Here is a 72089-nt window from a genome sequence, read left to right as displayed (position 1 = left end):
CGTATAGGAGTTGGCATGTCTTGCTAGAGGCCGCTATCGACTATTGAGCTGAGTAGGAGTACTCGGGCCATGTCTATACGTATCCGAACCCATAGGGTCGCACACTTAAGGGGCTGGAAGCCCAATTCGGATGTGATTCGAGTTGGATTAGGTTTAGAAGTACTAACGGGCCTCAGACCCGGAGGCCCGTTAGGAACCTCTATAAATAGAGGGGTGGGGGCGCCCTAGGGTTTACACCTTTTGGCGAAACACATCTGCCGCGCCTCCCACGCCCTCGTCAGTTGCAACCCACGGATCTAGCAGTTCGGCTTGCGACGCTTCCTCCCTGCACGTGTGGATACCTTGGAGGTGTTGCGCCTGCAGCACTTGGACGAGCCGCCGACGAGCCACGACGAGCCGCCGCCGAGCCACGATGAGCCGACGACGAGCCGTGGCACGAGGGAGATCTTGCTGCACGTGGACGAGCTGCTGAGGAGCTGCTGGATGTCGATGTGATCGACTACGTATGACTACGTTGATCGACTTCGCTACATCGACGCGAATCTACATCTTCCGCACCAGTAGTGCGTCGAGTGGTAAGCCCGTGATCCTTATACGACAATTTTCCTAGTTTACGCGGTAGAAATTTTGTTTTGTGGTAGTGTAGCCTACCTCGTATCCCTACAAATTCTTCAAAAAACAGCAACATGTACCGGCCTACAAGCTAGTCACAATACCTCCAACATGGTCATTTGCCTGCTGGGGGCTCGACATGATAGGTCCGCTACCAACTGCGCCAGGAGGATTCAACAGAGTACTCGTGGCAATCGACAAGTTCACCAAATGGATCGAGGTCAAACCAGTCACTTGCCCCAAGGCAGACCGGGTCCTCGACTTCTTGGACGAAATAGTACACTGCTACGGTTTTCCGAACAGGATTATCACAGACCTAGGGTCAAACTTCAATAATCACGACTTTTGGGAATATTGCGAGAACAGCGGCATCGACGTCCGCTATGTCTCGGTTGCTCACCCGCGAGCCAACGGACAAGTTGAGCGTGCTAATGGCATGATACTCGATGCTCTGAAGAAATAACTACATGACGTTGGCAACACCAAAGGTGGCTGATGGCTCAAAGAGTTACCCAATGCCTTGTGGGGCCTACGCACCCAACCATGCAAGACTACGGGGCTATCACCCTACTTTCTGTTATATGGCTTGGAAGCCATACTACCTGCTGGCATCATGTGGCAATCCCCATCCGTTGAACAATACGATGAAGAACTTGCAACAGAAACACGGCGAACAGATATAGACAGTCTAGAAGAAACAAGATGCGCAGCATAGTGCAATCTGCCAGATACCTTGACGGTTTAAGGCGTTACCATGACCGCAACATCAAGGAAAGATCTTTCAACTCGGGCGATATGGTCCTTAAGCGTATCCAAGACACGTCAGGATTGCATAAACTCAATTCACCATGGGAAGGTCCTTACATCGTATCAAAGGTTACGGGACCCGGATCTTACAGACTCCAAGAGCTCTCAGGAGAACAAGTGCCAAACTCCTGGAATATAGAACATCTTTGTCGCTATTACCCATAGCAGCACCTGAGTAATCCCTTCAAGGCAATAACTCATGACAACTACTTGGGCCAACTGCCCGACTACCGACTTCAAGATATATCAGTTTCGACAAGAGCTTTCAGCTCAACAAGGATCATTGCCCTGGTACAAAATCTCCATATCAATATCTTTACTGAAACAAGAGTACATTAGGTTACATACGAGTACAAGTACTTGGAATACACGAAGACTACAAGCAACTGCCTACTGGCGGGCTGCATTTAAGCCTCAGGCTTTTACTATATCACAAGGCCACTCAGGTCTACTGACCACAAGAGGAAGGGCCCACACGCAAGGAAGCTGCACAAAACGCAGCCATGCCCAGGTACCCTACCCAAGGCAATGCCAAGAACTCCAGCATCGCTACTGCCTTGACAGCAGCAACGACAAATCCGGCACGACGCACCTAGAGGGAACCAAGGGTGCTCTTTTGCTAGCCTCGCGGAGCCCATCTACTCTACGGCCGCACCTCCACTTCTCTCAGAGCGGGATAAAGACCGCGGCACTCATCACCCATCACTCGCGAGTTCCAGCGCGTACCCCACTGGATCACGAGCTGCAAGATGAGGCATGCGACAAAACCTCCTACGAGGATTCTTCTAGCATCGCGGCTATCCCTACGAGTGCAGGAGTCTGTGGAGGGAAGATGGCCTCAATCTACGAGGAATCTTCTAGTACCGGTGCACTCTTTGATGGCTCTCTACACTCAAACAGAAGCAACCGAAGGCAATCCATCGCTACTTAGGAACTTGAGTTGGTTCGCTCACCAGATGGCCCTATTTATAGCCGAAAGCCACAACTACCACCTGCCCAAGAGTTACTATGCACCCGTGATCAATGAGTCTGACGACTCCTGACTTCGCCCACGTGACAACACTTATGCCACAACGGACAAAAGAGTGCAGTACACCCCTGCATCCACAAAGGACAAAGGAGTACAGTACACCCGTGTCCCTCAAACGATGAGTACTCGACAGCTTTACGACTACTCGATACTCGGGACTACTACAAGCCAAGCATGGCCTACATCTCGGGGGCTTGGACTACTCCGACCCCAGGACCTAGGGTCGGGCGAGGTGGAGTTTTCACCCTCGAAGGGGTCAGGCTCAGCCGACCCCAAGACTCAAGGTCGGGCGAGATGAAGCTTCTCCCCTAGAGGGTCAGGCCTAGCCAACTTCAGCACTTTAGGTTGGACAAAATGGAGTAAAACTACTCTACGCAAGACAACAAACTTCAAACAAATCCAAAGGCTTGATATTCAAAAGTATCAAAGTACTCGACACAAATACAAAAGTACATACAAAAGCTCAAAGCTCTTCTAAGGAGACAAATTCCGACATTTTGGATGCATTAGGCTCCGCCTCCTCGAGGTACTGCGCATATGCTTCCTCTGTGCAGTTGCGAGCCACGCCATCACCAGCTGGAGCCAAGTCTGCCCTCGGGTAGTAGGACTTCACAACTGCAAGAACCTGTTTGCAAACAGTCTTGCAAAGTCCCGCCACTTTACTCGGGGTAGCTCTTAGTCGCTCGACTAGCGATTGCGGCCCTGCGCCTTCCTCCACGGGGGCTATGGCGTTCACCAAGTCTTCGGCCGCTCCAAACAGCTCTTGGAGTTCGCCCCGAAGTCTTCCCAGGGTCTGGGCATGGTCTCTGCATGCCACCATGGCCATGGCAAGCATCACGCCATTTTGCATTTTTTGGTCCCGCTGATGCTCGCAAGCAGCCTGTGCTTCCGTTAGCGCGGCCCGAAGATGTTCGGCTTCATCTGCCACTTGGTCATGAGCGTTTCTCTAGTCGATGACTTGGCTCCTTGCAGCCGCTTCTTGCTTCTTGAGCTCTACAAAGCAAAGAACTCAGGCCACAGCCAACTACAGTTGGACACACCCAGAGTTGTCGAAATGCTCACCTTGATACTTCTTGTTCAAGGACTTGTAGCGGCTCTCCAGTTTTTCCTGCAGAACCGCGTGATCCGCGCGTTCCACGGCAAAGGACTTCGCCCCGACTTCATGAACCCGCAGAGCTTCTGTCAGTCGGGCACATTCCTGCTCCAGCTGATGGCTTCTTTCCTGAAAAAATCCAAGTATGGTGTGGTGAGTTTCAAGCCTCACAACTACTCGGGACATGCAACAAAACTCAACAAGGAAATCTACCTGGAAGCCCTGGAAAACATCGATGGCCCTCTGGAACTCCAAGTCAGAAGGCAGGCTAAGTACTAGCCTTTGGGTACTCTCCACAAGATGAGGAATCGTACCCAGAGTAGCACCTACAACATTTATCATATCAGCTATCGGCTACGACTACAATAAAAAGACTACAGAGACATACCTGGAGCAGTCACTTGTTGGGTTTTTTTCAACATCCACTATGGCCAGCGATCCGCCAGTAGATGATAATAATGCAGCGCCTGCTGAGCCCGATGCAGCGGCAGGAACCGCCACCGAGCGAATTACGTCTTGAAGCATCGACATAGTAGCTCCAAGACGACCGGCATCAACCTCGGGTACCTCTTCAACAGTCAAGTCCTCCAAAGGAACAGATATCATAGTCGAGGGATCCGACACTACCCCTATCTCTACAGGGATAGTCTCCTCTGCATCTCTGCACCAAAAAGTGTCACTACGTGATTTCAAGACAACCCAACGTCATTCAAACAAACAAGAAAGCTCACCGGGTTGAACGTGGCGGTAGTTGCACACGCTTCTTTTCGGCGATAGGCGGCCGAATACTAGGAGCCGCGGGAATAGCCACCGGCGTTGTCTTCTCGCCAAGGCCTACAAAACCGAAATCAAGACTATAGTACTACTCAAACGAATACAATCGGAAGGGACAACGCTTACCACTGGTGATCACATTGGATAGCAAAGTACCAGTAGCAAGTACTGGCAACACCTCCTTTACAATGCCCACTACTCCAGCAGGCAGCCCCAAGATCGCTTGGTCACCAATGGGTGGCATGGTAGCCGACGGAGTAGGCGCGGGTAGCTCGGGGGCTACTCCAGTTTCTGTAGATGGCGCCTCCAGCACCATGTCAACAGACACATTACCGACTTCTAGGTCGGTCACGGCCATTTCTTCAGAAACAGCCTCATCTTCACCAAGCACCGTATCTACAGCCTTTACGAACAAAAACAAAATTTGCCACATCAATAATGAGTTCAAATCCATCAGTAACAGACAAGTTCACGACTACATACCTTGGTACCCTGAGACTTCTCAGGGGTTGAAGCAAACTTAGCCGCAGACATCTTGCGGACTACTCTGCGTCTCTTAACAAGAGGAGAAGGCTCATCCTCCGACTCCTCGACAACAGCTTCCGACTCTTCTTCCGACTGCGCCAAGTAGCTAGCAAGAACTCGAGACTACAAACAACAAGTCGGTATCAGCAACAAGTATCACATAACTCAAAAGAGAACAAGTCAGGAGCAAAAGACATACCACTTCTAGCTCGTACCAGGCGTCATAATGACGAAGGGCTGCAGGGATTACTAGTACTCCCTGATAATTTCTAAAAAACTTAGCCAGCAGCGCCTCTACATCATCATCGGATATGTCCTCATCGGACATACGCGATGGATCCTTCAGACCTACGGACTCACTTCTCGAGTGAGCATATTGTTGAAGTGGCTGGACCCTTCTCTTCAGGAAGCTGGCCGCCACGTTGATCCTAGTCAAACCGAGTGCCTTCAACTCGGTGATCTGCTGCATCAGGTGATCGAGCTCAGGGGTGTCCTCGGGCTCGCCCACCTAGTTTTCCGCATGCTTGGGCGCGTGACCAGTCACCACAGGCAAGCGAGGTTCATGGTTCCCAATGTAGAACCACCTTTTCTTCCACTCCCCGTGGGAGTCGGTCAGGTTATACTCAATATACGCGCCCGAGTTCCTGAGTTGAAACCCGGTGCCTCCAAAGAATTCCGTCCGTTGGGCACTTGGCTGAGGCTTACAATGGAACAGCTTCCTAAACAAGTCGAGGCTGGGAGGAACTCCCAGGTATACTTCGCAAAGGTGTACGAAAATAGACATGTGCAGTACACCATTGGGATTCAAATGGACGAGCTGAAGTTTATAATACTCGAGAATACCTCTAAAGAAGTCAGAGGTGGGCAGCGCCAACCCCCTTTCCACAAAATGCGCGAGCATCACTGTCTCGCCTAGATGCTCCTCAAACTGCCATGCATTGGGAAACGCGAGGCGCCACTCAAGAATCTCCTTCGGCTGAAGGAGCTTTGCATCGACTAGCACTTGGACCGCTTCCTCCTTCATCACCGAGTGTTGCCAGGTTGCCCTAGGCGGCGGCGGCGCAGTTTGGTTCGTCGGCCCCACCTTCGGTGCCGGCAGCACCAGCTCCTTCCCTTTCTTGGATTTCACCTTGCCTGTCGCCGGAGCCTTGCCCTAAATCTTCTTGGGTTTCTTGCCCATCTTCTTGGTGCGCATTCGACGGACTCAACCTCAAGTTAGAAGGAGCTCACACTCGGATCTTTCTCAAAAGGAGGCAATAGCGGCGGCGGCGGCACTGACGGCGGCGAAACGCAGAGCGGAGGCGCAGAGGAGGAAGAAAAAGAGATCTGATTGCTGTACGACGTAACAACAACCGAAAGGGGGCCTTCCAGTTTTATCTCCGCCAGCCCTGGTTTCCACGCGTCGGTTGTGCAACGGACAGATTAAATGCGTATTAATCGCCTTAAACATCCAACGGCTACTCTATTCAACGGACTGCTAACCACTTCAACGAAAAAGATCGCCTAAGTGCTCGGGGGCTGCGGGTACCGTACCCGTTGATCAGTTTTTTCTTTTCCCAAGATCTCCAAGGGTAAAATGGACAAAGGCTGGTTTGACCCTAAGCCTGACTCTTCGACTCAACCTAAGGCTCGGGGGCTACTCCATATGAAGTGCGATTGATATCGCACTACCGTATAAAATTACTCGGGACAAAAACAACTCGAAGGAGCAAAAAGAGTACCTTCCAGCCACATGATAGTACTCGAGCACTTCAGTCTGCAACCTCTACGACTAAGCTACTTGGATAGTGCCCGCAGTGCCCAAGACTGTGGCGCACGACTACAAAGTACTCGGGGGCTTGTCGGGCATACACCCCAAGTCCACGAGTAGGCCTTGGACGGCCCGCCAAGGGATGTACTCGGACAAGATCAGAACAAGGATGGGCGTATCCTACTCGGACTAGTCAAGTATGTTTATGGAAAACTACTCGGGTCGTTACCGAGTAGAACTCTATAATAGTACCCGACTAGGACTTAGACTTGTAACCCTGCCCTCCCGTGCATATAAGGGCGGGCAGGGACCCCCCTCAAGACCCAACAGACATCATATCATCATACATCAATACAAACCAACACACAGGATGTAGGGTATTACGCGATCTAGCAGCCTGAACCTGTCTAAATCGTGTTCCTTGCGTCACCGTTGATTCCTTGATTCTCGACGACCCTTACCGCATAAAAGACCACCTAGAGAACTCCCTAGGCAGGTTGCTGGTCTAAAACACCGACAAAGGGTCCAAATTTTGAAATGGTTCCCCCAAGAGCGTATTTGTGAGAATCTTTAAAAAAAAGAGAAAAAAACAAAAAAGTCGGCATAGGCTCATTGGATGGAAGAGCTTGTTGCTCATTCAAACCACCTTATCATTTTGCTTTAGTGGTTCAAGCTCGAGAAAAAAAAGTCAAACCACTTTCTGAGATCCTTTCTTTGGAAAGGAAAAGGAAATGCAAATGGCAGCCATTGTCCGGTGAATGCCCAATGGTCACCTAGCAAAAAAGATTTAGGTACAAATAAGTTTTAGAGGACTCTCAATCTTTAATGACTCTAATATATTAAGACTAGTTATTCAAACCTGTGCCACAGCCGCGATAGCAATGGTCGACTTCTTCGGCAACGCTTTAACCATTGCCACGGTGGGCAAAACTAAAAAAATCCTCATTTTTACACCTTAATTATGTTGGGATCGAAAAAATGTGGGTACCCATGATCGTTGTTTGTGAGAGCATAAAGTAAATGGTTAATGACCAAAGATTATAAGCAACGAGAACGGTTTTACAAACCCAACAACCATCGATCTTTGAGGATGAACTCCACTTTGATACGGCTGCCCGACCTTCTCGAAGTAGAATCTGGATATACCGTGAAATCCGATGAATTGGGTGAACAATACGTTGCCTGTGCAACACACCTTTCACCTCGAAATCGCAAAACAACATGGTTGATAACCAATCTACTCGACCACGCATCAGTGAATTGAATTGCCCCCTTAATTCCCATCGGGAAAGCAAGAACAATCTTATGGCAGGAACTCCCAATCCTATCTAGTTATCGGTTTGCAAGAAGCTAACCCTAGATGAGAATAAGAGCATATGCTGCAAGTTTTGATGTATAATAAATGTGGTCGTGACCTCCAATGATACTAGTCCTTCAAACCTGAGAACAAGTAAAGTACATGCATTAGGTAGTATACTATCCTCATCAAAAATATGTACATTACTAAGGAACAGATTCACCTTATTTTGTATTTCTCGGGCACGTGCTCGTGTTATTAGTCCTTTGTATGCATTGGGAATATTGTCTTGATCATTTGGAGCAGCAGCCATAGTAGAAGAATGTGAGGAGCTTGGAGATCCTCATCATCCTCCCCCTTTTGAAAAGGATTCATCCTCGAATTTGATTATTTCGGTCCAAAAAATGGAGATAAATCAGCAACATTAAATGTGTTACTCACATCGTATTTGTTGGGGAGAAAAATTAACGACCTCCTAATGCCCCTTAAAACAACAATCATGAAGGCCCGGGCCCACCTACGGTAATGATGATTACCGCCGACCCAGCATGGTCAGGGAACATCCTGCTCCATCTCGCCTGACCCAGGGCCCCGGGGTCGGACACTCCCGACCCCTCGATGGCAAAACTCCACCTTGCCCGACCCACGGTCCCAGGGTCAGGTGCGCCTGACCCCTCGCCGCAAGGCTCCGCCTCGCCCGACCCTGGGCGTAGGGGGTCGGACTCATCCGGACCCACAAGACAAGGGTCTGCCTCGGGCGCAGGCTGGCAGACGAGGGCACGGATCTCGTAGGCCCCCCAGTGATATTGCCATAAATTCGCCGCGACTCTGGCGCGCAGAAAGGCGCCCGCGCCCCTCGATGTGACCTGCCACAAGTACTCGGGCGGAGCATTGTAGCCACGAACGCAAAGGCTATAATGGCCGCGGCTCCCCCTGATTCGTCAAAGGGCACTCATAGCATGCACCGCCCGGCACAGGAGGGAGCGCCGCCCGTCCTCGCGCCCAGCGTATCCAGCGACAGGGACATGACGTCCGTGTTCCACGGGACGTAAGCACGACAACAGGGGTCAGCCATCTCCCCCAACATGCATTGTTGCCACGACCAGACACCATCATCATGCTAGGCGGCGACGGTCGCTCGGAGGACCGGCGACAGGATCCGGTGGCAGCTGCCCTCCTCCGGTGGCTGCGCTGACAGGAGCTGAACGCTGGAGCAGGAGGCGGCGATCTAGGGACTTGGTCCTTCTCCTTGTATTTTACTTTACTTAGCTTATCTCTTTTACTTCTTCAAGACACCCGGTCCCACCCGGGTAACCCTGAACTCTCCTTGCGCTATAAAAGGAGAACCAAGGGGTCCGGAGATAGGGGACGGCGAGGCCAACAAAACACACACACACTCACCTCACGAGCATCAGTGCACACCCAAGAGACTTGGGACCGGTTCCCTCTCTCGCCTGTTTGTACCCCCTACTACAGACCCTGCGCGAGTAACACGAGCAGCTCCTCATACTGGATGTAGGGCTTTCCTTGCCCGAACCAGTCTAACCCCGTGTCCTCTCACGCCACCATCCGAAGCCTTACGCGCATAAAAAAAATTTACTAGCCGTAGTCTTGATCCGTTAATCTTGACAATGACAGTATTTATCTTACGGAAGCCCTATCTTGTAAGCATTATCATTAATCTTCCTCAAAACTCTGAATGGTCCATCACCACATGGCATAAGCTTGGACTTGCGCTTCTCGGAAAAACGGTCCTTGCGAAGGTGCACCCAAACTAAATCACCTAGTTCAAACAACATCTTTCTTCTGATTTTGTTTGCTTTTTCAGCATAGTAACGTGCCTTCCTTGCAATTTCTTCCTTTGTCTTCACATATATTTTCTTCATGGGGCCCCCTTCGGGGGATTGGCCCTTCGAGTTGCGCAATGCCGCGGCGACCTACGGTCGCCTCCTGGCGCGGTCCATGACTATGCCGCCCGTGAGCAACGAGCTCGTGGCGTGGCGAGGACGTCCTCCGATGCCGGCTCCAACAACGGGAGCCACCACCCCTCCCCGCGAGTGCTTCATGGCCGATGCGCACTCTGAGGGGTCCAACGATGATGGTGCCGAAGGGAGGCTGCGCACTCCCCCACCCCGCAACTACGACTGGGGCCCTTACTGTTGGGATACGAGGTAGGCTACACTAGCGCAAATCAAAATTTCTACCACGTAAAACCAGGAAGAACTGCCGTATAAGGATCACGGGATTACCACTCGACGCACTACTGGTGCGGAAGATGCAGATATGCGTCGATGCAGTGAAGACGATCACGTAGTCGTACGTAGTCGATCAACGTAGTCGTACGTAGTCAATCACGTCAATGTCTAGCAGCTCCTCAGCAGCTCGTCCTCGTGCAGCAAGATCGCCTCCCGTGCCGCGGCTCGTCGTTGGCTCGTTGTGGCTCGTCGGCGGCTCGTCCAAGTGCTGCAGGCGCAACACCTCCAAGGTATTCACACGTACAGGGAGGAAGCGTCGCAAGCCGGACTGCTAGATTCGCGAGTTGCAACAGGCGAGGGTGTGGAAGGCAATGCAGGTGTGTTTCACCAAAAAGGTGTCAACCCTAGGGCGCCCCCACCCCTCTATTTATAGAGGTTCCTGACGGGCCTCTGGGTCCGAGGCCCATTAGTACTTCTAAACCTAATCCAACTCGGATCAGATCCGAATTAGGCTTCCAGCCCCTTAAGTGTGTGACCCTATGGGTTCGGATACGTATAGACAAGGCTCGAGTACTCCTACTCGGCCCAATAGTCGGTAGCGGCCTCTAGCAAGACGTGCCAACTCCAATACGCACATGAAGATCATATCAGGCGAACCATCACAACATAATATACATGCTATTCCCTTTGCCTCACGATATTTGGTCTAGCTTCAAGCCGACCGCTCTTTCTCGATCCTGTGATTCGGAATCCCTTTGTAGGTTAACTCTTAACCGAACGTAGCATGGCCATGCATTTTCGGATCCGATCACTCGAGGGGTCCAGAGATATCACTCTCAATCAAAGAGGGGCAAATCCCATCTTGACTGACCATGTCTCATAGCATGGTTCTTGACAAACCCGAAAGCTACCTTTATAACTACCCTGTTACGGCGTAGCGTTTGATAGCCCCTAAGTAGGTCAATCCACATCTAGAATACATGCGACAATCTTAGGTCTAAGGACAAAGCGTATATGTTGTTTAAAGAGAGAACTACTTCTCGTGTTGGGTCAGTCCTAGCACATGTCTCCACATGTCTCCACATTATCAGTTCAACATCTCCATGTCCATGACTTGTGAAACATAGTCATCAACTAATACATGTGCTAGTCTAATATTCATGTGTGTCCTCACATGAACTCCGACTAGGGACAACTTTAGAATAACCATACAAGTAAAGAGTTTCACATACAATTCACATAATTGCAAATCAATTCAAGTAGCCTTCAATGGATATTCAATGAACACAACATACAAATCATGGATACAAATGGAATATCATCATCTCTATGATTGCCTCTAGGGCATACCTCCAACAGTCTCCCACTTGCATTAGAGTCAATCTAGAAGGTACCTAATATCCATAGCTCTTACATGCGCATCATGCTTAGCCTGCGGGAGTGGTTTTGTCAACGGATCAGAAATGTTCAGATCCGTGTGTATTTTGCATATCTTGATCTCACCCCGGTTAACGAAGTCTTGAATGAGATGAAATTGCCGCATTACGTGTTTGTTCTTCTGGTGGTTCCTTGGCTCCTTTGCTTGCGCAATTGCCCCATTGTTATCACAGTAGAGATTCAATGGGCTGGACGCATTCGGGAACACACCAAGCTCAATGAGGAAATTCCTTATCCAAACACCTTCCTTCGCGGCTTCCGAAGCCGCGATGTACTCGGCTTCTGTCGTAGAATCGGCCACCGTCTCCTGCTTGGAACTCTTCCAACTAACAGCACCACCATTTAGCGTGAACACAAATCCTGATTGTGACTTTGAATCATCTCTGTCGGTTTGGAAACTAGCATCGGTGTAACCTGTTACAACGAGCTCCTCCTCACCTCCATAGACGAGGAACATATCTTTAGTCCTTCTCAAGTACTTAAGAATGTTTTTCACCGCTGTCCAGTGACTCTCACCTGGATCAGATTGGTGTCTGCTTGTCATACTTAGCGCATATGAAACATCTGGGCGAGTACTTATCATTGCATACATGATAGATCCAATAGCCGAGGCATATGGCACTCTACTCATGCGATCCCGCTCATCAGCAGTCGAAGGACACTGAGTCTTGCTTAGATGTATGCCATGTGACATAGGCAAGAACCCTTTCTTTGCCTCTTCCATGCTGAACCGCTTCAACACTTTGTCAATGTAAGTATCTTGGCTTAAACCTATAAGCCTTCTCGATCTATCTCTATAGATCTTAATGCCCAGAATATATGCCGCTTCCCCTAAGTCCTTCATCGAAAAACTATTTTTCAGTGAAGTCTTTACGGACTCAAGAATAGGAATGTTATTTCCAATCAGTAATATGTCATCCACATATAAGATTAGAAATACTACAGAGCTCCCACTAACCTTCTTGTAAACACAAGACTCTTCTTCGTTCTTGGTGAAGTCAAACCCTTTGACCACTTCATCAAAACGAATGTTCCAACTCCTAGATGCTTGCTTCAATCCATAAATGGATCTCTGAAGCTTGCATACCTTTCCAGCATTTTCGGATCGACAAAACCCTCGGGCTGTATCATATACACGTCCTCAGCTAGGTTTCCATTCAGGAAAGCTGTCTTGACATCCATCTGCCATATCTCATAATCGAAATATGCAGCTATAGCTAGAATAATCCGAATGGACTTAAGCATCACTACGGGCGAGAAGGTCTCATCGTAGTCAACTCCTTGAACTTGTCGAAAACCTTTTGCGACAAGTCGTGCTTTATAGATGCGAACATTTCCATCCATGTCCTTTTTCTTCTTATAGATCCACTTGCACTCTATGGCTTTAACACCATCAGGCGGGTCAACCAAGTTTCAAACTTGATTGTCTCCCATGGACTCTATTTCGGATTGCATGGCACTCTGCCATTTTTCGGAGTCTGGGTCCATCATTGCTTCTGCATATGTCGCAGGATCATCATTGTCCAACAATAATATTTCCCGCATTTCGCGGAGCCTTGCCGACCTTCGTGGTTGTGGCGGTGCTTCTCTTGCCATGGGTATCTCAACTTGTTCTGCTACGTTAGCATCACTCATTGATTTTTGCCCGATCAGCTCATCTTGAACTTCTTCAAGATGCACTGTCTTTCCACTCTTTTCTCCTTTGAGAAACTCTTTCTCTAGGAAAACCCCGTTCCGAGCGACAAACACTTTGCCTTCTGATCGGTTGTAGAAATAATATCCCAAAGTTTCCTTTGGATATCCCACGAAAATGCACTTATCCGACTTGGGTGTGATCTTGTTCGATTGAAGTCGCTTGACAAACACTTCACATCCCCAAATCTTTAGAAAAGACAAACTAGGAACCTTTCCAGTCCATATCTCATATGGTGTCTTAACTACAGATTTAGATGGTACCCTATTAAGTGTGAAAGCTGCTGTTTCTAGATCGTATCCCCAAAATGACAACGGTAGGTCCGACTGGCTCATCATTGATCGAACCATGTCTAACAAAGTTCGATTACGTCGCTCGGATACACCGTTTCTCTGAGGTGTTCCAGGCGGCGTAAGTTGTGGAACAATTCCGCAACTCTTTAGATGATTGCTAAACTCGTGGCTCAAATACTCGCCTCCACGATCAGATCGTAAGGCCTTAATTTTCTTGCCACGCTGATTTTCAACTTCATTCTGAAATTCCTTGAACTTTTCAAAGGTTTCAGACTTGTGCCTCATCAAGTAGACATAGCCATATCTACTAAAATCATCAGTGAAAGTTATGAAGTATTGGAATCCTCCTCTAGCCATCGTGCTCATTGGTCCGCATACATCACTATGTACGAGTTCCAACAAGTCTACTGCTCTCTCAGGAAATCTTGTGAAAGGCGTCTTGGTCATCTTGCCTAGCAAGCAAGCCTCACATGTCTCGTATGATTCAAAATCAAACGAAGTTAGAAGTCCATCAGAATGGAGCTTCTTCATGCGCTTTTCACTTATATGACCCAAACGACAATGCCACAAGTAGGTAGGACTCAAATCATTAGGCCGAGGCCTTTTAGCACTTACGTTACAGACAGGTGAACCATCAAGATTTAAAACAAACAATCCATTCACAATGGGTGCAAAAGCCATAAACATATCATTCTTAGAGATCACACAACCATTGTTTTCACTCGCAAATGAATAACCATCCTTCATCAAGCATGAAGGAGACAAAATGTTTCGACTTAAACTAGGAACGAAATAACAATTATTCAACTCCATAATAAACCCTGACGGGAGGTGGAGTGCATCGTCCCGACAGTCAACGCAGCAACTCTTGCATTATTGCCCACGCGGAAATCAACTTCTCCTCTTTCCACGCTTCTACTTCTTATCATTCCCTGCATCGAATTGCAAATATGAGCAACCGATCCGGGATCAAATACCCAAGAATTAATAATTGTATCAACGAGAAATATGTTGTCTATAACATTAACAACAAGCGTACCTGAGGTAGAAGTACTCTTACTTCCGCCATTCTTCAACGAAGCTAGGTACTGCTTGCAGTTTCTCTTCCAGTGACCAAGTTCATGACAGTAAAAGCACTCTTTGTCTGGAGCAGGTCCAGGTCCAGCTTTAATCTTGGGTGCTGGGTTTGGCTTGGACGTTCCAGCCTTGCCCTTCTTCTTCCAAGAATTGCCCTTCTTCTTAAAACTTGGCTTGTTCTGTATAGCCATCACATGGCTGGTACTAGCGCTTTTCTTGATGTCAGCCTCTGCTATTTTAAGCATGCCACACAGCTCATTCAGACCCTTCTCCATCCCATGCATATGGTAGTTCGAGATGAAGTTCCCATAGCTAGGCGGAAGAGATGAAAGAATGAAATCAGTGGCCAACTCTTGACCTAGTGGGAAGCCCAGCTTCTCTAACCGTTGAGTGTAACCAACCATTTTGATTACGTGTGGTCCTACTGCTGCGCCTTCTGCTAGCTTGCTCTCCACAAAGGCCTTAGACACATTGAACCTTTCAGTCCTAGCATGTATTTGGAACATGTCTCTAAGCGCCACGATCATATCGTGCGCCTCATGGTTTGTTTCGAACTGCATCTTCAGCTCGGGTTCCAAGCAAGCAAGCATAAGGCAGCTTACTTCAAGGTTAGCATCACATGCTTTCTTGTAAGCATTCTTAGCAGCAGCGGGTGCGTCATCAGCAGGTTCTTCTGGTAGTGGGTTGTCTAGAACATCTTCCTTTTTCTCGCCCTGAGAACAATTCTCAGGTTTCGGATCCAATCCGAGTAATTTGTTCCATTCAACTTGTCCTTCTCAAGGACCGAACGCAAAGCAAACGGTGTAGTGCTGCTAGGTGCCATTTAATCTACAACAAAAGTAATACAAAATACACTAAGACAAACGTATCCATGATAGAGTAAATCATATTAAACTATTTTAACAGAATCTACTCCCACTAAAATCAATATCCCTCTATTGATACTTAGTGATTCAGGATCCACAACTAACAAGTCTACTAGTGAGCTTTAGCATCACCGCTAGCAAACAAGGTAGATCGGTAAGCAACTTTTGCTAATCATATCACATATGACTCCTGTTGTTGGGTGACATCTCCATGTCTCAGCGCCCAACCTTTATGCCCCAAGGTCCTTAACCGTTAAGATAACCTTGTTAAGCAAACCAACCCTTATGCGTGTAAGTGTCCGACGCAAACCCGTCTAGTCAAGGAAAACTAGTGGCACCCTAATTTCATAGACCCACCACTAATTGTACAAGACATGGGACGGTGCAAGTTTTAGTTCGCAGGGCATACTAACATAAATTTTGTGAGGGATCATTCTACTTCTAACATCACAGCATGCAGAAAGTAGAACATAAACAGAATAGCATTCACACAGTTGTGACACAGTATGGCCTGTTTTCATATGGTGATCTCCATCTCCATAGAACCTGTTCACCATGGTGATCTCCATCTCCATGTTCCATGTGCGCCATCCTCCTGGTGATGAATCCTCCAAGAACTAGAACATGCTATTACACCTAATAGCTAGTAAAGAAGCTAGTAATGAAGATTACAAAGTTGCTTGGATCATCACAGATTGGTACGCAGACCATTAAATACAATAAAGTGACAACACATATGGCTCCTGCCGTGTTGCCGTACGCGCGACACGCAGGTCACGAATGAGTTACACACATGCATCACATACACAAGGGGGCCATACTGATCACAAGATACATACATCCTGCAAAACAGAGTTAGGCGCCCTAACATTCCAAACTTCGGATGCCCGAAACTCCATCTTCCAAGCTGAATTTGGGAAATCTAATTTCGCCAAAAATGGCAAGGCGATTGAATTTCATGTGTAACTTTTTCTGTAGATCAATTTTCATATAAAATTCACCCCGATCCAAGATCGTACCGAAAAGTTACGGCTGATTTACCGAAGCATACGCATACGGCAAAAATCCCGACCCCGGCAGTAGATTTCATCTACTATTGCACATCTAATGCGCCTGGCGTATGACCCTGGATTTTGATTCGACCAATCATATTGATCTTCGCTCACTGCAACTGGATTTACATGTATCACTTAACTCCGATGGCGGAAACCGACCGCTAGGAGTATGTCGTTACACTACCATTGCAGCAAGGGCACGAAACTAGGACATAGATCAAATGGAAAACTCGCATATCTCCATATGCACACATCCCAAATCCAAAACTAAACAGCTACAGCTCTGATACCACTGTTAGGTTACGAGGTAGGCTACTCTAGCGTAAATCAAAATTTCTACCGCGTAAAACCAGGAAGAACTACTGTATAAAGATCACGGGATTACCACTCGACGCACTACTAGTGCGGAAGATGTAGATATGCGTCGATGCAGTGAAGTCGATCAACGTAGTCGTACGTAGTTGATCACGTCAACGTCCAGCAGCTCCTCAGCAGCTCGTCCACGTGCAGCAAGATCGCCTCCCGTGCCGCGGCTCGTCGTCGGCTCGTCGTGGCTCATCGGCAGCTCGTCCAAGTGCTGCAGGCGCAACACCTCCAAGGTATTCACACATGTAGGGAGGAAGCATCGCAAGACGGACTGCTAGATCCGCGAGTTGCAACAGGCGAGGGCGTGGGAGGCGCGGCAGGTGTGTTTCGCCAAAAAGGTGTCAACCCTAGGGCGCCCCCACCCCTCTATTTATAGAGGTTCCAGACGAGCCTCTGGGTCCGAGGCCTATTAATACTTCTAAACCTAATCCAACTCGGATCAGATCCAAATTGGGCTTCCAGCCCCTTAAGTGTGTGACCCTATGGGTTCGGATACGTATAGACATGGCCCGAGTAATCCTACTCGGCCCAATAGTCGGTAGCGGCCTCTAGCAAGACGTGCCAACTCCTATACGCACATGAAGATCATATCAGACGAACCATCACAACATAATATACATGCTATTCCCTTTGCCTCACGATATTTGGTCTAGCTTCAAGCCGACCGCTCTTTCTTGATCCTGTGATTCGGAATCCCTTTGTAGGTTAACTCTTAACCGTACGTAGCATGGCCATGCATTTTCGGATCCGATCACTCGAGGGGCCCAGAGATATCACTCTCAATCAGAGAGGGGCAAATCCCATCTTGATTGACCATGTCTCATAGCATGCTTCTTGACAAACCCGAAAGCTACCTTTATAACTACCCTGTTACCGCGTAGCATTTGATAGCCCCTAAGTAGGTCGATCCACATCTAGAATACATGCGACAATCTCAGGTCTAAGGACAAAGCGTATATGTTGTTTAAAGAGAAAACTGCTTCTCATGTTGGGTCAGTCCTAGCACATGTCTCCACATGTGTCCACATTATTAGTTCAACATCTCCATGTCCATGACATGTGAAACATAGTCATCAACTAATACATGTGCTAGTCTAATATTCATGTGTGTCCTCACATGAACTCCGACTAGGGACAACTTTAGAATAACCATACAAGTAAAGAGTTTCACATACAATTCACATAATTTCAAATCAATTCAAGTAGCCTTTAGTGGATATTCAATGAACACAATATACAAATCATGTATAAAAATGGAATATCATCATCTCTATGATTGCCTCTAGGGCATACCTCCAACACTTACTAGGGCCCCGGTGCGGCCACGACAGCCGGAGGTGCGCGCGGCGCCCCACCAGGAGGTCGAGCTCCCCTGCAACGAAGGCAAGGCACGATAACGGGCGCGCGACGTCCAACAATGCATTTGTGCAGACGAAGATCGCCCTCAGCTCTTCACCCGCACCAGCCAGAATATCACCGCAGCGGCGGCCCTGCTCCGACGACTCCCCGAGCCGGCGACGCCCGAGGAGCGTCAGGCGCACCAGAAGGTGCGCAACCTGCTCGAGTGCGCCGCCATCTAGTAGGCGGAGAGCTCCGCGTCCCGACGATGCGGGCCCACCGCCAGTAGGGCAGCGCCCACCGCACCTCCCGAGAGGCGGGGGAAGTCAGTCCACCAGCCTCTTCCCAGGGCGAACTAGGCCGCGCCTGCTCGACGGACACCGCCGCCCGCAGGAGGCGGGGCTCTGTTCGTTCACCGGCACGTCGGTTCCGTCCGCGATGCCCGCGACACTCTGGACGCGTGAAGGCGCTCCCGCGCGGACAGGGAGGATGAAGTGGTCCGCGGCTATCACGTCCACCGTGGTGGCCGCTACAACAGCGAAGAAGATCGCAGCCCGAGCCCTGACCCAGCGGAGCCCAGGGCCTTCTCCGCACGCATCCTAAACGTGCCATTCCCGGCACGCTTTAGGCAGCCCACGAACGTGGCCAAGTACTCCGGGGAGACGAACCTCGGGCTGTGGCTCAGCGACTACCGGCTTGCATGTCAGGCTGGTGGGGCGGATGATGACCTGTTCATCATCCGCAATCTCCCACTCTTTCTGGCCGACTTGGCACAAGCCTGGCTAGAACACATCCCTTCGGGTCGGATCCGTAGCTAGAATGACCTGAAGGAGATCTTCGTAGGGAACTTCCAGGGCACGTACATGCGTCCTGGCAATTCCTAGGACCTTAGGAGCTGCCGCTAGGGGTCAAACGAGTCCCTCTGGGACTACATCCGGTGTTTCTCCAGGAAGCGCACCGAGCTCTCCAACGTCGCGGACGCCGACATCATAGGAGCCTTCCTGGCAGGAACTTCCTGCCGGCCCCTTGTCCACGAGCTGGGACGCAGGGGCCCGTGGACCACGGAGGAGCTCCTCAACATCGCCACCAGCTTCGCCTCGGGCGAAGAGGCCATCAGGGCGATCTTTGATTGTTCCAAAGGCAAGGCGAAGCGGGAGGAGGACGCCGACGAAGGCACCTCCAACCGCCAGCAAAAGAAGAAGAACAAGCAGCGGCGTGAGGCCCCCCTCGTAGCCATTGCTGAGCGCAAGCGGGGAAAGCCACCCCCTGAGGGCACCCCCAGCTTCTTCGACAAGCTGCTCGAGGGACCGTTCCTGAACCACGAGTTCCCAGCTAAGCACGCCTACAAAGACTGCAACCTCATGAAGAGGTATTTTGTAGGCAACCCAGTGAAGGGCGGCCGGAGACGGAAGCCCGAGGAGGAGAAGAAGGATGGCGAGGAGAAGGAAGATGGCTTTCCCAAGGTGGACGGCTGCTTCATGATCTTCGGCGGGCCGGCGGCTTACGACTCCAAGTGCCACTGGAAGCTGGAGCGCTGCGAGGTCTACGCGGCTGAGCCCGCTACACCGGCCTTCCTCGACTGGTCGGGACCCGCCATCACCTTCGACCGATCCGACCACCCGAGGCGCGTCCTGCAGGCAGGACGCTACCTGCTCGTTGTTGACCCCATCATCGGCACAACGCGCCTCACCAAGGTGCTCATGGACAGAGGCAGCGGCCTCAACATCCTCTACGCCGAGACTCTCGACGCTATCGGGATCGACCACTCCCGCCTCCGCCCCACAAGGCGCCATTCCACGGCATCGTGCCGGGGAAACAGACGATGCCTCTCGGGTAGATCGACCTGCCCGTCACTTTCGGGACTCCTTCCAACTACAGGAAGGAGATCGTCACCTTCGAGGTGGTGGGTTTCCGTGGAACCTACCATGCCATCTTGGGGCGGCCGTGCTACACCAAGTTCATGGCCATCCCCAACTACACCTACCTCAAGCTCAAGCTGCCGGGGCCCAACGGGGTCATCACCGTCGGCACATCTTTTCAGAAGGTGTACGAGTGCGATGTAGAGTGCTACGAGTACGCCGCAACCATCACCTGCACGAAGGACCCCACGGTCCGGCTCGCGAGAGCACCGAGGACCCGCTGGACTCCAAGCAATCCGACACCTCCTTCAAAGCCACCGAAGGCATCAAGGAGGTCCCCCACGACCTCAATAGTTCCGACGGCAAGACCGTACGAATAGGCGCTGCCCTATCTCCCAAATAGGAAAGCGCGCTCGTCGACTTCCTCCACGCGAACAGTGACGTTTTCGCGTGGAAACCCTCGGACATGCCCGGCATCTCGAGGGAAGTCGCTGAGCACTCCTTGAACATCAAGGCCGGCTCCAAACTGGTGAAGCAAGGCTTGCGACGCTTCAACGAGGAGAGGTGCAAGGCCATCGGCGAGGAGCTCCAGAAGCTTTTGGCGGCTGGATTCATCAAGGAAGTGTACCACCCCGAGTGGCTAGCTAATCCTGTTCTTGTACGAAAAAAGAATGGGAAATGGAGGACGTGTGTTGATTATACTAGTCTCAACAAGGCGTGTCCAAGGGATTCGTTTTCTTTGCCACGTATAGATCAGATAGTCGACTCAACCGCAGGGTGCGAAACCCTTAGCTTCCTTGACGCATATTCCGGCTACCATCAAATCGTGATGAAAGAGTCTGACCAGCTCGCGACCTCTTTCATCACCCCTTTCGGCCCCTATTGCTACGTTAAGATGCCATTTGGCCTAAAAAACGCGGGGGCTACATTCCAGAGATGCATGCTTAAGTGTTTCGGGGACCTCATCTGGCGAACCGTTGAGGCTTACATCGATGACATCGTAGTCTAGTCCAAGAAGGGTGACCAGCTCATCCTCGACCTCGAACTAGCCTTCAAAAGGCTGAGAGACAAGCGCATCAAGCTCAACCCTGAAAAGTGTGTTTTCGGGGTTCCGAGGGGCATGCTGCTAGGTTTCATCGTCTCCATGCGCGGCATCGAAGCTAATCCAGAGAAAATAGCGGCCATCAGCGACATGGGGCCGATTCGAAACATAAAGGGAGTTTAGCACATCACGGGATGCCTGGTGGCCCTGAGCCGCTTCATCTCGAGCCTCGGCGAACGGGGGCTCCCTCTCTACCGACTCTTGAACAAGACTGACTGCTTTGTGTGGACCGCCGAGGCCAAGGAGGCACTTGACCGGCTCAAGAACCTCCTGACGAAGGCCCCGATCCTGGTCCCGCCGACCGACGGGGAGCCCCTCTTGCTCTACATCGAGGCGACCACCCACGTGGTTAGCGCGGCTCTGGTGGTGGAGCGAGAAGAGGAGGGACACGCCCTCAAGGTGCAGCGCCCGGTGTACTTTGTCAGCGAGGTCTTGTCCGAGTCCAAGGCTCACTACCCGCAGATCCAGAAGCTCATCTACGCCGTCCTCATCATGAAGAGGAAGTCACGCCACTACTTCACCTCCCACCCGGTAACGGTTATTTCGTCGTTCCCCCTTGGCGAAGTGATCCGAAATCAGGACGCCACGGGACGGATCGCGAAGTGGGCGCTCGAGCTCATGGACCAGGGCATCACCTACGCCCCCTGTACAACCATCAAGTCCCAAGTGCTCACTGACTTTGTTGCGGAGTGGACGGAGATCCAGATGCCGTCGGCACCGGAGAAGCAGGAGTACTGGATGATGTACTTCGACGGGTTGTTGATGAAGGCTCGCACCGAAGCGGGTCTGGTCTTCATCTCCTCACTTGGCGTGCGCATGAGGTACATGATCCGCCTCCACTTTCCTACATCTAACAATGTCACTGAGTACGAGGCTCTCCTCAATGGGCTTCGCATTGCCATCGAGTTGTGTATCCAGCGGCTGGACATCCGAGGCGACTCCCAGCTAGTCATCGAACAAGTCATGAAGGAGTGGAGCTGTCATGACCCCAAGATGGCGGCGTACTGCAACAAAGTCCACAAGATCGAAGACAAGTTCGACAGACTAGAGCTCAACCACGTCGCAAGGCATTTCAACAAGGTAGCTGACGAACTGGCGAAGACGGCATCCGGCCGAAAGCCCATCCCTGACGGCGTCTTCATCAGCGACCAATACATGCCCTCAATCCGTTACAAGGAGCCAGGAAGGGTCGGCGATGCACCACCTGCCCCAGACTCGGGCGCCGACCCGGGAGAGGTCGGCAACGCACCACCTGTCCCGGACTCGGGCGCCAACCTTGGAAAGGTCGGCGATTCTCCATCTAGCCTGGACCCGGAGGCTGATCCCTCCAACCCCGAAGTCATGGAGATTGACGCAAACCTGGTAGAGGGGCCCGACCCCATGCCTGACTGGAGAGCCCCGTACCTCAACTACCTCATCCGCGAGATGCTCCAGATGAACAAGACGGAGGCACGCAGGATTGCACGTCACGCCAAATCCTTCGTCATCATCGACCAGGAGCTTTACAAGCGGAGCCACACCGGCATCCTCCAGCGCTGCATCCGAATTGGGTAGGGGAAGGCTTTGATACAGGACATCCACGCCGGGGCCTGCGGCCACCACGCTGCGCCAAGAACCCTCGTTGGGAATGCCTTCCGACAGGGCTTCTACTGGCCGACGGCAGTAGCCGATGCCACCCATGTAGTGCGCACCTGCGAGGGGTGCCAATTCTTCGTGCGCCAAACCCATCTGCCCGCACAGGCACTCCAGACCGTCCCCATCACGTGGCCATTCGCAGTCTGGGGATTGGACCTCGTCGAACCCTTCAAGAAGGCACCTGGGGGCCTCACCCTTTTGCTTGTCGCCGTTGACAAGTTCTCAAAGTGGATCGAGGCGCGGCCCGTCGCGCAGATCAAATCCAAGAAGGCGGTACAATTCTTCATTGACATCATCCATCACTTTGGAGTACCCAACTCCATCATCACGGACAACGGCACGCAGTTCACCAGGAACAAGTTCCTCAAGTTCTGCGACAACCACCATATCCAAGCGGACTGGTCGGCTGTGGTGCATCACCGCACAAACGGGTAGGTTGAACAGGCCAATGGCATGATACTCCAGGGTCTCAAGCCAAGGATTTTCGACCGCCTCAAAAAGTTCGGCGGCCGATGGGTCACGGAGCTCCCCACGGTCCTATGGAGTCTGAGGACAACCCCAGTAGGGCAACCGGCTTCACCCCGTTCTTCATGGTCTACGTGTCCAAGGCAATCCTCCCCACTGACCTGGAGTATAGGTCACTGAGGGTCAAGGCGTACGATGAACAAGGGAACCAGACATCGCTCGAGGACGCGCAGGACTAGCTCGATGAAGCGTGTGATATGACCCTACTGCACTCGGCCAAGTACCAGCAGGCCTTACAGCGATAGCACAGCCGCAAGGTATGAGGCCGAGCCTTCAACATTGGCGACCTAGTACTTCATCTTGTCCAGGACAACAGAGGCCGGCACAAGCTGACCCCTCCATGAGAGGGTCCCTTCATCGTCGTGCAAGTATTATGGCCAGGCACATACAAGCTGGCGACCCCCGACGGGAAGATCTTCACCAACGCTTGGAACATAGAGCAGCTAAGACGCTTCTACCCTTAGTTATTGTTTCCAAGATTGTACATAACATACTTCTGTAACTTATTAATTCACGGATAAGGACAGTTTTGAGTCGATTTCGTTCGAGTTTTGTGCCGAGCTTAGGGATATTCGACCCTGGCCCTATCCCAGGGTCGCATATCCCTTGGGGGCTATCAGGGGATCCGGCCCAAGTCACTTGACATCTTCTCAAAACACCATTTCTCCGAGCCGATTCTCTTCCTAAACGTTTGGGCGTGAAAAGGAAAGAGTGCAAGAACAACGCTCAGGCAAGACTGATTGAACTGTGAAATACCTACGCCCCAGCGGCTATGGTGCCTTCGCTCATCAACGCTTATTGACGTGCCCGACTTGCACTCTAAACTTTCCAAACCCAAAAAACAAGAAAAAGGATTGAAAACTTTTTTCAATAAGTTATAGAAAAGGCCTCTGCGGCCATCACAAAAGCAAGTTCAAAGTTGACTAACATATTTACATATTTTGGGGCATCTAAGCCCGATACAACTAACTCATCCTCGGGTCCTCCGGCGGGATGGCCTCATCCTCCAGAAGCTTCGCCAAGGCCTCCGCTGGGTTGAGCACCGATGCATCGATCTCGTCAAGCTCGGCCTCGGAGTAGCCGGAGCCATACCCCCCGCTCATCCCGGCGAAGTTGATTCCGGAGTAGTGCGAGCTGAAGATGCCGAAGGCCCGCCTCACGCCAACGTGAAGCGCCACCCGAGCGATCTCACGAGCCCGCCGGTATGCCCCAAGGACACGAACCACCAACGAACTCGTCCCCTCTCCCTGGACCACACCGAGGCCATCGCAGACAACGCGGACCACGTCCCGCAGGTTGCTATGCTCGGCGCGCTCTGCATCGAGGATCTCCCTCAGCTGGGCGAGTTCGTCTGTGAGGTCCGTCCACAAAAGTCCAAGTCAGAAACCATCGCAACACCGCAAAAGCAAAGAAATGAGAAGAGCGTTACCCTCCAATTGAGCCTTCAGCTCACGCTCCCGGTCGAGCCCCTAGGCCATGGTGGTCTGAAGCCCCTGCACTCACACATGGAGCTGACTGACCTCTGCCCCAAGCTCGGCCGCTATCTTCTCGACCTCAGCCTTCCGGATCGCCTCGGAGTCCCGCTCCTGCCAAGCCTTCTGCTGCTCGCGCCGGATACGCTCGACGGTCTTCTGAAGGGCCTCATAGTCCTCCTTCAGCCGTGCGAGCTCCTCAGGATCGTGGCGGGTCTTCTCGGCAGCCGTCTGGAACTCCTCGAGATCGAGGCGAGCCTTCTCGATGACGGCCTGGAACTTGTCCTTCGCCTGCCGCGCATCCTCCCATGCCGCTTGCTCGCGCCTACGCAGGTCGGTGATGACCTGCTGAGCGGCGGCGACCTGCGCGGTCAGCTCCCCGGTCTGCTGCCTCTCCATGGAGAAGTGATCCCAGAGCCCCCGCTTGAGCTGGAGGAAATCGGATTTCCCCCGGCTGCATTCCTGGAGGGCCTACAAAACAAATTATGCTCAGCAACGGAGAAACGAGAGAAAAACAACCACCGGAGAAAACACCGTACCTGGCCACCGGGGACGACGACGTCGTCCAGCTCCCCCATCACGGAAGACAGGGTAGCGTGGACATTTGTAAGCCCACCCTGCACCGCCTGCCACTTGCCCCACTCCTTGACGTCATCCAGCACGAAGAGGGGTCTCTGCGGGTCATCACGGGACCTCCAGCGCAGGGTGGTCCCACCCTACGCCTTGGGGACGGGGCTAACCGGGGCAAGGTGTGGCGGAACACCTCGGATTAACTTGACTAATGCATATTTAAGTCGCCTAACATGCGATCATATGCTTTAATCAAGTTAACTCGACAATCCGTCGGATTTCATCCGATAAAACCACTTATACAGGATCGAGTTAGCATAGCTCACATGAAGGTGAGTGGTTCCAGAGAATACAACAGATCATCCAAGTTAACCAAGTTCAACAATTTATTCCAACACTGGTTCAAGAATCAGAGTTTTACAAGTTCAAGAGCAGCTGAAAAAGGTAAATATAGTGGAAGCTAGCGTCGGGGTCGGATGTCCCTGGTGAGGCCAAATAGGACATCAGTGATCCTGCTCCTCGCCGTCTAAGGAGGGATCCCACTCGACCATCCATCCAGGAGGAAGCTGGGGTGGCCAAGTGCCAACAACAGCAAACTCAGAAGCTTCAACTTCACCTAAAAGAGATGCCACAAGCAAGGCTGAGCTGCTAAGCTCAACAAGACTTAACCGACTGGTGGGAAAAACTACTCCACCACTTCTAGACATGCAAGGCTCTTTGGCTGAGGGGTTGGTTTTGCCAAAAGCGACTACAGTAGGTCCTTACTTTCAATATTTTAGCTCAGATTCTATGTTCATTAACCAGTCTACATTGGCAACTTATGCTAAACAAACATAGCTTCCAACAACAATGTGTAGAACAAGCATCGAGTTCATATCATCATCATGTTCCATCTTTACTCAGTGTAGCATAGCGATCAAGCAGTCTCAAACTGTGAGAGGCAGACAAATCGATTCGAGTTTTTTAACCATGCATGGTGAACCTAATCTCATGACATCCGCGCACCACAAAGGGTCACTTCCTGTGTCGGCCGTCCCCATCAATTCCCAGGCACGTGTCAGGTCCAAACTTCCCTTAGCATGCAATGCTCCACAGTCCCAACCTCTTGTCATACTGTGGCCGCACTTGCACCCACATGATGCACCATGGGAACCTCGTTCCAGGGACAGCAGGGGTATAAGCCACGCCCTAGTTCAATCAGGTACTAGGCTTCCCCATCCCATACTAGGTATGAGATTAGTACCTTCAAACACTTGATCACGAACACCAACACTTTCCGACCTTAAGCAACTTCTTATAGACAGATGGGGCGATCCACCGACCACCAAAAGAGTTCATTAGGCCCTGCCCCGTCCACCGTCCTTATAGTTGTAACCAGAAGGAGAACAACGAACTCCTATAACTCGCGAGTGACAGGAAATCACTCGACTTTTACCGAGTCCTATTAAGCAATGTAACTACTCGGACTTATCAGACTAGTGTTCAGATCAAGGGAACTAAGTCATGCATCTATGGTTTCAAACAACTCCTGTAACGTAAATGCACATACAAACAATGGAAGGCATGTGTAAGTTTAGAAGGTTGGGGTCATGCTCCGGGGCTTGCCTTCAAGCGGGGTGGAGGCAGACTGATCTTCGGCGCACTCGGTTTCAGCTCCTGCAGTCGGCAGCTCAGCTACCGCTCCGTCTTCTAGCACCGGATGCAGCTCGTAGGTGCCGTCGGCGAGATTTAGTTCTACACGAATGCAAATGCAGGGGTTAACACTTAGACGGTTATTTCAACAACACTTGCAAGCTTTAGCCCAGAAACTTGTAGCAAAGCTACAGGAAAAGTGTGGAATTCCAAGCTTCAGTTGATAGAGAACAAGACAAAAGGGTCGGATTGGGAGAAACTTATGATCTGACTCTCAGACCTAAGGAATAACTGTACCGGGGTCCTTAGACTTAACACAGAGAAGTCCCCAAAATTTTACACAGATACCCTTGGGTCAAAGAAAAAGATACAGCCGAGCCCTCGGGCGAGGCGGATAAGGCTCGGCGAAACAGACAGGGTCGGGCGAGACGGAAAAGGGGTCGGGTGAAACAGACAGGGTCGGGCGAGACGGAAAAAGGGGTCGGGCGAATAGGGAAGGGGGTCAGCAGCTTACCTTTAGGCCTACTGGTGAAGTCTTGGGGTCGGGAAGGAACAGACTTGGGTGGAAGGACTAAGGCGCTAAGGCTTGGGCGGCGGTGAGGTCCGACGGTGCTCCGGCGGCAGCTGTGCTTCTTGTTGACACAAGTAAGCTCTAGCACCGTGCGGAGGAAACAAGTGGCTGGTGGGTTGGGAAAAGGCGGAAGTTGAGCGGAGAGGGGGGTTCCTCAATAGCTTAGGTGGCAGCGCTTGAGCAGGAAATAGAGGAAGATGCGGCAAGGCAACGATGGCGAAGGAAACTCCGGTAGAGGCTCTGGTACTCCCTTTTATAGCTGTGCGGAAGAGAGGGAGGCTGGGCAGCGTGAGGATCAGGTCGATCAGGATGAAGTGCTCTGCCGTGGTGGCAATTGGGCGACGATTGGGCGGCACCTCCATTTGCCGGCGAAGCGGAGCTTCGGGGATAGAGTCTTTGCTCATTGGGCACTGGAGACAGAGCTTGTGCAGGTGTGGTTTTGTCGGAGAGAAGGATTAGTGAGGGTGAGCGCGGGTCTGGTCGCATCAAGCGGCGGATTGGGTGCGGCGGCTCGGCTAGCGTGTGGCAGGAAGAAAGGAAGGGGGCATTGTAGGCGAGGGCGCTGCAGGCGAGGTGACAGGGCAAGCGGCAACGCTAGCAGGCGCTGAACTAGCAGCTTTGCCGGGGCACGCTACTGGTGAGGCAGGAATAGGAGTTGTCACTGCTGGATTCGTGGTTGGCAAAGGTGGCATCGTCGTGGGGCGCGCGCGTGGGCAGCGCAACTGGGGGGGTGACGGAAAAGCCGGAAGGTCTTGGGGCGCGCGGCTGGGGATCCAGGTGAGATGATGAGCGCGGGAGGCGAGGCGGAGAGTCTGCAGGGCGCTTCTGCGCGCGATTAGGAAGGAGGCGCGCTGATCCGTCTGGTCGTGGCCAGCGACTGGGCGAGGCGGGGCTCATTGGGGAGGTTAAGCCACGCGGCGGAGAGGCTCTGAAGCAGGGTGCCAGCTTGCTCTGGCGCGTTTGACCCGAGAGATCCGTGGGATCTGGTTTTGGGTCCACCTTCCAGTCTCTGGCTCTCCCACAGCTCCAAAGTTTGGAGGAACATTGGCTTTTGGGACTTAGAGAGAAACATCGGGTTGTTGGGTGTCAGGGGTCGGGGCTGATTAGAACTGCAGATTTGGGAACTAGTCTTAAGATTAACTCGGCTGATGAACCTGAGTCGTTACAGCCTACCCCCCTTAATAAGAATCTCGTCCCGAGATTCGGGTGTAAGGGCAACCAGTGGGGGTGTGCGGTTCTTACCTTCCTGGCTGAAAAGAAAACCTCTAAAGTGCTTGTTCAGATACTCCTCTGTTTCCCATGTTGCTTCCTCCTCCGTGTGGTTGGTCCAAAGTATCTTATACATTTTCACCACTTGTCGTCGGGTGTGCCTCTCCTTACGGTCGAGAACTTTGGCCGGGTACTCAGCATAGGTCAGGTCGGGCTCGATTTGAAGTTGCTCCTGTTCCAAGATCTCAGTTGGGACTTGGACACATCTCTTCAGTTTGGAGACATGGAAAACATCATGAATGGTCGAGAGCTGCTTGGGTAGTTGGATCCGGTAAGCAACGGGTCCGCAAATTCCCACAATCTCATAAGGGCCAATGTAACGGGGAGCCAATTTTCCTATTACTCCAAACCGTTGCACTCCTTTGGTCAGGGAGACTCGAAGATATACATGATCACCAATGTCAAACTACATGGGTCTCCTCCTCTTGTCGGAGTAACTCTTCTGTCGAGATTGGGCCACCTTGAGATTTGCTTGAATTATCTTAACTTGCTCTTCGGCTTCTACTACTAGCTCAGGACCATAGGTTTGTATTTCTCCAACTTGTGACCAATTCAATGGTGTCCGACATCTCCGACCATATAAGGCTTCAAACGGTGCCATCTTCAAGCTAGTCTGGTAGCTATTGTTATAGGAGAACTCTACCAATGGTAAGCACTTATCCCAATTCTTGTCATAGTGGATGACACAAGCTCGTAGCATGTCTTCAAGGATCTGATTTACTCTTTCGGTCTGACCATCGGTTTGGGGATGATAGGTCGAGCTACGGATGAGCTTGGTGCCAAGAGATGCTTGTAGCTGTTCCCAAAAACGTGCTACAAACTGAACACCTCAATCAAATATGATCGTCCTTGGCACACCATGTAGAGAAACAATGCGGTCAAGATACAGCTCTGCATACTTCTTGGGCGTGTAGGTGGTGTGGACAGGCAGAAAGTGTGCAAACTTGGTGAGGTGGTCTATGATAACCCAAATGGAGTCATGTCACTGAGATGTAGGGGGCAGTCCAACAATGAAATCCATGATGATGTCTTCCCATTTCCAGGATGGGATAGGTAGCGGTTGCAGGGTACCTGCTACCTTCAAATGGCTAGCCTTGACACATTGGCAGGTGTCACATTCCGAGACATAGCGTGCAATTTCTAGCTTCATTCCACTCCACCAGAAAGTTTGACGGAGATCATGATACATTTTATTGCTGCCAGGGTGGATCGAGAACTTGGAGAGATGGGCTTCATCTAGGAGTTGCTTTTTAAGAGTGGGGTCGAATGGGACAACAAGTCGGTTCTATAGGGATACAAGGTAGGCTACACTAGCGCAAATCAACATTTCTACCGCGTAAAACCAGGAAGAGCTGCCGTATAAGGATCACGGGATTACCACTCGACGCACTACTGGTGCGGAAGATGTAGATATGCGCCGAGGCAGTGAAGACGATCACGTAGTCGTACGTAGTCGATCAACGTAGTCGTACGTAGTCGATCACGTCAACGTCCAGGAGCTCCTCAGCAGCTCGTCCACGTGCAGCAAGATCGCCCTCGTGCCGCGGCTCATCGTCGGCTCGTCGTGGCTCATCGGCGGCTCGTCCAAGTGCTGCAGGCGCAACACCTCCAAGGTATCCACACGTGCAGGGAGGAAGTGTCGCAAGCCGGACTGCTAGATCCGTGAGTTGCAATAGGCGAGGGCGTGGGAGGCGCGGCAGATGTGTTTCGCCAAAAGGTGTAAACCCTAGGGCGCCCCCACCCCTCTATTTATAGAGGTTCCTGACGGGCCTCTGGGTCCGAGGCCCATTAGTACTTCTAAACCTAATCCAACTCGGATCAGATCCGAATTGGGCTTCCAGCCCCTTAAGTGTGTGACCCTATGGGTTCGAATACGTATAGACATGGCCCGAGTACTCCTACTCGGCCCAATAGTCGGTAGCAGCCTCTAGCAAGACATGCCAACTCCTATACGCACACGAAGATCATATCAGACGAACCATCACAACATAATATACATGCTATTCCCTTTGCCTCACGATATTTGGTCTAGCTTCAAGCCGACTGCTCTTTCTCGATCCTGTGATTCGGAATCCCTTTGTAGGTTAACTCTTAACCGTACGTAGCATGGCCATGCATTTTCGGATCCGATCACTCGAGGGGCCCAGAGATATCTCTCTCAATCAGAGAGGGGCAAATCCCATCTTGAAAATCTTTATTGACCTAGTCTTATAGCATGCTTCTTGACAAACCTGAAAGCTACCTTTGTAACTACCCTGTTACGGTGTAGTGTTTGATAGCCCCTAAGTAGGTCGATCCACATCTAGAATACATGCGACAATCTCAGGTCTAAGGACAAAGCGTATATGTTGTTTAAAGAGAGAACTACTTCTCATGTTGGGTCAGTCCTAGCACATGTCTCCACATGTGTCCACACTATTAGTTCAACATCTCCATGTCCATGACTTGTGAAACATAGTCATCAACTAATACATGTGCTAGTCTAATATTCATGTGTGTCCTCGCATGAACTCCGACTAGGGACAACTTTAGAATAACCATACAAGTAAAGAGTTTCACATACAATTCACATAATTGCAAATCAATTCAAGTAGCCTTTAATGGATATTCAATGAACACAATATACAAATCATGGATACAAATGGAATATCATCATCTCTATGATTGCCTCTAGGGAATACCTCCAACAGGTTCCCATAGTACACTCTCCTATTCTCATCCTATCGGAAATGCTTATACCCTTCATCCTTCCATGAAATCTTCCTTTTAATTCGCTTTATTTCCTCGTCCTCCAACTGTGCCATCCCAATTCAGTCCTCCAAAGCAGACTCAAGGGAAATATGACTGAGGGTTCCATAGGAAATAATCTCCAAACTAAGTTTTCCCATCTCATGACATAGGGTCTCTGTGAAGTTGGTTGCCGACAAGCAATTGCAATGGGCCTTGCGGCTGAGAGCGTCTGCTACCACGTTGGCCTTGCCGGGGTGATAATGTACTTCCAAATCATAATCCTTAATCAACTCCAACCATCTTCTTTGGCGCATGTTGAGGTCGGCTTGAGTGAAGATGTACTTGAGGCTCTTGCTATCAGTGTAGATGTTGAAGTGGATGCCCATTAGATAGTGTCTCCATATTTTTAGGGCATGAATCACTGCTGCTAGCTCAAGATCATGGGTCGGGTAGTTTAGCTCATGAGGTCGCAACGCCCGTGAGGCATAGGCAATGACTCGGTTGTCTTGCATAAGAACACACCCAAGTCCAGTGCTAGAGGCATCACAGTATACGTCAAACGGCCTAGAAGGGTCGGGTTGAGCTAAAACGGGGGCAGAAGTCAACAATTGTTTCAAGGTGTGGAAGGCTTCTTCACATTTGTTGCTCCACACAAACTTGACTTCCTTCTTCAGCAGCTCAGTCATTGGCTTAGCTATCTTGGAGAAATCTGGGATGAAACACTGATAATAGCCTGCTAGTCCAAGAAAACTTTGGATCTGGTGAACTGAAGTGGGTGGCTTCCAGTCCATGACCTCCTGTACCTTGCTAGGGTCCACTGCTATGCCGTTCCGAGAGATTGTGTGTCCCAAGATCTTGACACTCTCCAACAAGAATTCACACTTCCAAGCCGCTCTGCCCGACCCCGGCGGCGCCGTCCCTGATGCCGCCGCCGGGGCAGGTGCTATCACCCCAGAAGCCACCAGCCTCGTTGACGACTCCGGCACATGCGTCGCCATATCTGTCGAAGTCGCCGCAGCCGTCGTCGACGCTGACGCCCATCCTGCTCCATCCGCGTCCGCCACCGTCTCCGTCGTAGCTACCGGAGTGAGTGTTCCCGTCCCCGCTGCCACCGCAGCCTTCATCGCGGCCGCTAGGGCAGGCATCCTTGCCTCCGTCGCGGCCGCCGGGGCAGGTGTCCCCACCCCCGCCGCCGCTGGCGTCTCCATTGCGGCCGCTGGGGGCGGGTGTCCCCGCCTCCGCCACCGTCGTTGTCCCCATCGCGGCCGCGGGGGCAGACTTTCCCTCTTCCACCGCTGCCGCCATCTCCGCCATCGCCACCGGAGCCGCAAGCTCCTCCTCCGCCTCGTCGTCGAGGTGTATCACCTCGCCGGTCGGGGGGACCCCAGGGGCAACACCTTGTCCCGCAGGGTCAGCCGCGGAGGCAGAAGGTGGAGCAGGGGCCGGACCTTGCCCCATGCTCAGCTGCGGCACCCCTCCTCCGGTTGCCGTCGCAGAGGCCGCCTCCGCAGTAGGCTCCGCAGTCTCCCCGGCGACACCGCCGCTCGCCGCCGGCGGGGTCGCGGCTCGCCCCGCGGAGACGGATGACACCCGTAGCGCCTTCTTCAGTGCCAACGGCGGGTCAAAGTCCCGAGGGGCGGCACTGTGAAACAAAAACAACATCATCAAAGATGGCTCGTTGCCGGGAAAAGAACAAGGTGCGCGAGGAATTTCCACGTACACTCCCTCAGCGCGAGGACGACGGGCATGTTTCGCCTCCGAGCTCGACGCCGACCCCGGGGCCTCTAGCAGCGGCCGCTTGCCGCTACTCCTCTGCTCGCGTGACGCAGGCAGAGGGTCGGGTGTCGGTTCCGTCGACTCCCGAGGCGCGCCCCGCGCCGACTCCTGGGGCGCGGCCCTAGAGCCCTATGGCGTCAGGCCCTGGGCAGGCGGTCCGCTTGGCTTGTCCCCCGTGGCCGGTTGGGGGTGCTGCTCTTGGATGATGAGCACGCTTGGTCGGGGAGCCAGAATGTACTCCTCCTCCTCCTCCTCCTCCTCCTCGTCTTCCTCCTCTTCATCCTCATCGTCGTCATCGTGGTCGTTCGACACGACCTTGCCCCGTCGCCACCATTGGAGCTCCTTGGTGGCCTTCTTCTTCTTCCTTGCCGTCTCTTTGTCCTTATGCCTCTTCTGCTCCTCGGCGAGGAGGCGGTTCTGCTGCTGCCGCTCTATATCCTCTGGCACCGGCAGGCGTGAGTCCATGACCTAGGTCATGTGGCCCTGCAGACACAAAGGCTCCGTGTCAGAGCGACGAACCAAGAAATGCAGAAGGGAAGAACGAGAGCACGAAGTCCTCACCAGCTCGACGAAATTCTTGCCCGGGCGCGTAGAAGGGTGACCGGGCACCAGGTAATCGGCGCCCTTATTGTCCATGGCCTCCCGAACTCGCTGTCGGATCTCGGTGTCGGCAAGCACGCCCATCACAAGGATGGTGCCCTCAGTCGGCGCGCCAGGAACCATCTCAGCGAGCGAACGAACCCGGAGCATCAGCAGCGCCACCCTCCGAGCGTGGTACGCCCCAATAACTCCGGCCCCGGTTAGGCCTTTCTCCTTTAGGTGCTCGATGGCCTAAAGCAGACCAGCGATCTGCTTCTTCTCCTTCTCCACCGGACCGTATGACCACAGCTCTTGCGCCACCTCGATGATGCGGCCGGTGAACGCCGGCAAGAGGGAATTAGAGTAGTTCTTCACATAGAACCACTGCAGATGCCACCCCTTGTGGGACACCGCGGTCTTCATCACCATATATTCCTTAGCGCGGTTCTGGCGGAGATGGATGGCGACGCACCCAATCGGCACCGGGGTCGTCCGCTGCTGGCTTCCCTTCCTCTCGGTCCTCTGGTATAGGCTGACCACGAAAAAGTACTTCCAGAGTGAGAAGTTGGGCTCGATGCCCAGGAACCCCTCGCACAGCGTGACGAACGCCACGATGTGTTGAATCCTGTTGGGATTAAGGTGCTGTAGCTCGAGCCCGTAGTGATGCAGCAGCTCGCGGAAGAAGCGGCTCGGCAGGGTCACGAACCCCCTCTCGTGGAAGTGGGCGAACGAGACGACGTAGCCGGTGGGCAGACTTGGCACCTCTTCCCTCTCGGGGAACTGCCATTTGTCCCTCTCGGTCCTCTCGCAGAGGAGGCCTTTCCTCATGAGGCCGTTGGCGCACGAGGTACCAAAGCTTGAGCGCGTCCAGGACTCCATCGCGAAGGGGAGAAAGGTTCGACGGCAGAGGGCGAGGAAAGCCGCTGCGCTAGGTGGAGGAAGGCGAACGGCGCGCAAGAAGGCAAAGGACGCGCGAGAAGGCAAAAAGGTTTGAGAACAGGTGTGGGCGGAACCAGCAAGGCAGACCCCCCGTCTTATATGGGGACACGTGGGAAGCGAAACAGGTGGCCCCGTCGCAGTTAATGCAACGCCAGGTACGCCCCGTCACGCCCGCCTTTTTGGGAATTCGTGAGCACGACCTGCTGCAGGAAAACATCCCCTCCTTCCTCGTTTCATGGGCCAACACCTTCCGCCACTTCGCCTCCTGGAGAACGCATGCGCACAACCTCCTCCACGTCCGGGCCAAGGCCCACCAATGTCACACCCTGAAATTTCCGAATTTCAGGATGTGAATAAAAAGAATAAATAAACAATAATTTTCTCATAATTTAAAATTTTTCCAACATTTATTTTTCTTTACAGGAAACTTAGTATAGGAAAAATAATTGTTTGCTTTTATTAATTAAATATTGTCGTTCTATGTCTGTGCATTCATGTCGCTGCATCTTGGTGTTTCTTGAGTGCAAAAGTTTGAATATGCGTTTAGACGTTGCCCAGACCCTCGCGGGAATTTTCCATCTTTTTCTGAAATTTATTCTCCTTTTCCTAGAGATAAATCCAATTTTTGGAAGGCTTTAGAATCCTTTTCACAAGCTCCAAGTATTTTATTTGGATTCTTTATGTCCCAATCCATCTCTGAGATTTATCTCAGATTTTTTGGAATTTTCTAGGTATTTTTCTCGCTTTAGAAAACGAGTCCAGCTATTTCTGGAATTGTTTTCGCGCAGATAAATAAAATCAGAAATTCCGAAAATAAAAAGTCAACTCGAAAATATCTTTTTCCGAGTGTGGCCTATATATATATCACCGCGTTCGTCTCGACGCGAGGATTTCAGATCTACAAACCTTTTCACGAGTTACCTCTCCTAACTTCGTAGATCTGAAGTCAAAGTTCGGTCTTCGTCAAACTCCGGCGAGCTTTTCCGGCGAAACCGTGGACTTCCGGCGAAAACCGACACCACCATGGAGTTCCTCTCTTCGAGCTCTACGCCGTGGTGTGGTGGATTGCATGAATCCGATGTCGGCTCCGTCGTCTTCCCCAACTCCGGCGAGCTTTTCCACCGCCATTGTTCATCTCTGGCCGAAAGTGAGCACACCACCTTGTTCGTCTCGTCGATATCGTTCCATTTTGCCGTTCATGCGCGAGATCGGACTTCGTTTCCGACGATCCCCTCATTCTCTCTCTTTTCCTTGTTTCTGCAACAGTAACACAACCGTAACAGACTGCCTGTTTGTTTCTGCTCGCAGGCACCCTGTCCGTCGCGTGGCTCCTGGCCGAGCTGCCGCCTGCACCTCATGGCCACATCACCGCTGGGGCCAGCAGCCACCGCCGCCGTCAGGCTTGGCCGCCGGTTGGAGGTCCTGGCTCGGTCACAGGATTAACCGGATGGGAGGATGAAGAAGACAAGGCAGTTTTGCAAATAGATCCCGGAAGCAATAGGTAATTAGTTATCTTCTTCTTTGTGTCTTGGCAAACTAGCAGATAACCCCCTGGATCTATTAGTTTCCCTAGATCCAGTCCAGCCCCTGCGGTTTTGCAAATCTAACCCCGTCCTTTAACCTTTTCGCGAGCACTATTCCTTGTGTCTTGCCAATCTTCTCAGCTAACCCTCCAAGTCTACGGTTAATTATGTTTAGACCCCTACAACCTTGTTTAACCCATAGATTCTACGTTTTAATTCCGTTTTTGTCCGTTCAAGTTGCGTTAGATTAATAATGATGTAAATTACACATTAGTGGTAATGTTTTCCTTCACACATGTTTTTGAAAATAAAATTTATATTAAAATTGATTAATGCCTGACAAACGAGTTCTTCTCTAAATAAAATCTATTTAGTGTTAAACATCATTTTCCATAATAATTGTTAATTTGATTAATACCTACTTCATACCCTCCTCTAAATAAAAGCCAATTAGGTTATATATCGGTTTTTCATAAACTAAAGTTAATTGGATTAATGCCTATCTAAATAATTCCTCCAAGTAAAAGCCACTAAGAGTTATACCTCGGCGTTTCATAAATTAAATTCAATTTGATTAATGTTTATTCAATTTATTTTCTAAATAAAATCTGTATAGGTTATATCTCGAGTTTTCATAATTAAATATTAATTTGGCTAATATAAATATAAATGTGTTTTTAATTTAATCTACTTAGTTGAACTCGAGATGTAAAGCTATACGCTTAGATGTCTACATGTATCTTATTTTTAAATTAAATGTTTAATTTGCATAAATTGTACTCAAATATTTATAAATAAAATTGGACTAAGCTTTACACCGTCTTTTCTTATGAAAATATAAATATGACTTGATTAATTCTAACTAAGGATATTTCTGTGAAATATCTTTACATTGCTTTTCTCAACTAAAATAAATAAAGCTTGTAGCTCTTATCTTTCTTTTATAATTCAAATCTTTCGATAGTTTTTTTTTGTCAACCATAGTTCCGTTTTAAGCGTTTCCTGCGTTCGCGTAATCATAGAAGTGAGCCCTATCTTTTAGTACGCTCTTTTAAAGCTTTTCTATTGATTTGGTGTATTGTTCTTAGTTGTACTTGTTGTTCGCTTGTATGTTTGTACCGGTGTTTGCTTCGAGTAGAAGGATCGCCGTTCGGAAGCTCTGAAGAGTACGAGTTTCAAGTGAGCAAGAGCCGAAGAGAAGTAAGAGTAACTTTTCGTTGGAGAAAGGCAAGTGTGTCCTTGTGCTTTTGTCCCAATAATTTTGTTTAATCACTATTGCATATGCTTGCATTAAATTTGATGGGTCCTATTAAGGTTTGCCTAGTTTTTATGATTATTCCTTGCCAACCTGGGTTTACCTTTCTGTTGGGTAGCTATGCTTAGCTGCTATACTTGGGTTATGGTGGTTCTAATGAACAACATGGTGAACTTATTCTATTTATGATATACCTTTTGTTAATACAAGATTACCATATTTAATTGGAACATGGAGCGACCACCTAGGAAAATAGTGCTACCACAAGACTAAATGGCTCTGGTCTTGGCTGAATAATTAGAAACTCTAGTTTGGGGTAACTTTACCGAAAGGGCAAGAGGGGAGGCGTTGATGGGGTATAGCACTCGCTCTCTTGGGATGTGGGCTTGGCTAAGACACTATACCCTCTAGGGGACTGCTATGTTTCGCTTCGACCTGAAACCTTAGCGGGTTACCACATTGCTAGCGAATCTTTGTAAAGGCCTCGTAGCGTCCCTATGCAATCACACCTCGGAAGTGTGGTATTGTGCCTGATCAGCACAAGCGTGGTTGGGTCTAAAGTTCTTTTGAACTTTTACGCGACTTGTGGGTAAAGATGTGCAACCTCTGCAGAGTGTAAAACTGATCGATCAGCCGTGCTCACGGTTAAGAGCGGCCTGGACCCTCACATGATTAATACACTTGAAGATGGATTTAAATTGTGGTTTATGCTATGGTTATGGTTGTGCCATATGCTTATGGCTTATGGTTATGTTTCTGCCATGTGCTTATGGCTTATGTTTATGTTTATATTAATTGTGGGTTGGTATATACTTATACCTTAGTAATCAGGTGCTAATAAAATTTGACCAACTAAAAATGCTTAATGCAGTCAACCAGTCAGCCTTTCCTTGTTTAACCTTGCATTCATATTCTCCTCACACTTGCTGAGTACGACAAGTGCTCACCCTTGCTATAAACAACGTTCCTCAGAAGAAGAAGCTGCTATGAAGTTGTTGTGAAGATGGTGCTGAGTTCTAGGCGTACGCAACCCCCAGTCGATTGCCTGTGAAGTTTGGAGCCTCCGTTTCCATAATTAAGCTGTATATGTCTGATGGTTTGTAAGTCTTTATTTGTATCTTTTTACGTGATACTGTTGCTGTTATTCACTTATGATGTCACTATATGTATGAAACTTGATCCTGGCATACATATAGAAAGCACTTGGTTTTGTCCTTAAAACCTGGTGTGACAGAAGTGGTATCAGAGCCGTATCGACTGTAGGACGTAAGCCTAGATAGCAATGGTCACTTCCTAAGGTCTGTTTTATAAACAATTCCTGCCTTATCCTTGACCTTTCTGAAAAATATTCTCACTCCTTGATCATTTTCTTTTCTCAATCCTCTTTGATAACTTGAGCTCTTTTCATTTGCACTTCTTGTCTTGCAAATGTTAGACCCTCAATCATTGTCTATTTATTTCCTCTCTCCTTGATCACTGCTTGATCTTGATCATGCATCTCCTTCTTGATGAATGATCTTACCTGTTTGATGCAATACACCTCCTTGATTTCTTAGTGATATTACTACTCTCTAATCCCCTGTTCATTTATCTCATTCATGTTTTCCTTACTTACTTATCCTTGTAAACCTATCTCTTCCTTAACTTTATTTTCAGTATATCCATCTTCCCCATTGTACCTCTCGTTTCTTTTCAAATAAATGCTACCTTGGAATCTTTCCCTTGACTTTTGATTCCAAAGTGTCTCGTTTTATTTAAAAAAAATATTTAGATGATCCATACCGTGTATCCTAAAACCTATCCAAGTCATCTAAAGAATAGGCTACCAACTCACCACCAAAGAAGTCAAGCAACAACAGGAGAACTATGCCACCCTCACCGCAACTACGATCGAGAAGCAAAATTCTACATTGCACAAGCTGAAGGATGCCTACATCAAGCACGTTGAAGCCTTACCAAACAACCCCTGCTTAGGAGTACCCCTTGCAGCCTTAACAACAACGTTTAGCATCGTTTCTTGACTCTGTGTTGACTGGTGGAATTCTATGTTTGCATGATGATGCTTGTCTTTATGAAATTGTCTGATTTGTTTCTTTGTAATGATTGTTGGTGTATTGTGGGTCTTCTACCTACAATAACATCAGTTGCCTAGATGGGTTCTTCTTTTGAATCTCCCATATCCTTGCCATATATTCCTTTCTACCTGAGCTATTGGAGGACGTCAGAAAAGAGAGAACTAAAGTCAATAATAACGTCAACAAGCAGGAGTTAACATCACCACCACCGTCTCGCTAGAAGCAAGTTGAAGAATATAAGGCTTTACTCTGATCTCCATCTTACTCTAATGATGATTACAAGGACCAAAGAAGATGAAGAAAGCAGGGAGATTCTACTCTCGATAAGCAAAGATGGAAGGCTATCCACTCTACCATAAGGAACTTGTTGTCTCCCACCTCTTTGTTTTCTTTTCTCTCTTCGAATCTGCTTGTACCTCCCACATCCTTGTTATTTTTTCTTTCTATCTCCCAATTCTGATGGACATAAAGAAGAGAGTGAAGGCAACACCAATGCCAACAAGCGGAGGCTATCGCCACCATCACCGTCGAAATAGAAGCAAGCCGAAGAAAAGAAGGCCCTAGCCTAGATTTCTTGCCACCTCGCTACTTTCTATCCTTCCTTCTACCTTACTCGGATGATGACCCAAGAAAAGACGAAGATATCATGAAGTGCTCTACCTTGTTCTGCAATTTTATTCATTTCCTATTTTCTACTGATCCTATCTTTATCACGCAACCAAATGGCGAGTCCCAATGAAAATCATGAAGATAGAGCCAATGAAGGAGATCTTAATATTCCACCTGTAGCCGCATCATTCGAACGCAAGATGTTAGAGTATATGGTAACACAAATGCAGAACTTACAAGCAATGTCTCAAACCATGGTCCATATCCATCAATACATCACAGGGCAAGCATCACTCCCTTGGAACCACAACCCTATCACCAGTAATGACCATCAGGTTCCGTCTGTTCCACCACCATTCGACAACAAGAAGCTATTAGCCATGCAGGCTCAAGCCTTACAAGGAAGGATACAGACTGACACATCATTCCCTCATAACATGGAGATGACCAAGGCTAGAATTCCCACTGGACCAGTGAAGAGGAAAGTTGCTGAAGCCTGGAACTGTCAAAGGAACAAGAGAAGCCATGGAACGTCGGAGCTAGAAATGGAGACACAATATGAAGATGTTAGGATTCCAGGAACATGCCAATGTTGTGAACACCATCATCTTCCATGTCTCCAGAAAGAAGATAGCCTAATGACAGCTAAAGCCAGACAGCATCATCATTTAGATATCAATAAGAAGAGGAAGTTGTATGCCCAAGGGCCATCCCTAGAGGAAGTTACTCAAGATGAAGATAGTACTCAGACTATGAACCTTGAGGGTTGGAGTATCTCTTCCAAAGAATTTCAGCCTTGGAGGAGTAGGCGAGCCAAGAAGCCAAATAGTAAAGCAAGTCAAGAGAAGATGAAGTTACCACAACCATTGGCAGATAACAAGACTCAGCCTAGTTCCCACCAACCACAGCCTAAAGTTGTTCACCATCCACATGGCAACCCCATCAATAAGAATCTTGATGCACTAGTTAATCCACCGAGAGTTACTAGGGAGCAGAAAGAAAAACAAGATGGATGTGTAAAAGTATTATGCTTCAGATGCGGTGAAGAAGGCCATTATGCCAATAACTGTCCAATAAAGCATAAGTCGACCAAGTCCGCTGGAGCCAAATTGTATTGCCTCCAGTGTGGAGAAAATGGGTATTTTGATTAGTTGGTGTGCAAAAGAGAAAGATGATCAGCTCCAGGGCCAAGGATCCAATAGCCCTGCCTTCAACCCGACAACATCAGTTGGCCTCTTTGTCAGGATAAATGATCAGGGCGCCTCAGTCAGGAAAGAATGCCATCAATTTCCAATGCCCAATTCCCATACCACATCCAGTTGCCAAAGTACCAAAGTAAGAAAAACATGTTTCTACCGCAAAGAAGAGGGACATTTCATCAGTCAATGCCCCAAGAAGCATTTGGACCAGATGGAAAAGAAGCCTCAAGGATGTGTATGAAGACTTGATGGGTGACAGTCGAGCCAGAGGGAAGCAATTCAGCTCTATTCAAATCACTTTACCAAGAAATGAAGAAAATTCTTCAAAGATGGGCCAAAGAAGCAGAGGGAAGGAAAGGATACTTAAAAGAGGAATTAGACTAAGTATCCCTGAAGTGTTTTATGTGATGTAGTGAAGCATAAAGAAGCATGATTGAGAAGCTTACGTAAGGATGAACGATCTAGGAAGAAGCTAATAAGTGTTGGATGCTACCCACCTAAACCTTTGTCTCTTGCTAACCTTTGCGAATCTCGGGACGAGATTCTTGTTAAGGGGGTAGTGTTGTCACACCCTGAAATTTCCGAATTTCAGGATGTGAATAAAAAGAATAAATAAACAATAATTTTCTCATAATTTTAAAATTTTCCCAACATTTATTTTTCTTTACAGGAAATTTAGGCGAAGAAGGAATGACGACGAGCGGGAGCATCGGCCCAAAGATGCTCCACAACTTCGTCTGTCAGGAGTGCCGTGAAGACGCCGTGTACCTCATGTGTGAATAATGTGGAACAACGTTGTGCTGCCACTGGCACCGGGTTGCGGCGAATTCCCCTGTGATGGAGGCGGCTGTGCTTCCCTAATAGCTGGGGAGAAGATACGCTGTTTTGCAGCGAGGACTGCAGGCTACGCCATGAGCTTGCTGCGTTCGAACGGAGAATAGTTGACTAATTCAGTCTTTGTATATCGATATGCAGCTATGAATTATCGTTATCTTTTGCGTTTGTTTTGCAACTTCTTATTTTTTATCATTTGTAGGATTATGATGTGTACGATTATCTTTATGTGCGAGGACTACTCTCTCTAGATAAGACATGCTTTCTCCAACCTACATTCATGAATAATAACTGCACAAATATAGATAAAATTATAGATAGGTTTGTTCAAACCAAACATGAGTGCAAATTGTAGATAGGTTTGTTGAAACCAAACGTGAGTGCAAAAAACTATGAAATCAAAAGGACAGGTGCAACCCACTACATCCCGCCAAGGTTGTGCCTCAAATTTTTAGTACTAGTGCAATGTTTCCCTCCTACGTTTTTCCAAATCCTCAAATATCTCAACCTCCTCCCCACTTGCCCCCAAAACAGCGGCTCCATCCATGGCAACTCCTACTGCAAAAAACTATGAAATCAACAGGATAGGTGGGACCTACTACATCCAGCCAAGGTTGTGCCTTAAATTTTTAGTACTAGTGCAATGTTTCCCTCCTACGTTTTCCAAAATCCTCAAATATCTCAACCTCCTCCGTACTTGCCCCCAAAATGGCAGCTCCATCCATGGCGACTTCTTCTCCTTCCATGGTGACTCCTTCTCCTTACATGGCCGGCGATGGAGAATATTCTCGAGGGGACGACGGTTCCTCTCTACCCAAGAGACTCCATCCATGGCCGCTCCTCCTCCTTCCATGGCCGGCGATGAAGAACGGAGCACATGACCACGTACGGCAGCTGCGTCAGGGGGGTGACGGTTCCTCTCTGCCCTAGCGACTCCATCCATGGAGACTCCTTCTCCTTCCATGACTGGCGATGCAGAACGGAGCACACGACCTAGTACGGTCGTAATCGAGGAGGAGGCCGAGATTGAAGACTGACGTTACAGGTTCGCATCCACCTTTAACGTCTCATAGGGTTAGGGCAGAAAATATCTAAAGAATTAATGCGTACAATCGATTTGATGCTGCCTCATTGGCGCATGCTTTTATAAATCTCAGAGCTGATTAGGACTGATTAATTTTTCGCATAGCACTAGTAGTATTGCATCTTCATTCATTGATGCGGGGTTTTGATATCTATGTGCACATACAGATCATGCGAGTTGACAGGTGAGTGGGAGGTAACGGTAGATTGCTTCAGGGAAAATGGACAATTAGTGTGCCGGGTTAGGGCTAAATTTGACAGGAAACAAGTAGACTTTGTCTGGTTGTTGAGTTTGAAAGAAGAACTTGGATTTTGTCTGCAAGACTACTACTACTACAAGAAGAAAATAGGAAATGCTAGTGCATTTGTCCTGCCAATTGATTCCACCAAAGATGTAGAGTGCTTGCTTGAGAACATGAAATCATCTGAAGAAAGGAAACTAAGGTTGATAATATCAAAACAAGAAGTGGTTGAAGCTACCAACATTACACCCCTGAAACGAATAAGGGCAAATGAGTCTGATGATGTTAGTGATGCTCATGAAGATTCTAGTAATGATCGTGACATTGATGAATACAAATATTGGCTTGATGCCCAAGACCCAGGATGTGGTATGTATGTTGTTTGTACTACACTATGCACATGTGTCTATAACTGTACAATGTACTCAAATAATTGTATGTGTTGGTAACTTCAGGTCTATACGATGAATACAGGGATGATACAGTAAAAGCATACTCTAAATGGTTAAGGCACAAAGGCCTTCTGAGAGATATTTGTAAATCCTTTTGCCTCTGAACTAATTCTTATTTTTGATGAAAATTGTCCAATCCATTAAGTGCACCTGTTTTTCATTTGTTCACTGGCTTATAATAGAGGTCAAGCAAAGCCTACAGAAGTACGTGACGAAAGCAATGGTAGTAGCGACACGCCACCACAAGAATGGCCACCTCATGCTAGGAAACCAAAGCAGACAAAAGGTTAGTAAATGCTTCACACCTTGTGCAGTTTTTTATGCTCTTATTGTGCACGACTTAATGTATATATGTTTCTATTTTTGGATTGTAAGTAGGTGGCAAGAACGTTGGCTGAGGATGCTTGAAAGGGCTAGCTGCGGTGGCCAAGAGATCAAAGAGTGGCTTCGAGAATAAACTGAAAATCAAATTTTCCGAAAAAGTGGGTGATCCCTGTGGAGATAATAGACGTACCTTTGTGGATGAGGTTGTTCTGTATACAAAGCAGACTAATTGGAGTTAGAAATTGGAAAGATGTGTGTTCATCTGTCAAGGAGGATATCGCAAAATCTGTAATGGTATGTCAATGGCCACCTCATGCTGCATTATAATGTTTTATATATACTAGTCATGTTGGGATACGAGGTAGGCTACACTAGCGCAATTCAAAAAAATTCTACCGCGTATAACCAGGAAGAACTGCTGTATAAGGATCACGGGATTACCACTCGACGCACTACTGGTGCGGAAGATGTAGATATGCGTCGATGCAGTGAAGACGATCACGTAGTCGTACATAGTCGTACATAGTCGATCACGTCCAGCAGCTCCTCAGCAGCTCGTCCACGTGCAGCAAGATCGCCTCCGGTACCGCGGCTCGTCGTCGGCTTGTCGGCGGCTCGTCCAAGTGCTGCAGGCGCAACACCTCCAAGGTATCCACACGTGCAGGGAGGAAGCGTCGCAAGCCGGACTGCTAGATCCGCGAGTTGCAACAGGCGAGGGCGTGGGAGGCGCGGCAGGTGTGTTTTGCCAAAAAGGTGTAAACCCTAGGGCGCCCCCACCCCTCTATTTATAGAGGTTCCTGACGGGCCTCTGGATCCGAGGCCCATTAGTACTTCTAAACCTAATCCAACTCGGATCAGATCCGAATTGGGCTTCCAGCCCCTTAAGTGTGTGACCCTATGGGTTTGGATACGCGTAGACATGGCCCGAGTACTCCTACTCGGCCCAATAGTCGGTAGCGGCCTCTAGCAAGACGTGCCAACTCCTATACGCACACGAAGATCATATCAGACGAACCATCACAACATGATATACATGCTATTCCCTTTGCCTCACGATATTTGGTCTAGCTTCAAGCCGACCGCTCTTTCTCGATCCTGTGATTCGGAATCCCTTTGTAGGTTAACTCTTAACCGTACGTAGCATGGCCATGCATTTTCGGATCCGATCACTCGAGGGGCCCAGAGATATCACTCTCAATCAGAGAGGGGCAAATCCCATCTTGATTGACCATGTCTCATAGCATGCTTCTTGACAAACTCGAAAACTACCTTTATAACTACCCTGTTACGGCGTAGCGTTTGATAGCCCCTAAGTAGGTCGATCCACATCTAGAATACATGTGACAATCTCAGGTCTAAGGACAAAGCGTATATGTTGTTTTAAAGAGAGAACTACTTCTCGTGTTGGGTCCGTCCTAACACAGGTCTTCACATGTGTCCACATTATTAGTTCAACATCTCCATGTCCATGACTTGTGAAACATAGTCATCAACTAATACATGTGCTAGTCTAATATTCATGTGTGTCCTCATATGAACTCCGACTAGGGACAACTTTAGAATAACCATACAAGTAAAGAGTTTCACATACAATTCACATAATTGCAAATCAATTCAAGTAGCCTTTAATGGATATTCAATGAACACAATATACAAATCATGGATACAAATGGAATATCATCTCTATGATTGCCTCTAGGGCATACCTCCAACAAGTCATGTTCCCTCTATTTTCTTGAAAACGTATATTATGAATGTAGCATACATAACAAGTTTTCTTTCCCACTAGAATCATTGGGACCTTGAGACCACTGGGAGTCCGAAAAAAAGATATGGAAGGTTGCCAATGCACGCTACAAAAGTTGGCGATCCGTTTTGCATTTTACATACAAGACATACAACAGCTATGATGAGAGAATGAAACATAAGCCTGAAGACATAGACTTTGTGGAGTGGCACTATTTAAACATGTACTATGCAACTAATGACTTCAAGGTACACCCTCTTTTGTAAGTAAAACAACACAATCATGAGTTCAACTTCTCATCGCTAACCGTTACTTTACGGGGTTGATTGTGCAGAATAAGAGCAGCACGAACTCTTCGAATCGCGGCATGCTGAGAACAACTCACTCGGGGGGTTCCAAACCTTTCTTGCAGTGGAGTTGGGAAAAGGTAAAGATCTGTTTACTTATTCTCAAGTTTTAGTACATTACACAATGATATATTATTGGCGTTTAATGTTGTAATCATAGAGAGATCTAGTAACTGGTGTTGAGCCACCGCTTTTGGAACTTTGGAAGACAACTCACACTAGGGAAGGAAGATGGACAAATCAGTTGGCTGAGAGTATTTATGTGAGTACTGAGTGCTAATTTGATCATAACATTGCCTGTACATTACCAGCTATTTTTTGGTATGAAGCCATGACCAAATTAATGTTACAATTAATTGTTTCTTGCTATCAGACTAGTACAAGCAAAAAATTATCTCTAGCACAATCTGATGAAGAAGAACAAGTTTTCCAGAGTAGTCACACTTCTGGACCTGCTAAGGAAGACCAAGTTTTCTAGGAAACGTACATGGAAACAACAGGAGCCAAATACAGCAGGTCACGTGGCCATGGTTACTTGTCGAATACAAAACGAAAGCAGGCAGCCCTTGAGGAGAGAATTATTCAGGAGAGAAAAGAGAGGCTCAAAGAACAGGAACGTCAGTTACAGGAAAAAATGAAGCTAAAAAGGAAGCAGAGAGAGAACAACTTAAAGCCACGCTTAGACAAGAATTGATGGGGAAGTTGAAACAATGATGGCGCCTTATCATCAAGCTTTACTGGGAGAGGTAATCAAAACATGATTTGTGCATGTTTATTTCTGTTGTGTTATAAATTTGCATAATCTCGCTTATATCTAGCCTACCCTCTTTTAAAATCTGCATCGTACACCGGCAAACAACAATAATACAATTGAAGTTGATGCTAGGACCAGCGAGGATAACATTGAAGCAAGGTCAGTACTGCATAGCCAAGAAATTAGGAACCAGGTATCGACAATAATTGGATGTGATTGAAAATATATGTACATATGTTGCTAATCTCTTGCCTGCCAACTTTTAAATTGTGCAGCATACCCCTCAAACCAACAATAATACAACTCCAGATGAAGCTGGGAGGACTGAGGAAAAACTTGCTACAACACAAGTAGTGCATAGTCAAGAAGCAGCAAACCAGGTAACAACATCGAATAAGCATTCCAATCTTGATTGTTTTTTGCATTATGTTTTAGCTAACATTGTTCCAAGACCTTTATTAAGATCCAGAATGCTCCAACCACCATTGTCACAATCGAGAATAGCACTTCGACTCCAACCAAAAATGCTAAAACTGCCAACATTGCAAAGAGCCTGTTCAATGATAATCGCGGTAAAGGTGTAGGAGCTATTGTAGGATCTAGAACATACATTAGTAAACAACAGCTTATATCTGGTGCTAAAACACGAGCAGGCAAAAGGAAAGTGCAACTGGTACGAACTGGAATTGTGCTTTCAATATTGCTGCATATTGATTCCAAGACAAAGTAGCTTCATAAGTTTTAATTCACTTGTTTGTTTCTCTTGGCTTCAGCAAGCCAGTGAAGCTACGGAGGGGCAATAAGACTCAAGGTTGCCTATAGGTTACAAGCAGACCTCAAAGCAAAGTTGATTATCATGAATGCTGGGATGGGAGATGAATGGACAAGAGTATTTTCATGTGTCGAATATTCTATTTTATCATGAATGGTGTGCATGAACGATGGATTGATTTAATTAATGATATATATGTGGCATCAATTGTTGTTTTGGATTTTCCGTTTTAGCCGATGACCAACAAGCATATGATGACAAAATATTTTCTGTTGTGATATCCATTGAGCGTATAACCACAACATACTCCGTTGCGATATGGTTGAAGCATATCACGACGGCACGTACATCGTTGCGATACCTTGTACCCCTATTGCAACGATTTCATGTCGTTGCTATATCCATTGAGCGTATAACCATGGCATATGTCATTGCGATATGGTTGAAGCATATAACCACTGTTAAACATCGTTGCGATACCTTGTACCACCTATTGCAATGATTTCACGTCGTTGCTATATCCATTGAGCGTATAACCATGACACATTTCGTGGCAATATGGTTCAAGCATATAACAATGGCACATACATCGTTGTTGTACCTTGTATGCCTATTACAACGCTTTCTCGCCGGTGCGATATCCATTGAGCATATAACGATGACCCATATTTCGTTGGGATATGGTTGACGCATATAGCCACGACTAGTATTTCGTTGAGATAGCCTGTTAGCATATTGCAACAACATAGGTCTTGTATTGCAACAACATCCTTACATTGCATTATCGCTTGTTTGCAATAGCGCAATGTCATTGCAATAGCCTCTATAGCAATGACCCCTACCATTGCAATAGCCACTATTGCAACGACAACGGGCGTTGTAATATCCACTTATTGCGATGACACATGTCGTCGCAATAACGCAACCTTATTGCGACGGCTGCCTGTGTTGTTGTAATAGCATATTGCAACGCACTTTTAAATGGCGACATGATTTTTAGCGCCATGACACGAAATCGTTGCAATAGACCCATATTGCAACGAAATGACACCTATTGCAACGATTTCGTGCCGTTGCGCTAGTGACAGAACCTTGTAGTGTACTTTGGACAATTAATGACTTCCCAGCATACGGCATGCTATCTAGTTGGAGCACAAAAGGAAAGTTTGCATGTCCATACTGCCATAAGGATACTGACTATTTATGGCTGAAATTTGGTTCAAAGCATTGCTACATGGGTCATCGTCGCTTTTTACCAATGGATCACAGGTGGCGCCGCAACAAGATTAGCTTTAACAACCAGGTGGAAACCAGGGAGCCTATTGTGCCACTGGATGGGAAAGGTGTGCTAAAACAGTATGAAAGCTTTGAGCAAGTGACATTTGGGAACACGACTAAAAAGAGGAAGCAGCGTGAAGAGGACACTAGATGGCACAATTGGAGGAAGAAGAGTATTTTTTTTTGAACTGCCTTACTCGGAAAAGTTGCTTGTAAGGCATAATTTGGATGTGATGCACATTGAAAAAAATATATGTGAGAGCATACTGGGGACCTTGCTTGACATGGTAGGAAAATCCAAGGATAGCGAGAAGGCTCATCCGGACATGCAACATTTTGGCATGAGGAAGGATCAACATCCTTTGGTGATGAATGACAAATACACTTTGCCTCCAGTGTTGTACAGTTTGGGTCAAGATGACAAGGTATATCTATGCAAATTTTTGCAAGGTGTCAAGATGCCTGATGGTTACGCGTAATATCAAGAGATGTGTGGATGTGCCGAGGTGTAAGTTTTCTGGACTTAAAACTCATGACTGTCATGTTATATTTCAGAAACTATTACCCATTGTGGTTCGTAACATACTGCCACAAGAGGTTGTTAAACCACTGATTGAGCTTAGTAGGTTCTTCAATGCAATATGTTTTAAGGAGTTGAGCACCGAAGAGTTAGAAAAATTGAACATTTTGATTAAAGAGACTGTTTGCTGTATGGAGATGATCTTCCCACCAGCATTTTTTGATATCATGATGCATTTTCCAGTTCATCTTGCTGAAGAGGCTAAACTAGGAGGACCTGTATGCTATAGATGGATGTATCCAATAGAGACGTATCTACGTACGTTGAAAGGCTATGTGCGGAACAAAGCCTATCCCGAAGGTTCAATAGCAGAGGGATATATACTAGAGGAGTGCATGACTTTTTGCTCTCGCTTTTTGGATGACGTGGAAACTAAGATTAATCGTCTAGAGCGTCATGAAAGGGCTACAGTGAATGAACCACCAGCAGGTTTAAGCATATTCAGCAACATTGATTATACTAAGAAAGGATTTGCAATTGAGCAAATTGCTAGGCTAGATATGCAGCGAATGAGGCACTGGATGTTAACAAATTGTGATGAGGTTATTCCATGTGCCAAGTAAGTAGTAACTTTAATTTACTTACATTGGGGTATGCACATACATGTTTTTTTGTTGACTTTGTATTCACCCCTTTTTGCCCGTTATTGTAGTATGCATAAGGATTTACTCAGAAAACAGTGTGTCAGGAATGTTGAACAACGTCATATAGAACAATTTGTAAGCTGGTTCGAGCGTAAGGTGAAGTACAATTTCAATTAGGTTTTATTGCTTTTAGTGCTCATGTACTTATACATTGTTCTTTATACTTCTTGCAAATCAACATACTTTATGCAGAAAGAAAAACAAGTAATGCCATGCATGCACTTTCTCAGGGACCAGACCATCGGGCACGTGTTTTCAATAGGTGCTTCATAAATGGATTACTGTTCAGAACTACTCATGTAGAGAAGAATCTGACTACACAAAATTGTGGTGTTGTTGTGAATGGTGATCCTACTACTAGCAACATCGACTGGTATGGTGTGGTCAAAAAAATTTACGCACTAGATTTCCCAACACAAAAGGAAGTCATCCTGTTTCAATGTGACTGGTATGATGTGCCTGCTGCTAGTGGTAGAGGATTCAACAAGGATCAGTATGGTATTATAGATATCGATACAACTTGATTGCGATATTTAAATGAACCTTACATTTTGGGGACACAGGCTCAACAAGTGTTTTATGTGAAAGGTTCAAAGAAACAAGATTGGAGCACTGTTATTAGAATGAACCCCAAAAATGTGTTCTTCATGCCCGATTTAGACAACTAGGAAGAAATTGATTTTGATTCACTCGATGTCGGAGTGGGAGATATGATCGAATCGGGCACACATGAAGATTTGACAAACTAGACTAGGACAGGCATTGAAGGTGTCATCGGTGACGCATCTGTTATTGAAAAGGCTCTTGCTGAGTCTGTACCCGAACCAACAACTATTGACTTAGCAAATGAAGATGAAGAAGATGACACGGACGACTACATCGCTGATGGATACATTGCGCTTGTGAATTCTACTGTGCATGGAGTGGAAGATGTGTTTTTTGTTTAACTATCATAATTTGTAGTTCTTTGCAATTAACGGTGAATCTGACAACATAATAAACTGAAGATTTGGGATATGGCAACCTACCCATTCCCTGGCAGCTGGCGACCTACCCGTTGACCGGAAGGTGGCGTCGGATCCCAAGTTCACCGAAAGGCGGTGCTTGATCTCGGTGTGGCGAAAGAGCTCGGGCCGGCGCAGGAGGTCGGGGCGGAGCGATTTGAGGCGTCATGTAGGAAGAAGCAAACGAGACGGGGGAACAGAGAAGAATTCGTAATGGGCCAGCCCATGTACAAAATCTGGTGCGCCAGAGTTCATGGCCACAATTTTAGTACCACCTCACTCACGAAGAAGCTCCTTGCCATACTTAAAAATGGAGGCGCACAAGGACCGTCGAAATCCTCTGACTTGCCATCTGATACGCCACCTGATTCACTACCTGACTGCTTGCTCTTGGTGGGCTCGGTTGGGCTCCCTCTATGGTTGAGCCTTCTATTGGGCTCCCTATGAGGTTGAGCCTCCTCGGGCCCCCTCCGGTAGTGGTCCTTTTTTTTTACCTTTCATTATTTTTACTACATATATTGTGCATTTTTTTAGATTAACGAACATTGTAGAACCTACCAAATTCCCAATAATTTTAGTTAAGACTTGTGAAACATATGATTACATGTGACTACGTATGATTACATGCCACTGTCTCCGGGGTCTCTTCTTGTGTGTAGATGTGCCACTTCAGCAGTAAGCGAGTACTAGATGTGTACGTGTAAATGGGCTGGACGACTGATGTGACCTGATGTTGATCGCCACATTTACATTGACTCCACTAGCTAGCTTCTGCTATTACCTACTCAAGTGAGTGTTGGATCTTTGGATTATGTTTTTAGGTTACTATGCTAACTGGTTACTCCAAGAAAAAGATAAAACTACTAACTGGTTACCACTACCACTATCGTTAAAACATAAAACGAACAAGTTCGACAACCGAAACAAAAGATCAGTTCATTACATAGACAACATTACAAATTTAAAATTAATTATTAGACTAATTTCCACGGCCGCTACTGGAACCGCGGCTTGCACCATCTCTCTTCTGGTGCCCCTTCCGCTCCTTAGCCGTCGCCGCCTCCTCCCACTCTTTCCTTGCAGCCACGTGCTGGCGGCGTTCCCACCTCCATCGCCACCCATTGCTCCTCCCTCCGGGCGGCGTGCTCTGCCTGGCAGCCGTGCTCCGCTTCTATGGCGGAGATCTCGAGCGTGCGCTTGAGGATGCAGTCCTCAGTCTCCTTTGTTGTGATGGCACACAGGCGCTAGTCCTCCTCTTCCTTGCGGATAGGTGCCGAAAATGGCCCCTACCGAGCCATCGCCAAATCCTCCTCTTCCGAATTGGTCTCCCAATCCGGATCATCCTCGAGGTTGACCTTGAGGTCCGATGAGTTGGACGACGGTGGGGGAGGCAGTGGTGACGTCAAGTGAGGTGGGGAGGAGGACCGGTCCAAATCGTCGGACGACAGCGGGGGAGGCAGTGTCATCGGGGAGTGAGGAGCGGAGGAGGAAGGGTTGAGCATGGCCCAAGTAGTCTTCAAGTGGTGAGGCATGGTGGCAAGAGCTTGTTGCGGGAGGGTGCAGAGGGCTTGTTGCGGGAGGGTGTAGAGGGCTTGTTGCGGGAGGACCCTTATATATGCGTGCGTGCATGACACAAAGAGACGGAGCATTAACGCAACCGCACACCGGGGGACGAGACGCCTATCTTGACTGGGGGAATGAAGGGACAGAGCAGCCAAAGGACCGGTTAAAGGGCGGTTGTGCGCCGAGAAACGGCGCGAGGCAGGGAATCAACTGCTATGTTAAATGGGGTCTGCATGGGGAACCTGCGCGCGCGACGTACTCATGGCACGGGCACAGTACCGCAGAGCCACTGTCACTGGCTGACACATGCGGCGCAATGGCACAGTTTCAAGGGGAAGATCTTTGACGCTAGCTTGTGCACATGTCATCCATTCAGATTTGTACACTGCAGGCTTGTGCATGTTTGCATCGCTGAGCCTGCCAAGGATTTTCCTGTTGTACCATATTCTAGCTTGCCTACCAACTCCTTGGGCCTACTGGCATGCTACAGTAGGTAGTGACAGGTGGAGCCGGACCCACAACGAGCCAGACCAAACACATATATATCCTTGCTCAGTAAAGCTAGGCAAGGTTGACTCTATTCCAAGAAACTTGGAGTTTGACCAAATTAGGGCATGTTCAATAGTTTAAGCGGCTGTCGTCTGTAAGTCACATAGAGACAGCAATACAGACAAATTATACCGTGAGTTGTCTGTTAGGCTATCCGCAAACTATTTAATTTTACTATACACTCATAGATCAAGATGGTCCAATATGCCTTGGGAGCATGAGCCCCCGTCATACGAGCACCCGTCCCTTAGCTGAGTCGAGGGGGATTTTGCAAAAATGACATCTCCCGGACAACAAAAAGACGACCGTTGTACGTGCCCTTATAAGTAATTCCAAGAATCTTCGAGAGTCAAGTATCTCAAGTTTGACCAAATTGTAAGTCATTCAAAGAATCTTGGAGAGTCAAGTATCTCAAGTTTGACCAAATTATAAGTCATTCCAAGAAACTTGGAGTTTCTCAACAAATTATCTCATTTTGACTTTGGCTCCATCTCTATTCCATGCTAATCGATATACTTTCCAATGCAATCCTAATGCTTTCTCTCTCACTAAGGGATATGCCTAATGTTTATTGGCTTCACAGGCATAAGCTTCACCGGTGAAGCCATTTTGGATGAGCCATGCCAAAGGGGAGCATATTGTGTGCCACACTATCTTTAGTTATATATGCTCATTGTGTGCCACACTATCACCATGTAGATCACCACGTGAATATATACATGTACAGATGAAGCAATGTCATAGTGATTTCAATATTGAACACATTGCTCAAATGTTCCAATTAAACACGCATGAAACATAATGTGTCAAGATATAACAAAACACCTCCTCCTTCTCCCTAGCCAAATTTTTCCCGCTTGCCCTGCCCAAATTTCCCCCCTAGCCCCGCCGAAATAACCCTTCCATATATTTTTACCAATCCACATCTACTAAAATTCCGGTGCCTTTAATCATGTTTCCTTGACGTTCGTGGGGGAGAGGGGGGCGATGAGCCAACGACTCTCGGTTCCTTGTCGAGATGGTGACTGAAGACGATGACAGGAGGTCGAGTCCGCCCCACACCATTGGCGACCAAGAGATGGCGACTGAAGACGATGGTCCTGATGAGTTTTTGTTTGAACCTCCCCGAACCAGGTATGTTTTCTTAGGCTATTGCAAATCCAATCAAAAATTCACATAGGGTTATAGTCCTATGTGATATTTGATGATCTGGATACATGCCTAGGGTTATATTCCTCTCTGAAATTGGAAGATTTCGATACATGCCTAGGTTCTAGTCCTAGGGTTATATATAGTCCTTTATTGAATATATAGGTTAATATTCCTGTGTAAGAGTAAGGATATTACCTTGGTCAGTGAATGATTGCATATATGTTTGATTGCAGACTCACTGGTGAGAGGTGGCGTGTAATTATCGATTGCGTCGGGGCACCTTCGGGTCATGAAACTGCCCAGTTCACTTTATAGGTCTAATATCACATTTTTTAACTTGGTTTGTTTGAAGTCAAAGCTTGGCTACTGTGGACGTGCCTTCTTGTACTATAACGAGCGATGTGGTAGGAACATAGCATCCCTCGTCCCTCTTGATTATGACCACCAAATCCCAGTCATGTTACAAAGCAATTCAAAAGACAAGAAAATCAGGATCCTCCTAACAAGGGATCAATAGACTAACTTGTAGGTAACCATAAATCCCTTGAAGCGATGAAGGGAAACAACTACAGAAGGATGAAGGACATGAGAATAAATAGATGCTTACAAGATATGGCTTCAAAACCTGCAGCAGGATGAACCAGACACAGGTAGGTACAATTCCTCCGGTCAAAATTTATATAAGCTATGTGTTGTATTATCCATTGCACTTACATATTCGTTACGTGCAGAATTTAAAGATGATTACAGGGATGAAACCATCAAGACATATAAAGAATGGTTAAAGCATAAAGTGTATCTTCAAGACACTAGTAATTTCTATTCATTCATTCAGCAATCAAAGTTAATATTACTTGTGAACAAAAGATGTTTAGACTGATGTGAATCCATTGTATGATATGCAGTATCTTATTTAGATCAAGATGACAATGACGAAGTTGAAAACATTCCTGATGATGAAGGTCCTGCAGCCATGATATTAGCACTATCAGATAGGTCATCTCATGCTCGCGTGACAAAATAGCGAGAAAAGGTGTGTTATGCATTGCAAATTTTATTTTAATGTAATCTACATTGCTGCAATTATCTGACCATTTTTTACTTAATGGATTAATAGGAGACTCCTGTGAAGGGCGCAAGCAAGGAGGACGTGGTGCCCTCAAGGGTTTATCAGTAGCCATAAAGAGGATAAGGAGCGGCTCACAGAAACTTAAAATCAAATTTTCCACAAAGTTGGGAGGTCTCGTAGGCCCTAGCACTCGGTCATTTGTGGATGAAATTGTAATGTTTACAAGAAAAAGGGCTCCACTTATTGGAGTCAACATATGGAAAGACATACAGGAAAATGTGAAAAATTCTATAGCATCCGACATACTGGTATGTGCGATGTTTAATTCTGTTACCTGATTGCTATAATAATCCTCAAATAGCCAAATACTTCTCCTTCTGATTGTGTTCTCACATAAACAGAATAGGTGGGAGCTTGTAGACGTTGATGATGAAAAGGAAAAGATTTGGGCCATCACGATGGTGCGATACAAAGGATGGAGATCATCACTCAGTGCCACGTACAAGGCGTACGACAGTTACATAGCAAGAATGAAGCACAAGCCAGAAGACATTGACATTGCTGAATGGCACTACCGAATCTTGTATTTTGGATCTCCAAATTTCAAGGTCTCATAGCATTTCCTTTTCGTCCTTCCATATATCACATGTATTTATTACTAGTTTGATCAATGCACTACCGATGTATTTTTTTAGTTACACCCGGTACAGAAAGCTAGCAACCCGAACTCCAAGAACCGTAAAGAAGCAAAGATGAACCATGTCATGGGGTCCAGATCATTTTCCAACATGAGCCATGAGCAGGTAATGCTTAGACTTGTTGTATGGTCTTTTTGCATACATGTCAAGCTAATGTGCTTCATTCATGCCATCTTAGAGAGACCCGGATATAGGAGAAGAACCAAGTGATTTAAATATTTGGTTGAGTACTCATATGAAGAATGGGCAATGGTCAGATGAAGCATCTAAAGCTGTGTATGTAAGTAATCTACATAGTTCACTGTTAACAACATGATTCTTATTATTTTTAATGTCCAATACCAACACCAATGCTGCTGTTTAAATTAGGATAATGCATGCCTAATGCTTTCCGAGAGAGAACGAAATGATGACACAAATCCCATCTCGACTGCAGAGGAAAACAATGTTTTCCAAATATGCTACAAGCAAAGTACAGGATGCAAAACCCACAGAACCCATGGTCATGGTTACTTGTCTAAAACTCCATCACGCAGTGAATTGCTGAAAGCTCAAATCTAAGAGCAAGCCCATGCTACAGAAGCGGCCAACCAGAAAAATAATGTGCTCCAACAAAAGGTTGACAAGTTAGAAGAACAACTTGCAAATGAAAAGGCTGAAAAGGAAAGGCTATTGGAAGAAAAATTGCTACAGATTCAAGAAGAGGAAAATAACAAAAGGCAAGCACTTAGGGAAGAAATCATGATAGAGATGCTATCAAAGTTTGCTGAACAGAGAGAAATCCCATTACTACAGGTAAAGGCAATTTGGATATTTGTTACACAAATTAGCATATTGGAATGTGTTTTGTCCCTAAATTACTTCCACCTGTTTTTCCTATGCAGACTGACCCAGGGAGCATCATCCCAAGTGATGCTACGCTAACAGTTGAGAAAAATGCTAGCAAACATAGAACTTGTACACAAATGGGCTATACTGATCACAAGATCCATTCATCCTACAAAACAGAGTTAGGCGTTCTAACGTTCCAAACTTCAAAGGCCCGTAACTCCATCTTCCAAGCCAAATTTGGGAAATCTAATTTTGCCAAAAATGGCAAAGCGATTGAATTTTATGTGTAACTTTTTCTGTAGATCAATTTTCATATAAATTTGTCTTGATCCGAGATCGTACCGAAAAGTTACGGTTGTTTTACTGAAGCACACGCATACGGCAAAATTCCGACCCGGTAGTAGATCAAATCTACTATTGCACATCTCATGCGCCTGGCGTATTGTAACACCCAGTGTTAACAATAGCTTAAGTATGACATCCAGCAGTAAGGGTGAAATTTGGATTAAAGGAAGGTAATTTGAGTCAAAAATCGAATTTGAGTCGAATTCGACCAAATTTGCAATTTGGAGATTTAAATTCGGAAAAATTTGCCAAAAATATGAAGTGGAGGCCTGGGAAAGTTTAGAACTTAAGGGAATGAATTTGGGCATTAAATTAAGTCCCAAACTCCTTAAGAAATGCAATTAAAAATCAAAACCAAGTAAGTACTATTCACTATCTGAAAACAGGAAATTCAGAAAAACATGATGAGTATCCATTTTGGAAATTGAATTCTGCCCAATTTTTCAAGTAAGTGAACGAAGGCAACTAAACAGCGGTGAAGTATGATCCTAGGACATGTTTAATAGGGTGTTGTTGCTCAGGAATAGTGAAAGAATTAAATTTAAATTCAAGCTCAAAGTCGGCACTTTGACCATTTCAGCCTAGCTATTGAGCTGCAAATTCTGTCTGAAAACAGTGTTGACTAGCAATGTTTGGAGTGAATTTCAGAAAAATCAAGTGCAAAGGTTATGTGGTTTGTTGTGCAAAATGGAATCCTTGCTGGTTGTAGAGCACGAATGGGTAGTGGTTGGACTATATAGAATACATTTGGGCTACTGAAATTGGTTCCAAAGAAGGGTAAATGACCATATTTTGGGACTGTCGAAACTGAATCAATAAAGTTCAGTAACAGTACATGGTGACAGGAACTTTGAGCTTCAAAATCTCGATCTTAGGGTGCTTATTTCGGTTGGAGGTTAATATATCAAATGGAGTACTTGGACTACTCTACAAGTTTACTTAAAGGAGTTTTGCGAGTTGAGATCAAAAAGTTGGAGAAAGTGAGGCCTGAACATGTCGGGTGGGGGAAGATAAAGAAGAGCAGAACAAAGCAGGAGCCGTGCCGCCGCCGGCACTTCTGCCCGCCGGCCAGCGCGACAATCCCGTCCGCGCCACGCACGCTCATGAGCCGTCAAGGTGGCCTCCATGCACGCGGTGAAAAACTTGTATTTATACCACTCCCGCCTCATCCGTTTACCTGCCGCTTGTTTCACCTGAGCAAACAGAGCAGACCAATAGCACCGCCGCCGGCCAATTCCACTGCCCTGCCGCTCCTCGCCGCAATTCCTGCCACCCAAAGCTGTGCTAGCACCTCACCAACACCTCACGCACCTCCGTTTTCCAATTCCCTGCCGGCAAGCCCACGCCGGCCGCACTTTTCGTCTGCCGGCCGCCACCACCTACTCCTGTGGTGAGCCTCCGCGCCGCCCCTTCTTCCACTCTTCTGGTCGGGTTTAAAGGCTTCGTGGGTCGTGTAGATGTCGTAGGGTGCGCCGCCGGTCATCCTCGTGCCACCTCCGTGCGTCGCCAGGGCCGGCCGATGGCCAAGCCGCGGCCGCCCGTGGAGGGGCCGGCTCGGGCCGCCTCCCGGCGAGCTGACGGTGGGCGCGGGTGCGCCTGGCTTGGGCGTCGCCGCCCCGGTTGGCTCAGCCGCCAGAGAGCCGCCGTTGGCCGGGGCCCCGCCCCATTGTCCCTGCTGGCGCGCGCTCCACCTTGGCCAGGGGAAGAAGAAGCCCCTGACCAAGGGGGCCCGCCCGTCAGCCGCTAAAAAGGGGGGTGCCGTTTAAAAGAAAATAGAAGGAGGGGCCGGTCCAAGGGGCCCACGAGTTTGTGAGGGTAGGTAGGAGAGGCCCGGTAGAAAAAGGTTTCAAGGGTTTTTTTTCGGATAAAGTTTGGATTGATTTTAAAAATAGATTTAATTACCTGTTACACTTTTTAATTCACTATAAATTGTATAGGTACCCAAAAATAGTGAAATAAATTTCTTTAGGTTTGTTTTAATCTCCTTTACACATTAAAATTGTTAAAACTTATTTGCTTATATAAACATTTTTGGTATTTATTTAAGTGCTTTAATTAAGGATATTAAATAAATACTTAATAATTCCAAAATCCATAAAATATGAATTAATGCTTTTCTAATTACAAATTAATCATAACCTATAGTAATTAGAAGATAAGGTTAGAAAGTATGTTTAATACTTTTTGAAAATAAAAGAAAAAGGCTTGCTTTTTAAAAAGATAAGGATTTAAGTATTTACTTAATACTTTTTCTTAAAATATTTAAATAAATGCTTAAACTTTATAAATAAATAAAATTCTGAGTAATGTTTTAATTAATTCCAAATAAATGTTAATATATAGTTTTACATTTTCTTTTACATTAGGAATTATTTCAAAGGCTTTTCAAAAATAGAAGGAAAAGTCTAAAATAGGTTTATATAAGGGAGGTTTAAAATCGTAAGTTAAACGTATGGGTAGAGTTTGGTTGGCTTGCAACTTTATCATGAAGTTAAGTTGTCTAAGTCATTATTGGCTTGCAACTTTATCATGAAAGAAGTTGTAAAGTCCTATACTTAAAAACTGCATCTCTGACTCATGCATACGCTATATCGTAGGCACTGAAGCTTCCGAAGCAGAATTTCTGGAAATTTCTGAAGAACCTCCGGAATTTGAGGAAATTGTTGAGTTAATCCCTTGTGAAGCCGGACTGTTGGGCAACGCTAACATTTTTACAGATCCAGGCAAGCCCCGGTGCATCTATGCCTATCTATTTTGGAGTTATTATTTCATGTGTCCAATTATTGGTTCTTTCCTTATGAATGCATGAGGTCTAGGAGTTGATTGAAACCTTACTTTTATGCACAATCCAACCTTGTCATTAAGGACATCTTTGCCACTTGTTCAATAATTAGTAAGTAACCCCTGCTTAACCAAGCATAGTCGCGCTACATTCACCATTCCTGAGTACCTATGGTACTCCGCCGCCTAAGATAACATTGCCATACATAGGTATATTAGAGAAACGACTTATTTTGAAAGGAAGTGGATGGAAGGTTAGAGGGAATCAAGAAAGGAGTCTTGAGTTCCGTAGTTTCGTCTACTTGATTAATTTGATTAAGGATCGATCGTTGTTTTAACCCGTGATCAAGTGATACTACCTGGTTGCTTACTGTTATATGGGAACTAGCAAGCCCGGTAGGTTAGTTGGCTCTCTGATCAGAAATATTTCGTACCCGTGCTTGGCGTGCAGTGGAAGGGCAGGGCGTAGCCTGAAACTCACAATGGAGATCGCCAGACGTGGGATTCCATGTGGGGGTGCAGCCCTGGGTTCGAGTAGTCATATTTCCGATCGTTGGGTACATCTAATCGAAAGGTCGTTATGTGCAACTCGGACAGTTGTACATGGCTGGTGGTCGGGTATCTCCTGCAGGACGTAAAATCGGTCCGGATCGCCGCAATTCTCGGATATGAATGCACTTGATCATTGCTTAAGCATTGTAGTGTAACAAAGAGAAGGGAACCGTTGCTTTCGGATAAATATGTTGTATGACTTAGTTCCATCTGGTTGCTAAAATATTTTTCATCATCTAGACGGATCAGGTAACAAACTTAATCTGAAATAAAAGATAAAACTAAGGTTTCACTTATAGTGAGCTCTTTCTACAAAATGTGAGTCAGCCAGTACACCATAAAGCTATCATACAGGGTATCAATATTAATTATATTGGTTAGACGAGTCAGACTTTCTAAGTACTTCGTACTTAGGGGATCCTTTGATGTTGTTTTCAGAAACCCAGCAGGAACCCAGCGAGGAGGAAGCACCGAAGAACTAGGGTATTTTATAAGTCTCATGATACCCTAGAATAAACTTAGATATTTAATTACTTACCCCAGACTGTTTTATATTTTAAACTCTTAGCAATGGTTTAACTTGCACTGTTAAGTTTCTTCAATCTATGGTTTGTAATAAATCGTACCTCCATTATGTATGTAAAAACGTAATGTTTGTTGATGCGATCCCATCGTGGAAGCGATCCTGATGTATGGCTATGAAACACACCGTGGAGGTTTTCAAGGAGTTCTATGAATAGAATCTTTGACGGACTACCGGACTTACACTGTTTTAAGTGTGTTATGAATAATTGTTGTTTTGACAGCAATTAGGCACACTTAAGCCAATTTAAGTTGGGCGGTTCCGCCACAGCTGGTATCAGAGCTATAGGTTGGGATAATCAACAGATATTACTATTTAAAAAAAACTGAGACTCTATTTTAAATAAAGAAAACGTGAGTCACAAGTGGCAGTAGTGTTAACCGGTTGTTTATTTTGCAGATGCTAACTGTTTGCTGCGTGTCGCTAGTACTCGGTAGTATATTATTAGAAAGAGATTACGGTGCCACCAAATTTTCCTACGAATGTGTATATGAGTCTGAAAGCACGTAGGAATCGTTGCATCATATTGCATCGCATGTTTTAAAAACTTTTTGGGTTTGGTGAGTGTCGTTAGACCTAGAACCCGTTCCGTGCATTAGAATGTTAAACGTGGTCAGGACCGGTGCAAATATGGGACCAAAGAAGAAAGTACCAAGAAAGATGAATAGACCTAGAATCCTTTGATGCAACCAACTTCACTATAATACTATGGGAAGACGTCATTCCAAATATACCTGGAATTTTGGCGGTTTACGATGAAGTTCGAGGAACTTAGTTTCAAATGTCGTTCTAATGTATGCACATAGAATTTTGAAGATATGACATATAAGTGAATAGGAGCAAAAGTTTAATGGATTTTTGTACAACTTCTTGGCAGAATGTCGGATGCTAAGGGACCCAATGCTTCCGGGATGGGGGTCAATGATGAAATTCCACCACGAGCTCCAACGCTTGCCGATGCTATTGCCAGCCTGGTGAATTCTAGGGCTGAGCAAGCCCGGCTGCTTCAGAGGATTGCTCAGAACACAGGGAATGTAGGTGGTCGAAGGGATCCAGAGCAGGGTGTGACTTACACCCAGTTCTTGGAAACTCGTCCCCCTATCTTTCAAAAAGCTGAACACCCACTGCAAGCGAATGAATGGCTCCAGACACTGGAGCAAAAGTTTCGTGTGATCCTGCATTGCACGGAAGTACAGAAGATGGAGTTTGCTGGACTCCAACTACAAGGTCCTGCCGGAACTTGGTGGACTAGTTATTTAGCAAGGCAACCCATAGGAAGGGAGATTACTTGGGGAGATTTCAAGAATGCTTTCCGTACCCAGTTCATACCTGAGGGAGTTTTACGAATGAAGCTAGAGCAATTTCTAAGGCTTCAACAGGGAGGTCGAAGCGTACTGGAGTACACTCATGAGTTTGACCATTTGGCCCAATATGCCCCAGAGCATGTGAATATGGAATCTAAGAAGAGAGATTGCTATCTTCGAGGGCTTAATGCGAGGATGCAGGAGAAGTTATCTACCTACACCTTCGCTGATTATAGTGCTGTGGTAAGTGTGGCGATTACATCTGAAGAGAAAATGAGAATCCTGGACGAGACTATGAAGAAAGAAGAATTTCTAAAGAGGAAGAATATTCCTCCTGGGACATCTGAGGTGCTTCCCAAAGGATGAAGGTAATCTATCGAGGTCCTCCTCGACCAACATACTGGCCTTCATTCTAGCAGAGGCCACCCCAAACTTGGATTGCCAGGAGCCCCATGAATACACCTCGCCCAGTGAGTGCACCAGCTTCCGGATTCCGTAACCCCACTCCTATGGGAAATCAACAGGTTTGCTTTAATTGTGGAAGGCCAGGGCATTTTGCCCGTGATTGCCATTTTCCCAAGGCCGGAGGAAACACAAATGTAAAGGCTCAGACTTCGGGCCAAGGTGTGGGATAGAAATTTACCCGGAAGAAGTTCATCAATACCCAGACTGGAAAGGTTCATTACATGAATGTTGAGGAAATTCCGGAGGGTGAGCCTATCCTAGCAGGTATGTTCTCTATCAACGATCATCCTGCCATGGTTTTATTTGATTCTGGCGCTTCGCATACTTTTATAAGTAAGAACTTTGTGAAGCAGCACCAAATGGAAGTATACACAGTCAACACTAATTATACTATACAAGCTACTGGAGCCACCCAAAATACCAATCAAGTTGCTCGTGATGTGGTCTTAAATTTAGAGGGATGGAAAGTGGGTGCAACTCCTTTAATTTTGGAAGGACAGGGAATAGATATTATTTTGGGAGTTAAGTGGATGAAACAACATAAGGTTCAGATTGATGTGTTCAGTCGAACCATTAGCTTAAAAGACTCACAAGGACATCCTTTCAACCTCCAATTACCCACTCGTCCATGTTTGGACCAAATGGTTAATAAGACCAGAGCCGTGACTCTAGACTCCATCCCTGTAGTTAATGAGTATGTAGATGTGTTTCCTGAGGAACTTCCAGGTTTGCTGCCTGATAGAGCGGTAGAATTCACCATTGAATTAGAACCTGGCACTGCTCCTATTTCTAGGAGGCCATACCGGATGCCACTTAAAGAACTAGCAGAATTGAAAGCTCAATTGCAAGAATTGTTGGATAAGGGTTTTATTCGGCCTAGTACTTCACCCTGGGGCTGCCCTGCACTTTTTGTCAAGAAGAAAGATAATACTCTAAGACTATGTGTGGACTACCGTCCTCTGAATGTTGTAACTGTTAAGAACAAGTATCCGTTGCCACAGATTGACTTGTTATTTGACCAATTAGCTAGAGCCAAAATCTTTTCTAAGATTGATCTTTGATCTGGATATCATCAGATCAAGATTAAACCTGAGGACATTCCTAAAACAGCATTTTCAACCAGGTATGGGTTATATGAATACTTGGTCATGTCCTTCGGTTTAACAAACACCCCAGCCCACTTCATGTATCTCATGAACTCAGTATTCATGCCAGAACTGGATAAATTTGTGGTAGTCTTTATTGATGATATCCTAGTATTTTCAAAAAGTGAAGAAGAACATGCGTGGCATCTGCATGTTGTCTTGGATAGACTCCGGGAGCACCGATTATACGCCAAGTTTAGTAAGTGTGAGTTTTGGCTAAAGAAGGTTCCATTCCTTGGGCATGTTTTGTCCAAAAAAGGAATTGAAGTGGATCCTGGAAAGGTCAAGGACATAATGGATTGGAAATCACCAACAACTGTTCATGAAGTAAGAAGTTTTTTTGGAATTGCCGGATATTACTGAAGATTTATTCCAAACTTCTCTAAGATCTCTAAACCAATTACCGAGTTACTAAAGAAAGAAGTGAAATTTTAGTGGACTTCTGAATGTGAAGAATCTTTCCAATTGTTGAAAAAGCTATTAACCACAACACCGGTGTTAGCCCAACCCAATTTAGAGAAACCTTTTGATGTTTATTGTGATGCCTCAGGGGAATTGGGATAGGATGTGTTCTTATGCAAGAAGGAAAAGTCATTGCTTATGCTTCACGACAATTGAAGCGTCATGAAGAGCATTATCCTACCCATGATTTAGAACTGGCTGCCATGGTTCATGCATTGAAGATATGGAGACATTATCTTCTAGGTAGTGATTGTCATATTTTTACTGATCATAAGAGTTTGAAGTACATATTTACCCAGTCAGATCTGAATATGAGTCAAAGGAGATGGCTGGAACAAATCAAAGATTATAAGCTGGAGATTCACTATCATCCGGGTAAAGCTAATGTGGTAGCTGATGCCCTAAGCAGAAAAACTCAATGTCACTGCATTATGATTCAACCAAATATTAAGACATTGTGTGAAGAGTTAGAAGATTTAAATTTAGGAATGATAATGCAAGGCACCCTGCACAATCTTATCTTGTATAATACCTTAAAGGATAAGATAAAACAAGCCCAGAAAAAAGACAAAGGGATAAAAATACTTCGGGAACGAGTAAGCCAAGGTGATGTTACTTGTTTCACCCAGAATGAAAAAGGGGTGCTCTATTTCAAAAACCGAATAGTAGTACCCAAAAAGATGGACCTGAGGAAAAAGATCCTAGATGAAGCTCCTTTGTCAAGATTTTCTATCCACCCTGGAAGTACTAAGATGTATCAAGACTTGAAGCAACAATTTTGGTGGACAAGAATGAAGAGGGAAATAGCCAAGTATGTATCTGAATGTGATACATGCCAAAGGGTGAAGGCCACCCATCAGAAATCAGATGGCTTATTGCAACCCCTAACCATTCCTAAATGGAAGTGGGAAGACATTTCCATGGATTTTATAGTGGGATTGCCTACTACCTCAAAGGGGTATGATTCCATATGGGTTATCATGGATCGACTCACTAAGTCAGCTCATTTTATTCCTGTCAAGACCACTTATCGTATGCCGGCTTACGTGGAACTCTATATGTCGCGGGTAGTCTGTTTACATGGAGTACCCAAGACAATTGTCTCTGATCGAGGTTCCCAATTTGTCTCTAGATTCTGGGAACAATTGCATGAGACAATGGGAACTACCCTTATTAAGAGCTTCGCTTACCATCCACAGACTGATGTCCAGACAGAAAGGGTGAACCAAATCTTAGAAGATATGCTTCGAGCCTGTGCTCTTACCTTCTCCAAGAAATGGGATGAATGTTTACCTCTGGCAGAATTCTCCTACAACAATAGCTACCAAGCTAGTATACAAATGGCACCTTATGAAGCATTATACGGTCACAGGTGTAGAACACCTTTAAATTGGTCGGAACCAGGAGAAAGAGCACATTTGAGACCAGATTTAGTCATCGAAGCTGAAGAAAAAGTTCGGAAAATTCGTAAGAATCTTGAAATAGCTCAGTCCCGACAGAAAAAGTTATTCGGATAAAAGAAGAACATCTTTGGAGTTTGGTGTTGGAGACTTTGTATATCTCAAAGTATCTCCGATGAAGGGAATACACCGATTTGGAGTCAAAGGAAAATTATCTCCAAGATATATTGGTCCTTATGAAATTCTGGAACGAAAAGGCCCAGTTGCATATAAACTTTCATTACCGGACCAACTTGCTTCTATACATGATGTATTTCATGTATCACAACTCAAGAAATGCTTGAGGGTCCCCGAGGAAGAAATATTAGAAGATCTAGAAGTAGAACTAGAACCAGATTTAACTTATGAAGAAAGGCCCATGAAACTTCTGGATCAGAAGACTAGAGATACTCGTACTAAGAGTATCAAATTTTATAAGGTGCAATGGAAAAATCACACCCAAGACGAAGCCACGTGGGAACAAGCAGAGATTTTGGAATGTAAATATCCCGAGTTGTTTAGGAAGGTTTGAAATGAAGTGAACAGTCACCGACCAACAACCACCCCAACTCTTTTTATGAAGAATTATGAAAGATGTCGGTACGACGCAGTTTCCTTTCCACTCTCCAGCCGGGACTTTAGCACTTGGGAATCTCGGGACAAGATTCTTTTAAGGGGGAGAGATTGTAACACCCAGTGTTAACAATAGCTTAAGTATGACATCCAGCAGTAAGGGTGAAATTTGGATTAAAGGAAGGTAATTTGAGTCAAAAATCGAATTTGAGTCGAATTCGACCAAATATGCAATTTGGAGATTTAAATTCGAAAAAATTTGCCAAAAATATGAAGTGGAGGCCTGGGAAAGTTTAGAACTTAAGGGAATGAATTTAGGCATTAAATTAAGTCCCAAACTCGTTAAGAAATGCAATTAAAAATCAAAACCAAGTAAGTACTATTCACTATCCGAAAACAGGAAATTCAAAAAAACATGATGAGTATCCATTTTGGAAATTGAATTCTGCCCAATTTTTCAAGTAAGTGAACGAAGGCAACTAAACAGCGGTGAAGTATGATCTTTGGACATGTTTAATAGGGTGTTGTTGCTCAGGAATAGTGAAAGAATTGAATTTAAATTCAAGCTCAAAGTCGGCACTTTGACCATTTCGGCCTAGCTATTGAGCTGCAAATTCTGTCTGAAAACAGTGTTGACTAGCAATGTTTGGAGTGAATTTCAGAAAAATTCAGTGCAAAGGTTATGTGGTTTGTTGTGCAAAATGGAATCCTTGCTGGTTGTAGAGCTGGTAGTGGTTGGACTATATGGAATACATTTGGGCTACTGAAATTGGTTCCAAAGAAGGGTAAATGACCATGTTTTGGGACTGTCGAAACTGAATCAATAAAGTTCAGTAACAGTACATGCTGACAGGAACTTTGAGCTTCAAAATCTCGATCTTAGGGTGCTTATTTCGGTTGGAGGTTAATCTATCAAATGGAGTACTTGGACTACTCTACAAGTTTACTTAAAGGAGTTTTGCGAGTTGCGATCAAAAAGTTGGAGAAAGTGAGGCCTGAACATGTCGGGTGGGGGAAGATAAAGAAGAGCAGAACAGAGCAGGAGCCGTGCCGCCGCCGGCACTTCTGCCCGTCGACCAGCGCGACAATCCCGTCCGTGCCACGCACGCTCGTGAGCCGTCAAGGTGGCCTCCATGCACGCGGTGAAAAACTTGTATTTATACCGCTCCCGCCTCATCCGTTTACCTGCTGCTTGTTTCACCCGAGCAAACAGAGCAGAGCAGTAGCACCGCTGCCGGCCAATTCCACTACCCCGCCGCTCCTCGCCGCAATTCCTACCACACAAAGCTCTGCTAGCACCTCACCAACACCTCACACACCTCCGTTTTCCAATTCCCTGCCGGCAAGCCCACGCCGGCCGCACTTTTCGTCCGCCGGCCGCCAGCACCTACTCCTCCGGTGAGCCTCCGCGCCGCCCCTTCTTCCACTCTTCTAGTCGGGTTTAGAGGCTTCGTGGGTCGTGTAGATGCTGTAGGGTGTGCTGCCGGTCGTCCTCGTGCCGCCTCCGTGCGTCGCCAGGGCCGGTCGATGGCCAAGCCACGGCCGACCGTGGAGGGGCCGGCTCGGGCCGCCTCCCGGCGAGCTGACGGTGGGCGCGGGTGCGCCTGGCCTAGGCGCCGCCGCCCCGGCCGGCTCAGCCACCGGAGAGCCGCCGTTGGCCGGGGCCCCGCCCCGTTGTCCCCGCCGGCGCGCGCTCCACCTTAGCCAGGGGAAGAAGAAGCCCCTGACCAAGGGGCCCGCCCGTCAGCCGCTAAAAAGGGGGGTGCCGGTTAAAAGAAAATAGAAGGGGGGGCCTAGGAGTTGATTGAAACCTTACTTTTATGCACAATCCAACCTTGTCATTAAGGACATCTTTGCCACTTGTTCAATAATTAGTAAGTAACCCCTGCTTAACCAAGCATAGTCGCGCTACATTCACCATTCCTGAGTACCTATGTGTCAGGCTACGCTAGCGCAATTCAAAATTTCTACCGCGTATAACCAGGAAAAACTGTCGTATAAGGATCACGGGATTACCACTCGACGCACTACTGGTGCGGAAGATGTAGATATGCGTCGATGTAGTGAAGACGATCATGTAGTCGTACGTAGTCGATCAACGTAGTTGTACGTAGTCGATCACGTCCAGCAGCTCCTCAGCAGCTCGTCCACGTGCAACAAGATCGCCTCCGGTGCCGCGGCTCGTCGTCGGCTCGTCGTGGCTCGTCGGCGGCTCGTCGGCGGCTCGTCCAAGTGCTGCAGGCGCAACACCTCCAAGGTATCCACACGTGCAGGGAGGAAGCGTCGCAAGCCGGACTGCTAGATCCGCGAGTTGCAACAGACGAGGGCGTGGGAGGCGCGGCAGGTGTGTTTCGCCAAAGGGGTGTTTACCCTTGGGCGCCCCCACCCCTCTATTTATAGAGGTTCCTGACGGGCCTCTGGATCTGAGGCCCATTAGTACTTCTAAACGTAATCCAACTTGGATCTGATCCGAATTGGGCTTTCAGCCCCTTAAGTGTGTGACCCTATGGGTTCGGATACGTATAGACATGGCCCGAGTACTCCTACTCGGCCCAATAGTCGGTAGAGGCCTCTAGCAAGACATGCCAACTCCTATACGCACACGAAGATCATATCAGACGAACCATCACAACATAATATACATGCTATTCCCTTTGCCTCACGATATTTGGTCTAGCTTCAAGCCGACCGCTCTTTCTCGATCCTGTGATTCGGAATCCCTTTGTAGGTTAACTCTTAACCGTACGTAGCATGGCCATGCATTTTCGGATTCGATCACTCGAGGGGCCCAGAGATATCACTCTCAATCAGAGAGGGGCAAATCCCATCTTGATTGACCATGTCTCATAGCATGCTTCTTGACAAACCCGAAAGCTAACTTTATAACTACCCTGTTACGGCGTAGCGTTTGATAGCCCCTAAGTAGGTCGATCCACATCTAGAATACATGCGACAATCTCAGGTCTAAGGACAAAGCGTATATGTTGTTTAAAGAGAGAACTACTTCTCGTGTTGGGTCAGTCCTAGCACATGTCTCCACATGTGTCCACATTATTAGTTCAACATCTCCATGTCCATGACTTGTGAAACATAGTCATCAACTAATACATGTGCTAGTCTAATATTCATGTGTGTCCTCACATGAACTCCGACTAGGGACAACTTTAGAATAACCATACAAGTAAAGAGTTTCACATACAATTCACATAATTGCAAATCAATTCAAGTAGCCTTCAATGGATATTCAATGAACACAACATACAAATCATGGATACAAATGGAATATCATCATCTCTATGATTGCCTCTAGGGCATACCTCCAACAGTCTCCCACTTGCACTAGAGTCAATCTAGAAGGTACCTAATACCCATAGCTCTTACATGCGCATCATGCTTAGCCTGCGGGAGTGGTTTTGTCAACGGATCAGAAATGTTTAGATCCGTGTGTATTTTGCATATCTTGATCTCACCCCGGTTAACGAAGTCTCGAATGAGATGAAATCGCCGCATTACGTGTTTGTTCTTTTGGTGGTTCCTTGGCTCCTTTGCTTGCGCAATTGCCCCATTATTATCACAGTAGAGATTCAATGGGCTGGACGCATTCGGGAACACACCAAGCTCAATGAGGAAATTCCTTATCCAAACACCTTCCTTCGCGGCTTCCGAAGCCGCGATGTACTTCGGCTTCTGTCGTAGAATCGGCCACCGTCTCCTGCTTGGAACTCTTCCAACTAACAGCACCACCATTTAGCGTGAACACAAATCCTGATTGTGACTTTGAATCATCTCTGTCGGTTTGGAAACTAGCATCGGTGTAACCTGTTACAACGAGCTCCTCCTGACCTCCATAGACGAGGAACATATCTTTAGTCCTTCTCAAGTACTTAAGAATGTTTTTCACCGCTGTCCAGTGACTCTCACCTGGATCAGATTGGTGTCTGCTTGTCATACTTAGCGCATATGAAACATCTGGGCGAGTACTTATCATTGCATACATGATAGATCCAATAGCCGAGGCATATGGCACTCTACTCATGCGATCCCGCTCATCAGCAGTCGAAGGACACTGAGTCTTGCTGAGATGTATGCCATGTGACATAGGCAAGAACCCTTTCTTTGCCTCTTCCATGCTGAACCGCTTCAACACTTTGTCAATGTAAGTATCTTGGCTTAAACCTATAAGCCTTCTCGATCTATCTCTATAGATCTTAATACCCAGAATATATGCCGCTTCCCCTAAGTCCTTCATCGAAAAACTATTTTTCAGTGAAGTCTTTACGGACTCAAGCATAGGAATGTTATTTCCAATCAGTAATATGTCATCCACATATAAGATTAGAAATACTACAGAGCTCCCACTAACCTTCTTGTAAACACAAGACTCTTCTTCGTTCTTGGTGAAGTCAAACCCTTTGACCACTTCATCAAAACGAATGTTCCAACTCCTAGATGCTTGCTTCAATCCATAAATGGATCTCTGAAGCTTGCATACCTTTCCAGCATTTTTCGGATCGACAAAACCCTCGGGCTGTATCATATACACGTCCTCAGCTAGGTTTCCATTCAGGAAAGCTGTCTTGACATCCATCTGCCATATCTCATAATCGAAATATGCAGCTATAGCTAGAATAATCCGAATGGACTTAAGCATCACTACGGGCGAGAAGGTCTCGTCGTAGTCAACTCCATGAACTTGTCGAAAACCTTTTGCGACAAGTCGTGCTTTATAGATGTGAACATTTCCATCCATGTCCTTTTTCTTCTTATAGATCCACTTGCACTCTATGGCTTTAACACCATCAGGCGGGTCAACCAAGTTCCAAACTTGATTGTCTCCCATGGACTCTATTTCGGATTGCATGGCACTCTGCCATTTTTCGGAGTCTGGGTCCATCATTGCTTCTGCATATGTCGCAGGCTCATCATTGTCCAACAATAATATTTCCCGCATTTCACGGAGCCTTGCCGACCTTCGTGGTTGTGGCGGTG

The 72089-nt window shown here is 47.1% G+C and overlaps 2 protein-coding genes and 1 long non-coding RNA gene across 3 annotated transcripts; all 3 read left to right on the top strand.

Moving 5' to 3' along the window:
* Positions 1 to 22162: 22162 nt before the first annotated feature.
* On the top strand, positions 22163 to 23239 carry LOC106804342. The gene is made up of 2 exons (XM_014805205.1): positions 22163 to 22618; positions 22910 to 23239. The coding sequence occupies exons 1-2, from the start codon at positions 22163 to 22165 to the stop codon at positions 23237 to 23239; spliced, it is 786 nt and encodes a 261-aa protein (XP_014660691.1).
* A 12484-nt stretch (positions 23240 to 35723) lies between these two features.
* Positions 35724 to 37636, top strand: LOC105914479. The gene is made up of 3 exons (XM_022827276.1): positions 35724 to 36014; positions 36176 to 36368; positions 37529 to 37636. The coding sequence occupies exons 1-3, from the start codon at positions 35891 to 35893 to the stop codon at positions 37551 to 37553; spliced, it is 342 nt and encodes a 113-aa protein (XP_022683011.1). The 5' UTR covers positions 35724 to 35890; the 3' UTR covers positions 37554 to 37636.
* A 4566-nt stretch (positions 37637 to 42202) lies between these two features.
* On the top strand, positions 42203 to 44765 carry LOC105914486. The gene is made up of 4 exons (XR_001164092.2): positions 42203 to 44056; positions 44143 to 44223; positions 44322 to 44425; positions 44518 to 44765. It is a non-coding gene; the product is annotated as an uncharacterized LOC105914486 (long non-coding RNA).
* The last annotated feature ends 27324 nt before the right edge of the window (positions 44766 to 72089 follow it).

The sequence above is a fragment of the Setaria italica genome, chromosome V, assembly GCF_000263155.2.
Source record: "Setaria italica strain Yugu1 chromosome V, Setaria_italica_v2.0, whole genome shotgun sequence".
Taxonomy (NCBI): domain Eukaryota; kingdom Viridiplantae; phylum Streptophyta; class Magnoliopsida; order Poales; family Poaceae; genus Setaria; species Setaria italica.
This window is presented reverse-complemented; position numbering and strand designations above follow the sequence as displayed.

Bases quoted from the DNA above. Each gene is read 5' to 3' on its own strand.
- LOC105914479 (XM_022827276.1), top strand. From the start codon at position 35,891: ATGGAGTTCCTCTCTTCGAGCTCTACGCCGTGGTGTGGTGGATTGCAT. The intron at 36,015-36,175 runs GTGAGCACACCA...TTCTGCTCGCAG, and splicing joins TTGTTCATCTCTGGCCGAAA to GCACCCTGTCCGTCGCGTGG. The intron at 36,369-37,528 runs GTAATTAGTTAT...TGCTTCGAGTAG, and splicing joins ATAGATCCCGGAAGCAATAG to AAGGATCGCCGTTCGGAAGC.
- LOC106804342 (XM_014805205.1), top strand. From the start codon at position 22,163: ATGGCGGCGTACTGCAACAAAGTCCACAAGATCGAAGACAAGTTCGAC. The intron at 22,619-22,909 runs GCACGCAGGATT...CTGCCCGCACAG, and splicing joins TCCAGATGAACAAGACGGAG to GCACTCCAGACCGTCCCCAT.